The 60,948-nt window shown below is 44.9% G+C and overlaps 2 protein-coding genes across 2 annotated transcripts; both read right to left on the bottom strand.

The window, feature by feature from the left end:
* Positions 1-581: 581 nt before the first annotated feature.
* On the bottom strand, positions 582-34,784 carry LOC117350218 (phospholipid scramblase 1-like). The gene is made up of 8 exons (XM_033924336.1): positions 34,644-34,784; positions 22,623-22,709; positions 15,009-15,319; positions 14,416-14,458; positions 12,632-12,852; positions 5,644-5,808; positions 4,632-4,793; positions 582-3,970 (listed from the first exon to the last, which is right to left on the bottom strand). The coding sequence occupies exons 2-8, from the start codon at positions 22,633-22,635 to the stop codon at positions 3,911-3,913; spliced, it is 975 nt and encodes a 324-aa protein (XP_033780227.1). The 5' UTR covers positions 22,636-22,709; positions 34,644-34,784; the 3' UTR covers positions 582-3,910.
* A 10,159-nt stretch (positions 34,785-44,943) lies between these two features.
* Positions 44,944-54,011, bottom strand: LOC117350875 (cornifelin-like). The gene is made up of 4 exons (XM_033925571.1): positions 53,889-54,011; positions 51,510-51,627; positions 51,273-51,418; positions 44,944-48,584 (listed from the first exon to the last, which is right to left on the bottom strand). Exons 1-4 carry the CDS (start codon positions 53,892-53,894, stop codon positions 48,435-48,437), a joined length of 420 nt encoding a protein of 139 aa, XP_033781462.1. The 5' UTR covers positions 53,895-54,011; the 3' UTR covers positions 44,944-48,434.
* Positions 54,012-60,948: the final 6,937 nt, after the last annotated feature.

Below are 60,948 nucleotides of genomic sequence, written 5' to 3'. Positions count from 1 at the left end.
ACCTTTGTGGTGGTGGGAGGGCCCGTTCTGAGGCTTTTTCCTTCCTTTTGAGCAAACATTGAGCTCTACTGTCTTCACATTATTCCTGCATAATTGTACAACTGTAACATCTTTCTACTATAACAGTCTCCAATTGAAAGAGTTTTTTATTCGCATACATTGGTTTTCAATATATCTGTGTTGTTCACTGATGTTCATAGATAGGCCACCCCATTTAAGCAAGCCGCACCCCATACGCAGGTTTGCATAATCAATGTATAAGCCACGGCCTATCATTGGGGAAATATGCTATTGTACTGCTTTGGGATATAAAATAAAAGGCAGGAAGGACTAATAACTTCCTCTTCCAATTGAGTAACTTGGCAGATCTGGGCAGGGGAGTTTAAAACCAGGCCCAGCTCAGTCCGTTCTCTGAACCCCTCCCTCCCCAAAGAGATCCAGACACCATAATTCAATTTTGTTTTATTCAAGCCTTTTGATAACGTTGTCTCTGAGTTTTACAGTGCTATTTTACCAGATTGCTTTATAAAGCTTTTCATAGCGTTGTCTTGCATGCTTTGTTAAATATAATTAAACTTCTAGTCTACGCTTTCAAGTTACATAACCTGCTCTAGGCATGTTCTGTGGATTTGCTGGTTTTTGTAAAATAAATAAATTCCACATGGCTGGATTCGTGTTTCAGTAAGTGAATGAGGTTGTAGCCAATAGAAGAACCTCTAACAAACCATGCTCAAATTCCTCAAAGTAACCCCCGCTCTCTTCCTAAGATGTCTGAAATATCTTTCAGTATTGCTTAAATGTTAACTTCTTGATTTGTAAAGCAACAGCACCATCCTGTGGCTACTAGGCAGATTACATCACTTGCAATCTGGTTTTATCACCCTGCTTCTATAGCACAATGTCCCAAACTTTGTAAAAGCCATCAGGAAAATCAGTGGCACAGCCGTGGCCTGCCTCTTCATTCACATTCGAGAATTCTTAGAGAGGCTTAAAATCGCCTTGTCTCCCTTTTCTTTCTGTGCTGGGAGGAAGACGAATGGACCCACCAACCTGTACTGTGACAGAATTCACGTGTGCTCAGAACCGATATAGGCAAAGAGCATCGTGAGAGAGCTGCAGGATTGGAACAACCCACCCCATCATTCCTGCAAGGGAAAACATGAGGAGGGAAAAAAAAGGATGATGCATTGTTACTAGCAGGATTCAAACCTCCATTAAACCAACCAGGGTAATGACAGCAGGTTGGCAGCACCGGCCACATGGCAAGGCCACAGCAGCTGGATGTTGTGCAACACCTGTATTAGCTTTGGTAGCTGTTCAAATTAAAGTTTCGTGGTAAGACCAGGGGAAATGGCTGATGCGGTTAGATTTAGCAAGGCAACTTGAATGCTCAGCTCTTCAGGATGGTAGAGAACCAGAGGTAGGCAGCAAAAATGGACCTGAACAAGAAGCGATACCCTACAAGTGGGTACGCTCTGTGACTGGCAACCTAGATATACCCTTAGTACCGTGGACAGGAAGAACTGGGCAGACTGGTTTGATTAACTGGTTCATCTGTTGATATCTAATGATATTATCATCTTACTTACAGATACCAGTCCGAAGCCGGGATAATGCAGTCCTGGTTGTATCCCGCAGCATTAACATATGTTTCCCATTAAAATATCAACACAAGAACTACTAGTCCCAGTATGCAAAGGGGGAAAAAAAATCAAGGACTAATTCAGTTGGTTCCTGAACACCTGGAACTCGATGGTCAGACCCCCCACTATTTCTAAAACAGCCCCCCGTCTTCCCATTTAGCCTAAATGTCTCCTATTTGCATCAGAAACTAAATGTTATCAACCCAAGTGGTCAAAATATCCTATACTCATATATAAAGCATATACCACTTAATATGAGAAATACACCAAACAGGTCGCATAATCTTGTTCAGGAAAAAAGGCCTCAGATTCGGAACATACGCGTAGCCCTATCATGGACTGGACGGTCAGCGTAGTGTTACAGCTCCATACTCCAGTCATAGGCCAAAAAAACCTGGACTTAATAGTTTTTTTTAAGTAAATTTTTTTGGGGAAGAATTTTTTCCTTTAGTGAAGCTTAAATAATGTAATTAAAAGTCCAACCTTATAAAATTTAACTTTTAACTTATTCAAAGTGCATTACTCGCTTAGTTAAAAAAAACAATTGACAGCTGAGTTACTTATCTCAAGCAGTTTTCATTGTAGCTTGAGCGTCCCATTGTTTAGTTAGTGTATTGCCTAAGCCGACGCGGCCAGCATTTCGTGGACAACGTTCTAAGTCCACTGCTTCAGGGCCAGTAGCCAGAGGGCATTAAGGCATTATGTGCTCTAAGACTGCCAAATTTTCGAGCCTATCCTATTTGCATCAGTAATGTACTTGTACACGTAGGTCTGCAGAGTTGTGTCTGGTATTCTTGTACAGTGCTATGTCCCTTGTACTATCTATGTATTAATGAAAACACTCTTCTACAAGGCCTAGCTTGTCTTTTCTAACAGTGCACGAGGCCCTATATTTCTTATTGAAAACTTATATATATTCTTCTATCTTGCCTCCGGTCTCCCATAATCAATCTTGCAGTGCTTTGGCTCCAGCAGAAGGTCAGCTCAGAAACAAACAAAAAATTCTACAGCTTCCCCGGTGCTACAAAAGTCCTCTTATTCCCCCAAAGAGGATGCCCCTCTGCTTTTCGAGAACTTCCAGGATTTACCGTAATCAAAACTGCTTCAGCAGCAGACGCAAATCGAAGGCGCTCGTGTCGAATGAGACAGAACTGGGCCTTTTTGGAACTGGTGCAGGTTGGTACTTATTAGGACGCGGACGTGTGCAGGAGAATTTGGCCACTTGAGTTTGAGGCACCGGTATCGCAAGCTGCTTAGAAAAGGGACACACAGATTCAGCCACTCTTCTGAACGTTTTTTTTTTTTAAGGGGGGGTTAGCATCTAACTTTGCTGGTTGTATGCTTAATTTTACACTTCATATGCTGGTGGGAAAGGTTGGCACTGAAAAGTTAGAATCAAATTTAACAATAACAAAAAAGTGGTCCAGTAGGGGTTAACTACACTCACACACACACCTTATTCCTACCCTGTAGCACCTCTGCTTTCCAGTGCCGAGGGCCCACAGCTCTGCCAAAGTATCTCATTCCAGCAATATATACCTATACCAAATCTCTCTAACATGAACTCTGGCTTTGGGTCTTTAAACATCTAACTCAAGCCAATGTAGATGTACAGGAATGAGGTACTGGTCCCGTAATCAACTCTTGGCTTTTTTTTTTTTTTTTTTGCCATCCCATTCACCTCAGCAAGAAAACAAATAAAACCAACCAACAGAACAGAGAAAACGCAAGCAAAATATTAAAGGCAGATGCAGGGTCCAAAAGCGGCAACATTTTCATGACTCGTTCCGGGTAAGCGGCCTTGTAAAGTGCTCTACCTCAGGCTGTCCTGTATTAATAGCCACCAGCTAGGTAGGTAGCACTGGCCTCTCTTGAGCGAAGGCAGCAGGTGACACCATACATCGTGACAGTTTAGAAAGCAAATGGGCCCACCGAGCTAGATCACCTCAAATAAAGCTAAAGCTGGGCCCCAGTGCCATCTTGTAGCATTGCACTGTCTCTTCAACTATAGGCAGCCAAGGTCTTCATGGGAGCTTCATGGAGGTCTCCGACTCGCCCAAGGATCTATAAAGGATCACGCTACATTTAGCAGAGAGAAGGCAGACGTTATCTGTCTCAGTCTGAGGATCTGATCTGGGAGAACTGCAGGATGGTTGTAGTCACTGTCTTTTTTCCCCCATCTTGGTTCCTCTCTGCCTTTTTGGGGGTGTTTTTTTTATTTTATTTTATTTAGTATACATAAGGTTTCTGGGTATCTTCTTGCTTCTCTAACTTAAGACCGTGTTCCTTTCTTTGTCGTGTCCCACTCTCTCGAAGAACATGAAGTCCTAGAAGAGAGGGAAAAAAAAAAGAATAAATCAATCAGCTAAATCAAAGGGACAATGATGAGAAAACAGGGGAGCGTGTGGGGCGGTGGTTAAAACTACAGCCTCAGCCCCCCCCCCCCCCGAGGTTGTGGGTTCAAACTAGATAATGATGTGGGGGAAAATTGGTCCCCGAGAGCTAAGCCTCGAATAGTTATAATTTTATACTGAACTTATTTTATTAAAGTATAAAAACAATATTCTGTACATTTGTCATTTTATAAATCACAAATACAGAGTATGTCAAAGCAGCTCCTTATTGGTATAGCCCGACTTTACTGAAGAGGCAGTCGGAGCAGACCGTGAGTGATTTTCTTCTTCCACCAGTGCTCCAGCTGCCCTCTCCTGCCTTCCCTGCCTTTTGACAGGCGAAAAACCGCATTTGCGGTTTTTCAAAATTTGCGGGGGTTCCGTTCGGGGGAGTACTGTACTGAAATCTGTCTTCCAGTCACACAATCTTTTATGCTCTTTCTGGAGTCTCCGTTGTCTCTACAGATCTTGAAACTGTCTGCAAAAGCAAGCCAAATGCTGCCTTCTAACCTTCCTGCAATATCATTTCTACCTAGTAGAGATTTCAGAGCTCGCTAGTCCTGGCCACGCTCCCAATGGTACTCCGTCTACTCACCAAGAGGAAGCAGGCTCCCAGCAGCACGGCCTTCATCTTCACGTCCAGGTCTATGGGGAACTGGATGCCGAAGTTGTCTGAATCAGTGAAGACTTCCTTCAGGAGCCCGCTCCACTGTTTGCTGATCCTCCCCACACTCTGTGATTCATCACGGCTCTTCACCTGTGAAGAAAGAAGATGAGAGTTAGCCACTGAGTCGGGGGAAGGAGCACCAAAGCCCTCCTCCAACCTCTTGTTTAGGGGAGGCCGAGTTGAGCAAGACTGGTGGGGTTTTAGAATGGTCCAAGAGGACGGATGGAGAATCTCTATGATATCCAAGACAAATATAAAGAAGAGGCAGAGAGATGCTCCCAACTGGGATCTTTAATCAAGTTCTGAAATAATTCTGACTCAGCACGGCCAGTGTTTCGGCACCATAAAGGCATGTTCAAATGTGAATAGAAGGTATCAGCATGGTCAGGAACCGATGGCGATCAGCATACTGCAAAAACATTAATGTCAGCTTGTAGAAGAGTGAGCCAGCCTCTACACAGGCCTTCCTGCGGCCTTCCCACTGCCAAACTCCTCCTTATGATGCAACTTCCTGTTTTAGAATTCACACGATGCTCCCTCTGTCTACATCTCCCTTTCTTTTCAGTGGATGTCTCTCCCTAAGGTTCTTGCTTGTTCGCTTTCCTTCTCTATTCTGTTTCTCTCAAGTGCTTCTCTTCTCCCCCACCATATTCTCCTCTCTCTAGGCCTGCTTCTTTTTCACTTTGTATTTATCATATAACTTTCTTTCCTCTCCCCCTGAACTTACAGGTCCCTTCAGAAGATGTCACTGTTTGAGGGATAGACGCCGAGCTGTGTCTGCATGCACCCCATCCAACCACCCACCCAGGGTAGAAATTTAGGAGAACCCAAAGCTTGCCAACGGGCTATGCCTACGTCAGCTCTGGGCAGGTATGGGGGCCCCCTCTGGCACCGGCCTTGCATCGCCCACACCCCCCTAAACCCTGCCGCACTGTTATACCTCAAAGTTGACATCACCGCAGCAACAGTTGCAGGCCAGGCAAGGACCCACCACCTTCAACACGGTTTCCTTGGAGGCATTCTGGATGGAAAACTTGGGGAGAAAAGCGTGCCAGTTCTGGATGACAAATCCGATGGTGGTGCCCGGGGGAGACTGCACCTCCAGCTGGGAAAAGGGTTACAGAAGAGACAAGATTCATTGAGCCGCCCACATCCAGTCAGACCTCACCTGCTGCATCCAGTTTTAGGGGCTTAATCTCCGGGAGAGTCTAGGCAGGGCAAAGCAGCCCAGAGAAGGACAAGCCAAATGGAACAGGAGCTCCCCAGTGAGACCTACCGATCCGACTGCATGTACCTTAAAGCAGGAGTTCTCGGCTCGGTTCTGGTTTTCAGGATATCCACAATATGCATCAACTTGATTTGCATGCACTGCCTCCATTATATGCACTTTTATGCATATTCTAAACCAGGGGTGTCAAAGTCCCTCCTCGAGGGCCGGAATCCAGTCGGGTTTTCTGGATTTCCCCCATGAATATGCATTGGAAGCAGTGCATGCAACTAGATCTCATGCAGATTCATGGGGGAAATCCTGAAAACCCGACTGGATTCTGGCCCTCGAGGACCGACTTTGACACCTGTGTTCTAAACTAAACTAAGCCTTAAGTTCATATACCGCATCATCTCCACGGAAGTAGAGCTTGGCACGGTTTACAAAGCTTAAAAATATAAGAAGAGAGGAGAAAGATTTACAAGAGTATATGAATAGAGGGAATATAAACAGAAGAAATGATTTTAGGTTAGAAAAAATGATTATATGTTAGAAAAGAGCCAGGTTTTCAATTGTTTGCGGGATAATTGGAGGGAGCCCAGGTTCCGCAGCGGGATAGTGAGATCGTTCCAAAGGCCTGTGATTTTGGAGAGGAGGGAATTTTCCCAGTTTGCCTGCGTAGAGAATACCGTGTAGAGAGATACTGTGGGCGGATCTGGTGGTAGCAGGCGTTAAAGGATAGTGGGATTAGGGGCGGAAGGACGCCGGGAATGATCTTGAAAGCCAGACAGGAGCATTTGAAATGAATTCTGGAGAGCACTGGGAGCCAGTGAAGATGGGTAAGTCGTGGGGGGAGACGTGGTCGAATTTGCGTTTTGCAAAAATCAGCTTGGCTGCGGTATTTTGGATAAGCTGGAGTCATTGCGGATACCCTGAAAACTAGAGGACCGAGTTGAGAAACACTGGTTCTCCTGGTTTATCTTAATATCTGGTTGGGTTTATCTTAATATCGAAGCTGAGCAGAGAACCATCTTTGAAATGAACACAATAACTCCAGTAGAGCTGAACCATCAAAGAGGCTTTCACCCATTCTTGTGATTAACCCCCCAGAACATGTATTCATTAGAAATTCTATTGTGGACTCAATGTGGGTCTTCATTTCTAAACAAAGGTGGGCCACTATAAACAACGTTTTATTGATTAAAATAAAGTTTCCCAGCATCAAGTACATCAGCCCTGCAGTCTCCTTTTTGCATTGTATCTGAATAGCCACGATGAAAAAAAAAACATGAGATACGGCAGGGGTGGGCAACTCCGGTCCTCGAGGTCCCGGAATCCAGTCGGGTTTTCTGGATTTCCCCAATGAATAGGCACGAGATCTATTTGCATGCACTGCTTTCAATGCATAGTCATTGGGGGAATCCCGAAAACCCGACTGGATTCCGGCCCTCGAGGACCGGAGTTGCCCATCCCTGAGATAGGGGGAAAAAAAGCGTGTGGCAGATATCCTGAAACCAGACTGGCTACTACTACTATTTATTATTTCTTAAAGCGCTGGAAGGCGTACGCAGCGCTGTACATTTGAACATACAATCGACGGTCCCTGCTCAGAAGAGCTTACAAGCTCATTTAGACAGGACATTTGGGGGTTTGGGGAGATTATGGTAGAGGAAATGATACAGTGGGTCTAGGTATCTGACAGCAGTGAGTAGGAGTTAGGCGTTGAAAACAGATTTAAAAAAGGGGGCTTTTAGCTTGGATTTGAACGCTGCTATGGACGGAGCACGACGTATCGATTCAGGCGGCCTGTTCCAGCCATATGGTGCATTAAGAGAATGGGTTGGGAGCCTCTGTCTTAGAGGAGGGAGATAGGAGAAAGAGATAGTCATGGATTAAAATAACTATATATTGGCCTCAAATCAATAGGATGATGGACAATCCAGTAGCCTTGACTTACGATACTATTTTATTTGGTACAACAATGAGAGCAAAAAGTCAAATTTCGTCACATAATAATAAACTTTTATTCATATTGACTGGAGTAGCAATTCAACAAATAACATGTAACTGGAAAAATTATGACAGATTAAGTTAAAACTTTTGGTGGAATTCGGTATGCCATATATATAAAATGGAGCGCACAATAGCAACACAGAAAGGTTATTTTGGTCAATTTCTGAAGATTTGGAGACCATTAGCAGATTTTTGTAATGATTAATAACATTTTCCCATAATAAGAGCTTTGTTAAGTGGGGATCTGGGTGGGTATTATTGTATTTACCTCATAATATGTATGACTTAATTAATGCATTTTTAAGTATTAGGTTAGATTTTCTGAAATAGGAAGGGAGGGCTTGGGGGGCTTTTTATTTTATTTATATTTGTCATACATATTAAATGATTTACATATTATCTAAAACATTATAAAAATATGAATATGATATATTGTACTTAAAGTATTCATGAAGGAAAATCAAGTGTGTGTTTATAAGAATATATGTATTTTTCTGATACACTTGTTGTAATATGAAAAAATGAATAAAGAAATTAAAAAAAAAAAAAAGAACTATATATTTTTTAATGAAAAAGAAGTTTAATAAAGAGGCCATGATATAAAATTGAAAAGCTTCTTTAGTTTGCGAACGCTGAGGAAGGCTAGACATATTTTCCATCACCATCATTTTTCTATCTTAGTTCAATCGATTCTATTATCTCGTCTTGATTACTGTAACGCTATCTTACCTCGGCATTACAAACATTTGTCTTCATAGATTACAATTAATTCAGAATTCTGCTGCGAAGCTGATCTTTGGAAAATGTAAATTTGACCATGTGACCCCCCTTTGCTTCAGAGTCTTCATTGGCTCCCGGTTTATTTTAGAATTCAATTGAAATGCCCATGTATTTCTTTTAAAATTCTACATCTTTAATCCTCTTATTCCTTTATTTTGGACATTTACCGATTCTCCTTTGCAAGAGGTATCCAACAATTTAAACTCTCCCTTCCTTCTAAAAAAGGGATTAAAGGAGTCAAGATCTTCAGTCAATCGTTGATCTTTAAACTCTCTCAACTCTGGAATGATCTCCCCTCTTTTTTTTAAGGAGTTCCAGTTCGTTTCAATTTTTCCGTAAATCTTTAAAAATTACTCTATTTGCCAAACATTTTGAAAACCAATTCTTTTGAAATTTTGCTATTATCGTCTACACTTCTCCCTCCGGATTCACGGGGGATAGGGGCAGAGCCGGACCGCGAATGGCAAAAAACCGCAAATATCCGGCTCTGACCCACCCCAGCCTCCCTCCCGCCTTCCCGGCCTTACCTGGTGGTCTAGCGGGCTTTCGGGGCAGGAGCGATCTTCCTACGCTCCTGCCCCGTGCAGATCGCCATTAGGAAATGGCTGCTGTGAGTTCCCGTAGTCTTTCGAGACTACGACGGGAACTCCCTACAGCTATTTCCTAATGGCGATCTGCACGGGGCAGGAGCGTAGGAAGATCGCTCCTGCCCCGAAAGCCCGCTAGACCACCAGGTAAGGCCGGGATGCCGGGGGGGAAGACTTAACGATGGGTTGTTTTTTTCTTTTTTCCCCCTCCCCCAAAAATCGCGAATATGTGAAATCGCGATTGCCGAAACCGCGAATGGGGAGGGGGAAGTGTATTTATAATTTGCAAATCATTCCCTGTTTATTTAATTGCTGTAAACCGAGTCGAGCCTTCTCAGAACGATGGCTCGGTATACAAAGTTAAGCTTTAGTTTAGTTTGAAAAGAGCACACACAAACTCAGAATACGACAGCTGAAAAGGGATTTGTGGGGCCTTCGAGTCTGCCAGCCTCTTCCAGAGCCAACAGGTGACCAACTTTCAGGAGGGAAAGATTCAGGCCAGTCCTGGTTTAGAGCGTACATCCCAAAGCAGTGTGGTGTTTGAATCAGATGCTACAGGTTCCATAATGCATCATGGTGGGAATATCAAAAAACCAGGACTGGCCTCAAATCTCCCTCCTTCAACAGGGAAACTCTGACCTTCCTGCTGCAGTGCCACACACTGCAGCGGATCTGATCTGTGACCCTCCTCTTATGTCTTCACAATCAGGAAATCTCTGGGACACTCCCGTGTTATCTTAAACTATCATGGTTTTTGTTTCCACCAGCACCACAACAACCCCGGGAAAGGTTGCTCTATTCATCCACTATCCTGTCAAGGAAGAAATATTTCCTGAGGTCGCTCCTCTCACCTCAGAGCTTCATCATACCGCAAGGCATGCCCAGACATGTCCTGAGGATCCCACAGCTGGCTGTTTTTTCTGCCTAAGAGCCATTTGCATACACCGATTCTCCTGCCTATGCAGATCTTTCTCATGCATATTTATTATGGATATCCTACACAACACCAACTGGCTGTAGGATTCCCAGGACAAGCTTGGGAAGCTCTGATCTAAAACATTCTTTCTTCTGAACAAGGATGGTTTCTTGTTCATTTTTTTTTTTTTAATGATCTTTTGAGTATATGAATGCAGATTTCCCAAATCTCCTTCCTCATCCACGCTGGTTGCCACTGGTCCCCTCTGATCCCTCTGTCGAACACTCACTGGTCACCATCAGTTAAGGACCTCTAAGTCATCTGGGTCTTCTGGCTGCTTCCGGTAGCATTACCAATCTCTCTACTGGTTGCTACTGGTCCCTCAAGTCTCTCTGCCAGTCACCATTAGCCAGGATACCACTGATCCACTCCAGACCTTCCTGTCACTGGTCACTCACTGAGGACCCTACTGGTCATTCAGACACTCTCTACGCGTCTAACTACAACTAGACACGAGCATTTGCATCAACTGCTGAGCTATGAACTTGTTGATGAAATCAGGTAGACCGGAAGCTACGGTTTTATGTATCGGTAACATTATTTTATAAGTAATTCGATGATCTGTGGGAAGCCCATGGGTGTTAATCAAAAGTGGTGTGACATAATCGAATTTTCGAGCTTTTGGAAATGATTTTAATGGCAGTATTTTGAATAATTTGGGAGGCGTTTTATTTCTTTCTTAGTGATGCCTTTATATAAAGCATTGCTATAGTCTAGACATGAAATGACTACCTTCTTTCCCTGGGATTCTCCAGGGCCCATAGCACTATATTATAGTTATTAATCCCCCACACCCCCCCATCGCACATTACATTCTTCTAATCAAAACCTGTACTAAATTAAATTATACATTTTGGTGGAATTCAGTGTGTCACATATATAAGATGGAAAAGATGATTGCATTACAACAAGGGAATCTTCATAATTTCAAAAAAATATGGGGACCATTGACTAATTACTCTAATGATCAGATATCTTAGCACATGGGTAGTATATATGTGGGGTTGGGGTGGGAAATATATATCAGATGGAATTAGGAATATTGATAAAAAGGGGGGGGGTATTTATCTTATCTTACAAGAATATTTGATTGTAAATACAAGTGATATGTGAAAAATGTTTTATTATGTTGATTTTCACTTGTTGTAAGAGTCAAAAATGAATAAAGATTTAAAAAAAAAAAAAAAAACCAAAAAAAAACCTGTTATCCATTCCCTCTTTAAGACACATTGGCACCATGCGTACTAATATCTTTTCCGTGACGGCCCCTACCGTCTGGAACTCAGCACCAAATTATATAAGAGAAAGTTCATCACTTGATAAATTTAAAAGTAGCTTGAAGGCCTTTCTTTTTAAAGACGCATTTGGAATATAATAGTCCTTTTAAGGACGGTAATGGAACTTCGCTCCTTGCTTTTCTTATTCATACAAAGTGCTAGATTATTTATTTTTTGTTCCCTCCTTTTTATTTTGATCTTTCGCCCTCTCTTTTTCATTACGCAAATGTATTTCTACCCTTTTTCATTTTGTTTCGGGAAGTTAATGTTCGTCTGTGTGTTTGGCGGTCTGTTTTAATAATTATAATTTGTTTTTAACGTATGCCTTTCTACTCTTTGTTTTTATATATTATGTAAAACCGCTTTGAATTTTGATAAGGCGGTATATCCAAATTTTTAAATAAACCTGAAACCTGTAGTCGTAAAGGCTTATGTGAGAAAATTCCATGAGGACCCTCCCCTTCCCCCCTTGGAAGGAATTTATGAGGGTACACATACCAGAGAACCTAGCTAGAGATTAAAGATAAGACACAGCAGGACTGGGACAGCACACGGTAATTAATGGCAGGACGTGTCAAATTTGAAGAGTTACAAGCAGTTTCCCTGAAGAGAGCCAGGCTAAGACAAAATAAAACTATTCAAGCCAGGGGAAAAAAATCTTTGGCCCTGATTCTCCGAACTGACGCCGATGTCGGTAGCTGCCTTAAAAGCGCACGTATCGGCACCGGTTTCAGAATCGCCTCCCCCACGTCTCTCTTTTAACGTTCCCTGCGTGAGCAGACAACCCCCAACCTGCCGCTCGCTCCAACGTCGGCTCTTCCTCCGACTTCACTTCCTGGACATGCGCCTAGGGAGTGACGTCGGATCAAAACCCAACGCTGGCGCGAGCGGCAGGTCAAGGTGGCTGCTCGCGCCACAAACGTTAACCAGGCCCGGGGGACGGGAAGGGGGTGCACGGCAGGAGGGGGCGTGGAAGGAGTAGAAGAGGGTGCCGCCGCCCCTGGCGCCTCTCACCCCGGCTAGGCCGCCGGTGGGCAGGTTCCAGCGTTAACCAGAAGCCTTCCCACCCCTCCCTCCCCGGGTCTAACCTCTTGGAGGCAGCAGGGGCACCAGCAGGTGACGCATCGGAAGGGTCGGATGAAACGGATGACCTCCCGGTCCGAAGGGTCGAGAATCTTCATGTCAAACTGGCGCAGGGACCCGCAGCAGTTGCGGGTACAGCAATCCGATTTTTCCTTGGCGAAGTAGATCTTCTGGCCCAAGCTGTTTCGGATCTCGTATTTGTTTTTGGTCTCAAAGCTGATGAAAGCTGAAAGGGAGGATGGTTTCATGCAGTTATTAAGTTCAAGTTTATTATAAATTTGATCGATCACATTCAAAAATTCTAAGCGATTGAACCTAGCCGTAAAATTACAAAATTAAAGGGGCAACAAAACAAACAAAGAACTAAACCTTACGAAACATACTGAAGACTAACTTTACAAACATATTAAAACAAGAGGAAAGGATGGGAAAAGAAATACAAAGTGTTGACAGAAGAGAAGACAATTATGGTAAAAAACAATAGGAAGGGAGAGAACAATGAACCTCAGAGAAGTTATGGAATTGGAACGAAACTCCTAGTCGAGCTTTCTAATTATCAAATGCATCCTTAAAAAGAAAGCTTGCTCTTAAATTTATCCAGATTGTTTTCTTCCCTTAAGTAAATAGGGAGGGAATTCCAGACGGCCAAGATCTCATTTTTCATCACTCCTATAACTCAATCCATCTCAACCATCCTCTGCTTGTCTTCTGAAGCCATCCTGCTTCACACATCCATCTCAATCCTATGCCCCTTATACACTTCTCCCTCCGTCTTCGCTGTGATAGGGGATTAACAGAACCGCAAATACAGAAAAAAACGCGAATAACTTTTTCATACGTTATGCGTTGTTGCCTATTAAAAAACCATCGTGAATATGGTGAAGCCGCGAATAACACGGTGGGAGACCTGGCCTGTTCCTGAAGGAGAGGCAAAACACGGCGAAGAAAGTGCCGGGAATCGGCGATTTTTCTCTGCAAACGCTCAGCGATTTCTCTAGGCAAGCTGACGTAATTTGGGGGGGGGAGGAGCCAGCAAGTTAAAAACCGTGAATAATCGAAACCGCGATTGCTGAAACCGCAAATACGGAGGGAGAAGTGTTGCAAGTTCGTTACATCACCATAAACTCTTCTTCAAGCCATGCTTGTCTATAATGATAAAACCCTAAGCGCACATGCGCACTCCTACTTGCGTGATCCGTGATCCCTGATCTGTAGGTCTGTGGCCGCAGGAGTGCACATGCGCGCTTAGGGTTCTTTTTTTCCTATAAGACAGTTCGTCTTTGGCAGCGGCATCTTCGCCATATCCATAAATCTATCCTAGTTCCCATCTGCACATCATCCTGGTATCTAAATTTGGGCAGCCTTTACTGAATTCTCCCCCATGGGTACCAGTGGTGGCGAACAGGCAAACAGAAGAGTTCCTCGCCTTGGGATACAAGCAAAAAAAAAAAAAAAAAAGGAAGGAAGGAGGATGACTTAACAACCAAAACAAGTCTTTATTAGGAACAGTAGGTCCCAACAAAGATCCCAGTTTCGTTGTTTCAAAAAGTCTTCTTCAGGGGACACTTCGAAGTGTCCCCTGTGAACTGGTAAATAAGATTTTCTAGCTGGGAGCCTACGACGAGAGAAAATCATCTTTACGGATGGCAGCTCATCTGTACTTTGGCTGGTGCGTCCGCTCATTTCTACCAGCTCTGCCTTGATTTTGTAGTGCGCTTGAAGGCGATATAGGCCTAGAGATGGCCATGGTTTTTCAATTAAAAGAACAGGAAAAAGAGGGCCTTCTTACCTTCTATGAGCTCGACTTTCTGATGAATTAAAATCTGGTCAATCTGAAAACGAAAACCAGATACAGTTACATGAGCAATCGCTCACAGATATTTTCACTTCTGTCGAGAGAGAGGAGTCCATGGTCTTGACTACTGTAACGAAAATTCTGGTCGCCGAGAACGAATCAAAGCACCGACTTGACTCGTTCTCAGCTTGACCTTTTTTCCCCCTTTTTCTTTCTTGCCTATAAATATGGCAATCCGATTCATTTTCAATTGGTCTTGGGTTCCGGATTTTACTGACGTAAAATCTGTTAACCCTCCCCTCCCCCACCCCTCGTATAGGTTAACAAGAAAACTTTACAATCCACTCCGGTTTGCTTTCTATAAGCTGGCAACCACAGCAAGCTGGCGACAACATTAATCAACTAGTCAACTGGCTCCGGCCCACCACACATAGGCTGAACCATTGCTGGTTCTTTCCCCATCTCTGGCCACTATATCTATGAACTTACAATGACAAGTTGGTTAAGAAAAGCAGAAAACCACAAGTCCCAGAACTGGCCCATTCCCAGTGATCCCAGATTGGTGGTAGTGAGAAAGTCAGCCTTACCTGGGTCAGATACTCCAGTCCGGGTGGGATGCCCTTGACTAATGGCATATAGGGAGCGATGGGGCTCCGCGGATCTGTTCCCGGTGCCTGTTGAGAAGTTGACGGATCTAATCCTGGTCCTAGATATCCGTGGGGTGGGGGCTGCTGGGGAGGGATGTCACCCCCTGGGGCAAAAGGGTAGGCATGGAATCCAGGTAAGGGAGCAGGCTGATTAGGGTCAGGATAAGGAGGCTGAGGAGAAGGGTAACCGGGCTGCGGAAAAGGGTAGCCGGGTTGAGGGACAGGGTAGCCGTGATGTGGGACAGGGTAGCCTGAGATTTCAGATAGACAGAGAGAGAGAAAGAGAGAATAGTTAAATGTTTGTTGAATTTCCTTTCTACACCTAATCAATTTACATTTTAAAAAAGTTAACCCTAAAAGCAGTAACCCCCCCCTCCTTCTACAGTCCCAAAGAGCAAGTCTCCCAAGTGACATCAAACATCAAAATGGCACCCTTCTGGATAACTCAACCAATTTAAAGTTTCTTGTCTAGAGACGCCTTTAATTCATTGGCTTTTTTAGCTGAGTTACTTTCCACTTGAAGTAGGCAAGTTCTGATCTAATATAGAGAATGACACGGTGACAAAATTCATCACCGTTTCCGTCCCCGCGGATAACCGCGGGAAATAATCCCATGTCATTTTCTAGTGTCTATTTCAACCTCGGTCCTTCTACACCAGCATTCTTCAAAGCAAAGCTTGTGGCCATTCATACTCTGATTCTTATGGGAGCCAAGTATAGGATAATGAAGCCATTGTGACATCACTGATGTGATTGGCTCTTAGGCACTGGTGGAATGAGGCATTATGACATCACAATATCTGCTCTGGATACCAGAGACTGTCATTCTGTAGTGTCTGTTTCAGCCTCAGTCCTTCTTCAAAGCAAAGCTTGCGGGTCAGTGGTTGTGGCCATTCATACTCCTGATTCTTATGGGAGCCAAGGATAATGAAGCCATTGTGACATCACTGATGTGATTGGCTCTTAGGCACTGGTGGAATGAGGCATTATGACATCACAATATCTGCTCTGGAGACCAGAGACTGTCATTCTGTAGTGTCTGTTTCAGCCTCAGTCCTTCTTCAAAGCAAAGCTTACGGGTCAGTGGTTGTGGCCATTCATACTCTGATTCTTCCGCTTCTCTTTAAAGAATGACATGAAGATGGTTTCCCACGGTGATGAATTTTGTCACCGTGTCATTCTCTATTTCTAATATAACTCCTAAGGCTCCTTTTACTAAGGTGCTCTAGTGGTTTTAGTGCATGTTACATTGCTGTGCGCTAATGCCACCATAGAGAAGTTAGTATTTTCCGCTTAGCGCGGGGTCAGCACACACTAATCTTCAGTGTGCACTAAAAACGCTAGTGCACCTTGGTAAAAGGAGCCCCTAATGTTTTATCCTTACTTCTTCTCTTTCCTACATCAAATTGTAGTTCTTCCCCGATTTCCCTATGAAATGCACGTCTGCCTATCCTTGTACGTCTACCTCTTTTAAAAATAGATATATATTTTTTTGGTTTATCGCTTTGTAATCTTTGAAAAAAGCGATTTAATCAAATACGAAATAAACTTGAAGCTTGAAACTCAAGCCTATAAATCGCAAATGTATAAAGGTCAAGAATACTCATAAATATACAAAAAAGTTTCAAGTTTTTATTAAAATTAGAGTTGATTGCTTAACTTGTTTTACTAAGCGAAATAAAATAATAAAAAAAGCATTAAAAGACATATAATTACAATTTAAGACCTGAACGTAAAATAAACTGACATACAAACCAACTTATACAAAAGGATAGAGGGGGGTAGAACGACAATCTTGTTTTTAAAGTCCAAAGAAGTAACATGCATGAAACGTACGATAAGGTAGGGGTGGGAAAGAGAAAAATAATCGGAAAAGGAAGGCGATCCATTTTAAAAGAAAATTAAAGGCTGAAAGCATCTTTGAATAAGAAACTTTTCAGGTTATTTTTGAAGCGTGCCAAGATGATCTTCCTCTCTTAAATGGCGCAGACACGGAGACAATGTCTTGTCGTCGAGTCCCAACAATTTTCAGAGACGGGACTGTCAACAGCTCTTGATCCACGGACCGAAGTGAACGCCAGATATTATACGGGATGAGCGATTGATCAATAAATTGTGGCTCATTCGAGGACAGACTTTTGAATGACAAAAGTAGAATTTTGAAGGCGCTGATTCTATGAGTGACCGGGAGCCAGCAAAGACCTGGTGAACCCCAGGATTTTGCGACAGAAACATAGAAACATGATGGCAGATAAAGGCCAAATGGCCCATCCTGTCTGCCCATCCGCAGTAACCGCTATCTCTTCCTCTCTCTAAGACAGGGGTGCAGAAGTCCCTCCTCGAGGGCCGCAATCCAGTCGGGTTTTCAGGATTTCCCCAATGAATATGCATGAGATCTATTTGCATGCGCTGCTTTCATTGTATGCTAATAGACCTCATGCATATTCATTGGGGAAACCCTGAAGACCCGGCTGGATTGTGGCCCTCGAGGAGGGACTTTGACACCCCTGCTCTAAGAGATCCCACGTGCCTATCCCACGATGTACTGATAATTTTCCAGCAACTCTCCAATACAGTACTCCCACCCCCGATATTCGCGGGGGTTCTGTTCCAGGAACCCCCGCGAATTTCGAAAAACCACAAATACGGTTTTTCGCCTGTCAAAAGGCAGGAGAGGGCAGCTGGAGCGCCGGCGAGTGAAGAAAAATCACTCGCGGTATGCTCCAACCGCCTCATCCTATTACTGAAGTCAGGCTACACCAATCGGGAGCTGCTTTGACACGCAGCTCCTGATTGGTGCAGCCCGACTTTAGTACAGGAAGAGGCGGTCGGAGAATACCGCGAATCAGTGAGTCGGCGAACCGCGAATTCGTGGGGGGAACGCTGGATTGTTATTTCTTAAGTACATGATAGAAATGTTGAAAACTCCTGAATAAGCATGTCGTCCCCCCTCCATCGTTATAGGAAGCGAGAAATCCGTCAGGCCCATGCTGTGGGGGTATGTATTTCCCTACATTCTCTTAACTTCATTTATTTAAATCTCTTTATAACCCGTCCATCTACAAATCTAGGCAACTTACAAGCAGACATACATAATCAAAATCTAACAATTCATAAAGTAACATCAAAACATAATACCAGGAATGCAAAACTTTATTGTATTCTAAAGTGCTAAAAAGCCAACTATCTTGAATGTTAATTTGTCCTTGAACCGGACAGAAATGAAGCCTAAGGAGTGGAAACTAGATGGAAATATGTGTGTGGGGGGGGGGGAGGTTAGGGGTGAGAAGCTAGCTATGGGGGGGGGGCAAACTGTAATGAAATTGCATCAACATTCCCTCTTCACTGCTGCAACCTTTAAGTCTGTCGCCATACGCCTTATCACGAAAACCACGCGCTATTTTAGTAGCCTTCCTCTGGACCAACTCCATCCTTTTTATATCTTTTTGAAGGTGCGGCCTCCAGAATTGTACACAATATTCTAAATGAGGTCTCACAAGTCTTATACAGGGGCATCAATACCTCCTTTTTCCTACTGGTCAAACCTCCTCCCTATGCACCCCAGCATCCTTCTAGCTTTCGCCATCACCTTTTCAACCTGTTTGGCCACCTCAAGATCATCACATACTATCCACATACCTGTACTATCTTTTTTTGCCCTGATGCCGCTATCAGCGAAATGTTGGCTGGCCATCGTCAGCTGGACACTATACATAGAGCAATGGTTTTTTGAAGACAAATATTTTCGCTGATGCTACATACAGATTAGTGACATATTTTTTGATAATGAGGTTAACTGAAGTACATTGATAGAGCGTGTGGGGGGGGGGGAAGTGTGGCACAGTGGTTAAAGCTACAGCCTCAGCACCCTGAGGTTGTGGGTTCAAACCCCCGCTGCTCCTTGTGACCCTGGGCAAGTCATTTAATCCCCCCAATACCCCAGGTACATTAGATAACAAATAAAAAAATACACAACATTTTAGGAAACTTTATTTTGAATTTTTGTAAATTATTAGAGAAAGGAGGTTTTTTTGAGCCATTGAGGTTTTCCCTTGTGCTATGTCTGTTAAGTTTAGAAATTATTCCAACAGACCCCCGTGTCTGAGGCTTTTCCTCCTTCCATATCTTATGACTATCCTTTGCAGTTTTTTTTTTGTTGGAAGAAGTTTGTGGTAGATTCTGGAAAGCCACCACTTATCCCTGGCATTAACGTAGCATGACATCTATCTACTTTTTGAGATCTTGCCAGGTACTTGTGACCTGGACTGGCCACTGCTAGAAACAGGGTTCCAGGTTTGGCCGATCTTTTTCGAAAGTAAAGCTGATGTTTAAGGATTTGAGACAGCCTGAGAGAAGCAGAGGGCCAGCCAGGCTCCGCAGTGTCGAATCAAGAGCAGAGCGAAACCAAGAGAGGCCTGTGGTTCTCATTTCTACTGCTCTTGTGCCATTTCTAAGTCTAAGTAAAATGTGTTCTCCTCAGGATATACTGTACACCTGGAGATTTGCTGGCTGAAGGGGGGCAGATGTGTTTGCAATCTAAACAACGGCGTCAAAAGAAAGAAGCCCGTGAGAGGCCCCACCCCTAGGTGGAGGCCCGGGTGTGCGGCTCTGGAATGCTGTGGGACTTGCCTGGGCTGCGTGCGTTTGTGTGTGTTACTATGGTAGCAATAAGCTCTCCATAAGCAGATCTAAACTAAGGGTATCACCCAAATCCACATCCCAGAGGTACTACAGTCACTCTCCTCCCTCACCGCTTTTGTAAGCAATCTGCTCTTTTCATAGCCGGCTTCCCAACTTCTTGTGGGATTTTTTTTCCCCCTGCCTGTCATTCTTCTCTGGTATATTTTTACCCTTTTCCTTCCATCAATCTCTTTTTTAATATTTTCTTCTTGGTTTTTTTTACCCTATTCTTTATTTACTCTTCCTTGCCTCTCTCCAGAAAATCAGTTCAGCCCACTGGCACCTCCCCTAGAAAGGCCCAGGCTCTAACACAAGATTTACACAGGGACTGACAGGCACCCGGAACATACCAGGAGGCGGAGCTGGTGGTGGCCATCTTTGTCACCGGATGGCTCTACCTTTTCACAAGATTATATTATTCACAATGGATAAACCACTATAAACTATTACTACTAATCCACTGAAGTTTAAAATATTATTAAAACCCACTCTTAATTTCTCTCGCCTATCTAGCTTAACTTCTATTCCTGTATTAGGTAGAATAGCGGCCTCAGACTTAGTGCGACTATACAACCTTAATCCACTCATTGGTCATTTCTCATCTAGATTATTGTAACTATATGTCGGAATCACCCAAAAGGAATCTCGTCTGCAGCTCATTCCAAACATGGCAATCAAACTCATATATACAAGGCAGGAAAATATGATCACGTCACTCCTTTTCTGCGAGAAGCACTCTAGCTACCCGTTTCACATCGCCCCACATACAAAACCCTTCTGCTGGTTTTTCAAATCAAACATAGGCGCTCACCGGCTTTTCTTGGCAAACTTATCATTCCCTACTCTTCTCCACGAACCCTCAGATCGGCTGACCAGAACTTATTAACTGTCCTCCCCACCCCAATCAAGGAACTCTATTACACTAGAAACACCAAGTTCTCTTTATAGCCCCAACCCTCTGGAATGCTATGCCATCTCACCTTCGCCAAGAAAATTCTCTTGATAAATTTAAAACTAAACTAAAAACTTTCTTATTTCGAGACGCCTACCATAGCGTTTGACCATACCCCAACAGCATTTCAGCATACAAAAAAGAACCATTTTTAAGAAGCGACCCCCCCTTTTCCCGGTGTCTTTCCCTCCCTCCTCCTTCCCTCTTTTATTTTTATTTAATGATGTAATTACAACCTTCCCGCCCCCTCTTCTCCCAAACTTGTGCACGTCCATGTTTTCGGCTATTCCACGTAAAACCTTTTCATTTTATCCCCACTTTTAAATTTCTATGAACATCTTTTTAGCTTTGTAAACCGGTCAGATACGCGATGATGGTCAGTATATTGAAATGTAAATAAACTTGGAAACACACAGTAGGGAGTGTTAGTTTTCACTTTCTTCAGCGCTCTTAGCTTTAATCATTGGCTTCCAACCACCATCCACCCCCCTTTTTTTAAAAAAATATTTTTTAAAATTTTAATTTAAAAATTTTTTTTTTTCTTTTATAAATCTTTATTGATTTTCCATAACTAACAAAAAGTGAAATACAATATTCATCAGTAATAACAACAAATAAGCACTTAAATTCAATCAGTAGCAATGCAATAATATAAATCCCCCCCCCCACACACACACACACCCAACCAACATTTCTATCATTTACAACATTTACATTTCTTCGATTGTCGGGGTGAGGGAGGAAGTGAATCCCTCGAGTGAGCCATGAAAGTTAACTTGACAAGTTTGGTACCGATACTGTTTTAAGTGACTATTTTTAACATAATAGGAACATATCTACGGAATATTTCTTATTCACTCATTATTATTTTTTTAGTTTGCTCCCGCGGAAGCCTAGTAAGGCGAAACCAGGATCCCTCTTGGGTATATGGTGGCACGAAGGCGGATATTAGCACTTGAAAATCTTTTTTTTTTTTGCAGCACCGTTTGAAAGACCGCAAACATTATACGGTCTGGCGAAGAGAAACGAGAAATCAATTCTGAAACAGATAAGTGCACAATATTTCTCTTCTTAACCCTTTCAGGACCATAAGGATCGTAGGCCAATTTTTGTGGTTTTGACGACATTTTTATGGTAAAAAGGGCTTGCAGATGCCAAAAAATTGATTTTTTTTGTGAAATATCATTATTTTTTTTTTTTTTAAATCAAACTTCTGGCTTATGGACAGTGTGGCAAGTGAATCTTCTCGTCAATCTGGCAACGACGCTAATGAATGAATGTCGGAACCAGTTTGTTTACATAAAGGCAGTATCATATGGAATCCGTACATATCAAATTTAGAACTGTAGACTATCCCAATCAAAATTTATAGGATTTTAAAGTTATGGGACAAATATGTCCCTTGGTCCTGAAAGGGTTAAATGTCGGGACTAAGATATTAAAAAGGACTCGGTTTAGAACAGTGCGATAACTGAAAACGGGGGCCGTGTCGTGAATTTATTGAAAAACGAGCACAAGCGCTACGTGGGAGCCACTTTCTGAGCACGCTTTATATTTTAAAGAGTAGTACAGTGAAACATAAAAAAAATAATTATTATTCTGGGCTAGAGACAGTTATATATTGATACAGGCTTTAATACTCACAGGGAGATGCATACTATACGCAACAATTAACAGACGGAGCCTGGCATTTTGCGGCCCTGGAGCAGGATAGGGCGGGGGAGACGAGGAAAGCTAAAAGGGATGGGGAGAGTAGAGAAGGCAAAGATAAGGGACAGAGAAGATAGGAGAGAAGAAAGGAAGAGAAGAGATGAGATATTTGGACTGGCCACAGGTGGAAACAGGATACTGGACTTGATGGACTTCAGTCTGTCTCACAAACGATAGAGAGAAGTGAAGGCAGCCATGTAGTAGCTATTTACCTGGAGCAGACATGACAGGGCCGGTTATCCACTCCCCACTGCCGTCGATATGTTTTGCAGCCTCTTTGTCACCTGACCTAAGACTTCCTGCAAAAAGAGGAGATGATAATATCAGCAATACAGAGGGAATCCCACACACATCAGCGCTCGTCAATCCGTCACAACCTAAATTATACAGTGGAGTGCAAAAGTCTGGAACCACTTGCGAATTTTGCATCCTCTCAACTTTCTGGCCTTTTATTTTCATTTCTTTGTTGACCGTCTACCACGTTGCAAGGGATACATTTGGCTATTAGAATCAACTTTTTAAGATCACTTCTTTCTAAATTTTACAATTTTGTTGACACTATGACACGGTGACAAAATTCATCACCGTTCCCGTCCCCGCGGATAACTGCAGGAAACTATCTTCATATCATTCTTTAAAGAGAGAGGGAAGAATCAGAGTATGAATGGCCACAACCACTGACCCTCAAGCTTTGCTTTGAAGAATGCTGGTGTAGAAGGACCGAGGTTGAAATAGACACTAGAAAATGGCATGGGATTATTTCCCGCGGTTATCCGCGGGGACGGGAATGGTGATGTATTTTATCACCGTGTTATTCTCTAACTGGAACATAGCTACTATAACTTTTACGGATCATGCTTCAAAACTGGATCGAGACCGTCCATCAGCATGCGTTATTTCTGACCAATCAGGAGGCTGCTTTCGTCAGCCAATCACCGTTCAGACACCTCCGAGGCTCTGTTCTAAAGAATTCATCATCGGTTCTCCCGTATCAAAACATCTTGCTCCTGACTTTACTCCAGGGTACCCCCAATATCCCAGAACCCAGCTCTCCAGACTGGAATCACAGGACACCAACACCTGCCTCCCTGTTATTTAAGGGTGCAATGCCATTGGGAGTCTCTAGGGGGGCTGAAGGAGGAGAGAAAGAGACACTTAAAAAGAATGATGGCATTGGAGTCTCCGAGGGTGAATGATGTATAAAAAAAAAGATATTTAAAAGGTGTTGATACACTTTTTCAGGTGAATGACTTTAATAGGACAATTAAGTGTTTCCCCGTCACTTAAATCAGGGGTGTCCAACCTTTCGGCTTCCCTGGGCTGCATTGGCCGAAAAAAAATGTTTCGGGGGCCGTGCAAACGGTGCAGCAAGACAAGAGGAGAGAGCCAGCAAGACAGTAAACACCCGGGGGCAGCAGAGGAAAACACCGCATCGCCCTCGACCGGGGCCGCACAAAATACTTCACGGTCGGGCCGCAGGTTGGACACCCCTGATTTAAATGATCTTTTGAGTTTGTCTGTTTTGCTCTTTTTACAATTTATAAAAAGTACAGACTTGTGTCCTCAAACAAAAAGGCGAGTTCTCATTCCCAAGACAGAAGTTGTTCCTTGGGAGATTATCACTAGCTCTTCCAAAGCATTGGAAGATCCTTTGGCTATTGACTTTCCAGTGTGAAGAACTGCAAGGTGTGTTTCTAATGACTGAAGTGTAGGGTGTGATCGAAGACTGCAAAACCAGCCCCTTCCCATGCCCTCCCTATGCCAGTTCCGACTGGCTGCCAGCCAGACACACGATAGTATACTGACTAAACTGGCCCATCTGGTTTGTCCATCAACCATTGTCCATTTTGGGTAGATGACTAACACCCTCGGCTCCTCCCTTCCCCAACCTGCCTCACCCTCCCAAAGCGGTACCACTGTGAAGTATAACTACTGCTCTGAAGAGGTTCCCCCCAAATGCCACTGTCACAGCCACGCAATTACCTCAGTCCCCTGCCACCAGGGTTCATCTGTGTTTATCCCATGCATTTTGAGTTCTACCGTTTTTGGCTCTGCCACCCCCCTCAAAAGGTACATTCCAGGTACGCACCCATGCTTTCTGGGAAAAATCTGATCTAGGATTTGTTGATCACTCTAAGAGGGGAGAGTGTGGCCTCAGCACCCAGAGGATGTGGGCTCAAACCCACGCTGCTCCTTGTGACCCTGGACAAGTCACTTAATCCCCCCATTGCTCCAGGTACATTAGATATATTGTGAGCCCACAGGGGCAGACAGGGAAAAACGCTTGAGTACCTGAATAAATTCATGTAAACCGTTCTGAGCTCCCCTGGGAGAACAGTATAGTAGATTGAATAAATAAATAGTGTGAAAACTTTCAGCCTCTGATAACCAGATCTGGCATTGTGATGTCATAATGCCTCATTCCACCAATGCCTAATGGCCAACCTCATCAGTGATGTCACAATGGCCTCATTGTCCTATACCTGGCTCACTTCTACTACATTTTGATTTCTGCAGTGGTTAAAGCTAGAGCCTCAGCACCCTGCACTTGTGGGTTCAAACCTATGCTGCTCCTTGTGACCCTGGACAAGTCACTTAATCCCCACGTACATTAGACAAATTGTGAGCCCACGGGGACAGACAGGAAAAAATGCTTCAGTACCTGAATAAATTCATGTAAACAATTCTGGGCTGCCCTGGGAGAACAGGATAGAAAATGGAATAAATAGTGTGAAAAGTTTCAGCCTCTGTAACCAGAGCTGGTCTTGTGACATCATAATGCCTCATTCCACCAACGCCTAAGAGCCAACCTTATCAGTGATGTCACAATGGCCTCATTGTCCTATACCTGGCTCACTTCTACTACATTTTGATTTCTGCAGTGGTTAAAGCTAGAGCCTCAGCACCCTGCACTTGTGGGTTCAAACCTATGCTGCTCCTTGTGACCCTGGACAAGTCACTTAATCCCCACGTACATTAGACAAATTGTGAGCCCACCGGGACAGACAGGGAAAAACGCTTGAGCATCTGAATAAATCCATGCAAACCGTTCCAAGCTCCCCTGGGAGAACGGTAAAATAACGGATCGAGGTGGTTTACAAAGTCAAGAGCCCGTGCATGCCATGAGACGCTACAGCGAATAAAATGATCAACATTAGAAGATGAGAGAGAGCTATCGTATACATACAGAACTCAAAGAGGCACTGAGGGAGGGATACAGGCTACGGTAAAGGGAATTCTGTCATCAGAGCACAAGGGCCTGTTAGAACAGAAATGTCAGGAAAGAGTGCGGAAGCTCAAAGGACTCTCCTGGAAGGTCAGTGGGAGTCACTGTTGGGTCTTCTTTGGGCGATTGTCACATGGAAATGTTTGTAGCTCCCTTCTGAAGTTTTTGGTAGCGAGTTTCCTTTCATGGTCTTCAAAGGCAGGGTGTTCCATGCATCGAGAGCAGCGTCGGTAAACAGCGAATTGAAAATACGCTCGTACTCGACTCAAAAATATTTCCCCGACACTGTTCCCAAGTTTATGCTCTTGGAACTTCGTATTGTGACCTCTAGCTCCGGAACATCCTTTCTAATGAAGAAAACCTTTTTTTAGGATTTAAATCTCTCCTACCCCCCCCCCCCCCCGGCGTTTCTCGTTTCTTCTAGAGTGGACATCCTCAGTCTTCTGACTTCTGGTGCAGGCCCCACATGTGTAGATTGATATCCCATCCCATCCTCCCCAAAGAGCTCAGAATAGGTTACAGCTTCCCTTCACAGTGTGTTGCAATATATCTTCGTATAGGATTACTTACCGAGGCTGGTGAAGGGTTGAGGAAGTAACTACGTAAAAAGGTAGGTTTTTACAGCTTTCTTAAAGTTAAGAAGTCCTTTAAGGGCTCTGATATGAGGAGGTAGGCCGTTCCAGAGGTTCGATAAGAAATGGGATCGTTTCCAGGCTGTCTGGAGTGGAGGGAGTGTCCCGATGGTGTATGTAGGCGTATTTCGTCTTGGGAGTGTAGAGAGGTTGGTTAATTCAGTTAAAATACTTGGTATACTAATTGACAACAAGCTAAACTTTCATGACCAAATCAGCGCAATGGTGCCAAACTGCTTTTACAAATTACGACCGATTAGATCTTTAGCGAATTTCCTTGAACCACCTTCCCTGAGCGTACCGATTAATTCGCTCGTCATTTCAAAAAATACGATTGTTGCAATTCATTACACAGAGGGATAATACAGAAAGAAATCAGACGTCTCCAATTAATTCAAAACGTTGCTATCAAAATCATTACGAAGTCCAAGAAATATGATCACGTCAAACCCCCCCCTTCTAAAATGAGCACCCTGGCTCCCCATTACCTTTAGAATAACTTACAAAATTGCTTAATTAACCTGCAAATCTCTAACATCAAATGTTCCGATTTTCATTGACAAACTTCTCATTCCACATGCTCAACCAAGGCTACTCAGATCTATGAATCAGCATCTACTTCACTAAAGAATATTAATACCCGATGTACTACGATATTTTCAGTAACTGCCCCCTCAATATGGAATTCTTTACCCTCTTTTCTTAGGGAAGAAAAAAAATTTACATAAATTTAAAAGGGGCTTTAAAAGCCTCTCTTTTCAAAGACGCTTTGGAACAATAAATATCTCCATATCTTGTCGCTTTTCCGATAACCGCTATTGTCCCTGAAACACTGCCTCTATTTGATCTAATTAATTACAATTTTCCAAACCTTTCCTCTCGTTTTCACTTTCCACTTTTGCCCTATTCCTTTTGTATCCGTGAGTCCGTCATTGTCCATGTCATCTGTCTTTTTATATATAAAGTTTTGTTTGAACTCACATCCCCATTTTATGTACGACGCTTAGAATTTATGACAGGCGTTCAATCCAAAATTTTAATAAACTTGAAACTTGGCCGAGAAGTTTTTGGGTGTCAGGTCGTAGAGGGATTTATATGCCAACACTAGGCCTTTGAAAATGCAGCGTTTGGTTATGGGCAGCCAGTGGGCCGATATGAGTGCTGGAAAGCCCGGGTCATGGGCTTGTAGGTTTCTCGTAGTCCTATTGCTGCAGTTTGAATGCGCTGTAGTCATAGGGCTTCTTTTACTAAGGTGTGCTGTCATTTTTAGCGTACGCAGGAAATTACCGCGCTACGCTTCCAGAACTAACGCTGGTGTTAAGGTCTACATGGTCTTTTGGTTACTTTTTTCTATACTTTCTGCAAGATGTTTGATTTTTAAGAGAAACTGAAGGTGTTTTATTTGAGCAAGGCCTTTGGACAGTCATTATGAACTGGCTTTGACTGTATGGATAATCTGCGTTTGTTTGTTTATTAATTGTGCGTGTTGGTTGTAATCTGTTAAGAACACTGGATCGGCGGAATATAAGTATTTTTGCATAAATATGACCTCCGGAACTGAACAGACGAGCTATTCTAAGCAAGGCCTCACCAATGACACAACCACAAGTACCCAAAACAGGGACAAACCCACAAAATACAAAACAATGGGTTTGCACTCTGGAAGAAACTGAATAAGAAGCTCTAGCAAAATTTCTTATATAAAAATAGGAAACCTCAAAACTCCAATCTCAAATCTACTGTACCCTTAAAAATGGAGACTTTAATCCTATCATCGGTTTCCAAAATCAGAGAAAAAGAGACACAGGGGAGGGGGGGGAAACTCCCAAAACACTTGGGAGAAAACCATCTGTGTCTCGAAAAACTCACACAATACTGCAATTTTAATAGTTTCCGATCACCTAAGGTTCTTCAAATCACATCCATATTAATCAAAAAAGCACTGCAAAAAATATACCCACCCACCTACCCCTTTTTACTAAATGAAATAGCGGTTATTAGCGCAGAGCATTTAGCGTGGCTCCCTGCGCTAATAACCGCTTTCGTGGTTTAGAAAAAAAGGGGGGGGGGATAGAGAGAGGGGCATTTTCAATAGTGCATCTAAGTCCAACTTTGGACGTACCCCGCAAGACGCCCAAATATCGGGGAGGGGAAACATCCATTTTAAAAACCGCTAGACGTCCTATTTTTTTTTTTTAATGACCTATTTGGACATCGTGGCCTTTAGAAAGTCTAACTTTTTGGTATTGTTTACAAATATAAAAAAAAAAACGCCCGTGCTCATAATATCCCAAATCAAGCCCATTTGGATTGGGAGGGGCCAGTATCTTAAGGGACTGGCCACGCAGACATCCCAACAGGGCAGTGAGACACCTTAGAGAGGACCCTGCTGTGAACATCACACAAAGGGTGCCAGGTACATATTTCACCAGAACCCCCTTTTAGCGTATGGTGAGCCCTCCAAAACGCCCCTAAAACCTTCAGTATCCACCTGTCTCACACTCCAATAGCCCTTGTGGCTGCAGGTTTTAGGTGGGTTTTGCTGGACTCACACTTTCCACCATAAATGTAGTGGTTAGAGTGGCTTATGGGACTTCCTGCTCCTCTCTATGGTCCACCAGCCCGCCCACCAGGCTACTTAAAGACACCTGTGTGTATGTCTACTAGACTTTATGTACTTTTGTATTCTGATCTCTGTGGGGTGTGAGGGGGGTCAGCGAGTACTAGGGAAGTGTGGGGGAGGGTCTTTACTTTATCTCCGCTGTGGTACCTGGTCATTTTGGGTACCCTTTTAACGCTTATACCCTTTTAAAACAGGGCTAACTCAAAACGTATAAGTTCCGTCCAGGACGTTTGCCTGCAGGATGTCTAAGTCTAACCCAGTGGTCTCAAACCCGCGGCCTGGGGGCCACATGCGGCCCATCAGGTACTATTTTGAGGCCCTCGGTATGTTAGCATTGTTCTGGAACGTTGCCCGCCTCACTGCTGTAACCTCACGCACGATTGCGAGGTGGAGTGGAGAGGACAATCAGAAGCAATTAAGGAAAGATTTATAAACTATAACGAGTTTTACCTCGGGCAAAACTGTCATTTCTTTAATAAGACATGAACTATTTTTTTCTGCGGCCCTCCAAGTACCTACAAATCCAAAATGCGGCCCTGCAAAGGGTTTGAGTTGGAGACCGCTGGTCTAAGCCTACCAAGTGCCCCTTTGAGCTCTGGACGCAAAGCGGGAGAAACGTCTCGCTAGATGTCCAGGGAAAGGGTTTCGATTATCGGCCCTCGGACGTCCTAACGATTTGGACGTCTGGATGTTTTGATTACGAGTCCAATAGCGTGTCAGACTTAGTTTCTCAAAAGGCAAACTTCCAGATGTTCCGTGTAAATGACCTCGAGACCAACCTCCAATCGTCCACTTCTGCCTGGCGCCACCAAAATTTCAACAGAACGCCAACCTCGACAGATGGGAACTCATTTTGCACGTCCTGCGTCGGGAGGTATTTCTCATAATCCAACTTTCGCCCATCAGACCCCGTTTGGGAAACTTAAAAATTGCAGTATTCCGTCAGTTTTTTTGACACACAGATGTTTTTCTCCCAAGTGTTTTGGGAGGGTTTTTTTTCCCCCACTGTCTTTCTTTTTCTTTGATTATGGAAACCGATGAGAGGATTAAAGTCTCCTTTTTAAGGGTACAATAGATTTGCTAGACGCATTTGTGTACCTCTGTAAAAATCCATCAAGCATACCATTCTCCCCACCCCCCTCCTCATAGTCTGCCAGCTTTTTTCATCTCTCTCGTCCTTCAGCTGCCAACATCCCTTCTCTCTGAAATCCAACACTCAAGAGCCTGCCCAAACTTTCCCTGCAGGGCCCTGAAATGGAGCAGGGAGGGAGGGGAAAGACGAGAAACCTCCCGGGGACCCAGTCCTTGTAAAACAAAGAGTCGGAAAATGTGAGCAAAGGACCAGCCCTGTTCCCTTCATTCCTATCCGCTCTCCGCTCCCACTAATCTAAACTCAGTTTCGGTCATGCTCCATGATCAACTCGTGATACACAGTCATCACACACCCTTCTTAACATGGAGGGGGGAACCCTAAAAATTCCAGCACCTTCTTCTAGACTTTCGCCAGCAGAGCTGTTCCGAGTTCAATGCTTAAACCTCCCTATGCCTTAATCTCCAACTCTTAAGCTCTTTGGGACAGGAACTGTGTAGATTATTTCCAAGCTAATTTGCAGTGCTGCATCACTCACTTTCCTGAAATCTAAAACTTTGAAATGGTATTTACATGAGGTCTGTAAACTGGATTTTACGGGTTCAGTTACAGTGTAGGAGATTTCAGCTGAAAAAGTTGGACAGGCTTTGACAGGACGAATGGGGTGGCAAGGCCTGCTTGCTTCTCAGCCTCAGGGTGTAAAGGTCCCTGGGAGAGAAGGCCGGCGCAACTCCAGGCCTGGCCGGGGTGATTCTGGGTGCTGGTGATGGGCACTCTGAATCCAGGGGGCTGCAAACAGGACAACCCCCTGAGAGACAGAGGCCCAGTTCACTAAACTGTAGAACAATGTCTATCAAACTTTTTTTTTTTTTAAACTCCGCCACACTAAACGGAGCAAATGTTTCACACAACACATTATAAATGAAATTATAAAATTGCCAAACCAAGAAAAAATTAAATTTGAGAGTTATTTACTTAAAATTCTTTTAAGCTATTTCTGGGTAATTGTAACAATGGTGAAACTTCGTGGATGGAATTGCTAATCGATGTGACGGATGTGCTTGTTTTTGAGTGCAAATTAACTCAAAACGCGGCTCGATAGTCGACAAGCAAACACGTATTTCATCATCCACCATCCGCAGTTCTCTTTTTTTTTCGATTTCTTTTCTGTCAGAGCTGAAAATCCAAGCTCGCATTATTAAAAAAAATTACTTGCCATTAGTTTTAAAGGACTAATCGCGTCAAAGACCGATGCTTGTCCGGGCGGTTGTATCCTTACGCACACAGACGCTCATAGCGTCGACAGACTGTTGCGTACGCGACGTATATCCATTCTAGCGAATACTTAGGAAGGGAATTTTTTAAAAAAATAGTCAAATTCTGAAATCTCTTCAGGGCACACCACAGCTGTTGAACAATGGAAGTACAGTGGCAGGAAGTGACGAGCAAAGATATTTAAATAAATACAACTTCCCCTCCCCTGTACACACGCCAAAAGCCCACGCTTAAAAACCTGTGCAGCAAAACTGCCACCCCATACCACCACCAGGACCCACATAGCAGCAACCCGAGCACTGTTAGGGCGAGTGCAGTGGTCCGAGAACCATGGGAACGGGGGATTCAATCCCCACTGCAGCTCCTTGTGACTGTGGACAAGTTACTTAACCTCCATTGCCCCCAGATTAAAAAATAAGTAAACCGCTTTGATTAAATGGAACCAGTTGACTCCGTTCGGGATCTTTGGAAGCCGCTTTAATCAAAGCGGCTTCCAAACCGCTTTGATTAAAGCGGCTTCCAAGCCGCTTTGATTAAAGCGGCTTCCAAACCGCTTTGATTAAAGCGGCTTCCAAACCGCTTTGATTAAAGCGGCTTCCAAAGATCCCGAACGGAGTCAACTGGTTCCATTTTCCACTTCTGACATGCATTTCAGAAAGCCCCTAAAAACACTCCTCTTCCACCCAAACCGACATGCCAGCCTAAACTGATTCCATATTCCATACGGTTGCTTCAAGACTATCTTCCTCTTCTTTGAAACGGCGATAGCTGTTTCTAGCGCAGGAAGCCGCGTTGAACAGCCCGCCTTGCTCCGGACGCTCATAGGAACTCAATGAGCGTCAGGAGCAGCGCGGGCCATTCAGCGCAGCTCTCTGCGCTACAAAACTGCTATCGCCATTTCAAAGAAGAGGGGGCTATGATCATTCTTCGTTATTATTTCTCCCCTCCCCCCTCCCCCCCCCCCGTAATACAACTCTGCTAAATCTCCCTCTATATGTTCTACATGTTCCATATCATTTTTAATATTCCATCCTTTGTTGTAGTTCGCTGCCTCCTTTCAGTTTTTCTTCTTGCAAACCGCCTCGAACCGAAAAGGCTTTTGCGGTATATAAATAAAGATTTCTGTTATGTTATAGCCACAGAAAGGCAAGTATGTCAAACGTTAGAACTGCAAATATTACAATCGGGTCCTACAACACCAATACGCCCCTTACGGGGCAAAGGCAAGCCAGTCTGCTGTACACAAGCAGAATTCCTCCTCAGCACAGACAGACCCTTACTCAACATAACAAAACAAGGAACTGCAAATTTAAAATTAGAAAAATGTAGACTTGAGAATGACACGGGGATAAATCTTTTCCCCGTCCCCGCAGGAACTCATTTTCCCATCCTCATTCCTGCAAGCTCCATCCTCATCTGCACAAGCCTCAGACCCTTTAAAATCCTAAGTAGCAACATTCTAGAGCTCAGATTGTGATGTCATAATGCCTCGTTCCACCAATGCCTAAGCTCCGTCCTCATCTGCACAAGCCTCAAACCCTTTAAAATCCTAAGTAGCAACATTCTAGAGCTCAGATTGTGATGTCATAATGCCTCATTCCACCAATGCCTAAGCTCCGTCCTCATCTGCACAAGACTCAAACACTTAAAATCCTAAGTAGCAACATTCTAGGGCTCAGATTGTGATGTCATAATGCCTCATTCCACCAATGCCTAAGCTCCGTCCTCATCCGCACAAGCCTCAAACTCTTTAAAATCCTAAGCAGCCACATTCTAGAGCTCAGATTGTGATGTCATAATGCCTCATTCCACCAATGCCTAAGCTCCGTCCTCATCCGCACAAGCCTGAAACCCTTTAAAATCCTAAGTAGCAACGTTCTAGAGCTCAGACTGTGATGTCATAATGCCTCATTCCACCAATGCCTAAGCTCCGTCCTCATCTGCACAAGCCTGAAACCCTTTAAAATCCTAAGTAGCAACATTCTAGAGCTCAGACTGTGATGTCATGTCTCATTCCACCAATGCCTAAGCTCCGTCCTCATCTGCACAAGCCTCAAACCCTTTAAAATCCTAAGTAGCAACATTCTAGAGCTCAGATTGTGATGTCATAATGCCTCATTCCACCAATGCCTGAGCTCCGTCCTCATCTGCACAAGCCTCAGACCCTTTAAAATCCTAAGTAGCAACATTCTAGAGCTCAGATTGTGATGTCATAATGCCTCATTCCACCAATGCCTAAGCTCCGTCCTCATCTGCACAAGCCTGAAACTCTTTAAAATCCTAAGTAGCAACATTCTAGAGCTCAGACTGTGATGTCATGTCTCATTCCACCAATGCCTAAGCTCCGTCCTCATCTGCACAAGCCTCAAACCCTTTAAAATCATAAGTAGCAACATTCTAGAGCTCAGATTGTGATGTCATAATGCCTCATTCCACCAATGCCTAAGCTCCGTCCTCATCTGCACAAGCCTGAAACCCTTTAAAATCCTAAGTAGCAACATTCTAGAGCTCAGATTGTGATGTCATAATGCCTCATTCCACCAATGCCTGAGCTCCGTCCTCATCTGCACAAGCCTCAGACCCTTTAAAATCCTAAGTAGCAACATTCTAGAGCTCAGATTGTGATGTCATAATGCCTCATTCCACCAATGCCTAAGCTCCGTCCTCATCTGCACAAGCCTCAAACCCTTTAAAATCCTAAGTAGCAACAGTCTAGAGCTCAGATTGTGATGTCATAATGTCTCATTCCACCAATGCCTAAGCTCCGTCCTCATCTGCACAAGCCTCAAACACGTGAGAAGATGTCATAGTCCAAAAAGGATGTCATTTGTGCACCGTGTGGAACTTTATTCTGTACATGCGTGGCCAAAAGGAATAGAGTCCGCGTGTGTCAGGCCAATTCAGTCCCTCACCCCCCACCCCTAGAGCGTAGGAACCACATCCAGATGTGCACAACAGCTCTGGCTGGCAGAAAGGGTCACACCCACCTCTGTCCAGGAACTCCAAGAGCACCCTGCAGGGGGAGCACCCTGCAGGGGGAGTCAGCAATAGGGGCCAGGGTTTTATCCTTAATATAGGTACGGGGGGGGGGGCAGACAACTGTAGAATAAACATGCACAAAAGGGAAAAGGAAGCGCTCAGACATCACTTATCTTCCCCCCCCCCCCCCACACACACACACTCAACAATGCAAAAGGCCACCAGAGATCTTGCCAATTTGCCTGGCATTTGCCAACTTACCCCTCCCAACAGTCTCCCCCCCTTCCCTCCCTCCAGAGCCCTGACTTTGCAGGAGCTCCTTTGCAAAAACGTTTTATCTGTGCAAAAAGCAAAGCAAAGCTGCAAAAGCCAGCCGAGGGGGGGAAAGCAGGGGTGGCCTTTGCTCACCAGATCGTCTCCTTCTGGGAACCAGCTCCTTCCAACGCTGGCTCTCTCCCCTTCCCTTCCTGCTTCTGCTGGGGGCGGGCTGTGCGTTGCTTTTTTTTCTTTTCTGGGTGGGAGCTTAGCAAGGCTTCCTCCAATGAACTCCAGCCCGTGGTGCTCCAGGAGAGATCTCCCAGTTCACAGCACCACAGGGGGGGGGGTGGAGAAAACCGGTGCCAGATCCAGGAGGGAGGAGGGGTGAAATGCAAAAAAAAAAAAAAACCAAAACACCCCACCCCAACAACAAAAAAACAGCTCCCAGATGTGCTATTAAAGCACCCCTGGAAGCAAAGCAACCAATCTTGCCTTATAACACATTGTTCCAGCTGTGGCTCCACAACCCCAGTGCTAAACTTTGATCTTTTCTTTATTAATCTAGATCAGGGGTAGGGAACTCCGGTCCTCGAGAGCCGTATTCCAGTCGGATTTTCAGGATTTTCGCAATGAATATGCATGAGATCTATTTGCATGCACTGCTTTCAATGCATATTCATTGGGGAAATCCTGAAAACCCGACTGGAATACGGCTCTCGAGGACCGGAGTTCCCTACCCCTGATCTAGAGATTTTGCTTCTGCTTTTTCAAGTAGGGTAGCACTAGCAATTTTCCTGCCCCCGGAGGGTTTTGCTGTCTAAAGGTAACAAGAGAGTTCAATGGCTCTTACCGCAAGCCGCTCTCCCATTCCTGGGACGCTGAGCCGTCTGAATACGGCACAGATGGCTGAAGGGAGGAGATTGCTCATAGCTGTATATCAGGGATCTCAAAGTCCCTCCTGGAGGGCCCTGATCCAGTCAGGTTTTCAGGATTTCCCCAATGAATATGCATGAGATCTATTTGCATGCGCAGCTTTCATTGTATGCTAATAGATCTCATGCATATTCATTGGGGAAATCCTGAAAACCTGACTGGATTGCGGCCCTCCAGGAGGGACTTTGACACCCCCTGCTGTATATGTAAGTTCGCGTGACTCTGCAGGGCATTGTGTATTCCAGGGGTAGGCAATTCCGGTCCTGAGCCAGGCCAGGTTTTCAGGATCTCCACAATGAATATGTATGAGATGGATCTGCTTGCACTGCCTCCTTGAGATGCAAATCTATCTCATGCGTATTTATTGTGGATATCCTGAAAACCTGACCTGGCTCCGGCTCTCGATGACCAGAATTGCCTACCCCTGGCGTATTCAGATGCAAAAGCTTGATTTTTATATTTTCACCCAGGAAGAGTTCTGGAGTTTGCCCACTTCTGGGCACTGCAAAATCGTGATCCAGATCAAAGCACATTCACCCTTCAAGAAGTGTAGCCCAGGCAGGGTCAGGGCATTAACCTAATTTAGGGGTAGGCAATTCCGGTCCGCGAGAGCCGGAGCCAGGTCAGGTTTTCAGGATCTCCACCATGAATATGTATGAGATGGATTTGCATGCGCTGCCTCCTTGAGATGCAAATCTATCTCATGCATATTTATTGTGGAGATCCTGAAAACCTGATCTGGCTCCGGCTCTCGAGGACTGGAATTACCTACCCCTGACCTAATTAAACACCTAGGGGCCAATATTCAAAGCTATTTAGGCAGGAGAGCCTCCGGTTAGTGCAGGGGTGTCAAAGTCCCTCCTCGAGGGCCGCAATCCAGTCGGGTTTTCAGGATTTCCCCAATGGATATGCATGAGATCTATTAGCATACAATGAAAGTAGTGCATGCAAATAGATCTCATGCATATTCATGGAGGAAATCCTGAAAACTCGACTGGAATACGGCTCTCGAGGACTGGAGTTCACTACCTCTGCTATAGGCAAAGGTGGAACATATAGACCAGAGGTGTCAAAGTCCCTCCTCGAGGGCCGCAATCCAGTCGGGTTTTCAGGATTTCCCCAATGGATATGCATGAGATCTATTAGCATACAATGAAAGTAGTGCATGCAAATAGATCTCATGCATATTCATGGGGGAAATCCTGAAAACTCGACTGGAATACGGCTCTCGAGGACTGGAGTTCACTACCTCTGCTATAGGCAAAGGTGGAACATATAGACCAGAGGTGTCAAAGTCCCTCCTCGAGGGCCACAATCCAGTCGGGTTTTCAGGATTTTCCCAATGAATATGCATGAGATCTATTAGCACAGTGTTCTTCAACCTTTTGACACCTATGGACCGGCGGAAATAAAATAATTATTTTGTGGACCAGCACCAGTCTGCGGACCAGCAGTTGAAGAACACTGGGCTAAGTCGTGCCCATCTCCACCCAATCTCCGCCCCTATAATAGTACTAATTGCAACACCATTGTTTCCATTCATTTTTCATATATATATACACACACAATATAATTGTATTAACAACACATAATGGTTAACCACCAAATTAAAATACACAAAGCACACTGTATGCTTTTCAACATTCATTCCTACCAGAAAACAGATAACCCCATGCAAATGCAGGACCCAAAACTAAAAGCAGTAATATTCACAAACAAACCCTAAGATGCAAGACTCTGCAAGTACAACCCCAGAGGAAAAGAAACAAATGCATTTCTTCCTGAACAGACAGCAGATGTAAATCAATCACTAAATAAAAAAATAAAAGCATTCCCTCTACCGTTGTTGTCTCTCTCCCTCCATGCTGTGCCTTGCCCTCTGGCCTGCACCCCGGTGTTATCTTTGGGCTGGTCCACGGTGCGATCAATGCGGCGTCTTCGGGCCGGCTCCCTGAGTGCTGCATTGCACAAAGCTGTGGGCAGCGGCTCCTTGCACACGTCCTGCGCCTCATCTGGAAGCCTTCCCTCTCATGTTGTGACGCGCGTAGGAACCTTTTCCCACGGCTTTGTGCACTGCAGCACTCAGGGAGCCGGTCCGAAGAGGCTGCGTTGATCGCAACATGGACCAGCGGCTGAAGAGCACTGTCTTCTGCCTGATGGACGTGCCGGCTCTGGGGACCGGCACCGGTGGTTGAAGAACACTGTATTAGCATACAATGAAAGCAGTGCATGCAAATAGATCTCATGCATATTCATTGGGGGAAATCCTGAAAACCCGACTGGATTGCGGCCCTCGAGGAGGGACTTTGAAACCCCTGGTGTAACCCCCTTTTCACACCCAAGTGAGCTCCTACTGCTCTCCCTGCCACCTCCAATTCCCAGAGGAAGACTTTTAGGCCAGCTCTGGATTTCCATCAACCTCATCCTGTTGCATTATGGGACCTACAGCACCAGTTTCATAGACTAGAAATACTACACTGGGATGTAGGTTTACAACCAGGACCGGCCCAAAATCTCCCACCAGGAATGGGGAACTTGGCTGCTCTGCACCATCCGCTCCCTCCCTAGCGATTCTCAGAAATGTCAACTTTACCTAATTCCAAGCTAAAGATTTGGGGACAGTCTTGAATGTCTGACCAACTCGTCCTGGTGCCTTATGGATCTTCCAGCACTGATTTCAATGGGCCGAATCGGGCAATATGAATCCCACACGGCTTTGGGGTGGAAGTTCAAAACCAGGACTGGCCAAAAAGTCTCTATCCTGGAACTGGGTAGCTTGGCATCTTTGCATCCTCCTCCCCAGGGCAGAAACTGGGGAGGTGGCTACTACACCTTCTCGCCCTGAGTAGCCTAGCAATTAAAGCAGTGATTTTCAACTTTTCTCATCTCGTGTTGTGGCACACCATCATTTTAAAGATATATTTAAATGAATTTTAAGATTGTGTTTAAAGTTCAATAATTAAACTTTTAATCCGTAAGCACCTGAAAACTAGGCTCTTCACAAAATTGTAATGTTCTCCCCCCCACCCCGGACTCAACATCCAACTCCTCTGTGCTACTCCTTCCTTTATTAAACTCTTGTAAACCGTGCCGAGCTCTATGATGACTGACCAACATACCCTCAACTAACACCGATGGTACTACCTGAACTAATGTCATCCACACCTAATTCATTGTCATCGCCGTAAATGAAGAAGGACATGGTACTACTCAAAAGGGTCCAGAGAAGAGCGATTAAGATGGTTAAGGGGTTGGAGGAGCTGCCGTACAGCGAAAGATTAGAGAAACTTGGCCTTTTCTCCCTCGAACAGAGGAGATTGAGAGGGGACATGATCGAAACATTCAAGGTACTGAAGGGGATAGACTTAGTAGATAAGGACAGGTTGATTACCCTCTCCAAGGTAGGGAGAACGAGAGGGCACTCTCTAAAGTTGAAAGGGGATAGATTCCGTAGAAACGTAAGGAAGTACTTCTTCACTCAGAAAGTGGTAGAAAACTGGAACGCTCTTCCGGAGTCTGTTATAGGGGAAAACACCCTCCAGGGATTCAAGATTTCACATTGGAAAACACTGCCCCCGGTGGTTCCTGAAGGAAATCGCTGCTCCCGGCGTTGTACGGAGCAAATCGCAGGCCGGGTTATTCACGGTTTATTATCTTTTTCATGTCTATTTTACCGAAAAACCGTGAATAGCATGCAAAAAGTTATTTGCGGTTTTTCAACATACAGTGTTTGGCATCCATCCAATTTGGCATTCTCACTACTTTGGTGCGTTATGACTGGAACGTGCATAGATCTCATCTTGCCAGAAGCTCTCAAAAATGAAACCTTTTATTTCCTTCCCTTAGGGGTAAAAATAGGTCTATCAGGAGATTCAGTTACTCTCTCGCTTTCAAACTGGCTGAGCTCTGGAATAATCTACCGCTCTTCCGGAGTCTGTCATAGGGGGAAACACCCTCCAGGGATTCATGACAAAGTAGATAAGGACAGGTTGTTCACCCTCTCCAAGGTAGGGAGAACGAGAGGGCACTCTTTAAAGTTGAAAGGGGATAGATTCCGTACAAACTTAAGGAAGTTCTTCTTCACCCAGAGTGGTAGAAAATTGGAACGCTCTTCCGGAGTCTGTCCTAGGGGAAACACCCTCCAGGGATCCAAGACAAAGCTAGACAAGTTCCTGCTGAACCAGAACGTACGCAGGTAGGACCAGTCACAGTTAGGGCGCTGGTCTTTGACCAGAGGGCCGCCGCGTGAGCGGACTGCCGGGCACGACGGACCACGGGTCTGACCCAGCAGCGGCAATTCTTATGTTCTTATGTACTAAGAAGATTGGGAACCTTCCTCCCTTTTCCGGAAAGCTCTGAAGACTTTCTTGTTTGCTAAACATTTTGGAAAATCAGCCACTTTTTTTTTTTTCTCAATTTAGATTTTCTTCCTTTTTGTGTTTTTTTGGTGTTATGTTACCATTCACTGTTAACCGAGTCGAGCTCCATTCGGGCGATGGATCCGGTCCGTAAAACTTAGGGCTCCTTTGCCTACGCTGCGATAGCGTTTTTTTAGCGCGCGCTGAATTGCCCCGTGCGCTATACCCACGCCACGCGGCTAGAACTAACGCCGGCTCAATGCTGGCATTAGCGTCTAGTGGGCGGGGCAATCCAGCGCGCGCTAAAACCGCTATCGCAGCTTAGCAATCGCAGCTGAAAGAGAAGCTGCGATTGAATTTGGAGGTTTGGTGTACGGACGCCACAGTCCTGTAGACTTGGCTTGGCCGCCACGGAGGCAGGAGACTGGGATAGATGGACCATTGGCCTGACCCAGTAAGTAAAAAAAAAGGCAATACAGATAAAAAGAGAGACAAAAACAAACCAGGCACAGAGCTAGAGATGGCGTAACAGAGACACGATTCATGTGCTTATTCAAAGATGCTTCTTCCAAGCGCCGATGCGTCATCTTGCACTTGGCTGCCAGCTCTTTTCCTCGGCTTCCAGTAAGCCCCCTAAACGTCCCTGCCCCCTTTCCCCACTCCCTGCTTTCCTACTGACTGTTTCATGCAGGGCTATAGCCACTGGAGGTCCTGAGCCCCTCCACTTTAGGCTCAGGCCCTCTCAGCCAGATTGAGAGCCTTCCTCCTCCTCCTCATCGACCAGCCCCACACAGACCCTCTTGTTTTAGAGGACAGGGCTTGATATACTGCTTTTCACGTGTGGTTACAATCTCCTACCTTGGAGAGGGTGAACAACCTGTCCTTATCTACTAAGTCTATCCCCTTCAGTACCTTGAATGTTTTGATCATGTCCCCTCTCAGTCTCCTCTGTTTGAGGGAAAAGAGGCCCAGTTTCTCTAATCTTTCGCTGTACGGCAGCTCCTCCAGCCCCTTAAGCATCTTAGTCGCTCTTCTCTTGACCCTTTCGAGTAGTACCGCGTCCTTCTTCATGTACGGCGACCAGTGCTGGACGCAGTAATCCAGGTGAGGGATGTACCATGGCTCGGTACAGCGGCATGATAACCTTCTCCGATCTGTTCGTGATCCCCTTCTTTATCATTCCAAGCATTCTGTTCGCCCTTTTCGCCGCCGCCGCACATTGCACGGACGGCTTCATCGACTTGTCGATCAGAACTCCCAAGTCCCTTCAGGAACTCGAGCCTTCTTCCCTGTCCGTCCGGGCGGGCTCACGATCTATCTAATGTACCTGGGGCAATGGGGGGATTTCCCTATTGCTACTATTTAAGTTTTTGCCAAATACTAATGACCTGAATTGACCTCTGAGAAGACAAGCTATGGACTATTGGTCTGACCCGTTAAGGCTATTTTGATGTTCTTATAGCTGAACTGTAATGTTATACGATCCGATACCCTTGTGAGGGTATTAGAACCCGGCACTGAGCCATGGTCCACACATTTAAAATATAATTTTATAAAGGAATTTTATGCCCATAAGCATCCTTCCCTCCCTTTTACAAAAGCATAGCGCAGTTTTTAGCGTCGGTCGCGGTGGTAACACCCCTGATGCTCATGAGCGTCGGAGCTGTTACCTCCGTGGCCGGCACGCTTCTGACCATAAATGTATAATGCATGTGTCAAATACTATGTTACTATATCCAATAAAGCTGCAACCTTCTCTGCCACATTGGGGGGGGGGGGGGGGAGAGAGGGCATAGGGATGCTTAGCTCCAGCATTGTCTACACTGCCCGTGGAAGTCACTTCCTGTTTAGTGTGAGAACTCAGACAGAGGAGAGCGAAAGGGGCACTGAAACCTCTGCGGTGTACCAACTGGTGCAGGTGACATTAGAGATTTAGAAGAACAGAAGCTTATCTCTCTTTACTGGAATAAATTTCCGTTCTTTAGAATGAGCAAAATTTCCACCACTTTTAATGGGGGAGCCCAGACTGGAAGAAATACTCCTTGCCCGCCAAGTCTCCCTTTATAGGACTTAAAAAAAAAAAAAAATTTGTTTCTCTTCTTTTTTTTCTTCTCTCTCTCTCTCTCTTTATACTCACTTTTTGCCCCCTCCTGATGTCTTACCCATAAATGTTTCTCTATTTTCTTTAACGATTGTAGTTCATCCCTCTCTCCTTTTGTATCGGTACTAAACTTGCACGTATGTATATTATTATCTTGTAGTAGAATGTCTTACGGTTTTCCCCCCAATTTTTTAACTTGTAATATGCATTGACATTGCATGTATAACAAATTTTAATAAAACTTGAAACTTCTCTTTCTCCTTTTCTCCTCAGAACATAAGAATTGGCGTTGCTGGTCAGACCAGTGGTCCATCGTGCCTAGCAGTCCGTTCAAGCATGTTGTCCTTAGGTCAAAGACCAGTGCCCTGTTTGAGTCTAGCCTTACCGGCGTACGTTCTGTCTTGAATCCCTGAAGGGTGTTTTCCCCTATAACAGCCTCCGGAAGAGCATTCCAGATTTCTACCACTCTCTGGGTGAAGACGACCTTCCTTACGTTTGTACGGAATCTATCCCCTTTTAACTTTAGAGAGTGCCCTCTCATTCTCCCTACCTTAGAGAGGGTGAACAACCTGTCTTTATCTACTTTGTCTTGAATCCCTGGAGGGTGTTATCCCCTATAACAACCTCCGGAAGAGCGTTCCAGATTTCTACCACTCTCTGGGTGAAGAAGAACTTTCTTATGTTTGTACGGAATCTTTTCCCTTCTAACTTGAGTTTCCATTATTTCCTATGGGGAAATTCTTTTTGATATATGAGTGCTTTGGATTACAAGCATGCTTCTGGAATGAATTATGCCTGCAAACCAAGGTTTTACTGTAAATACATGTGCATATATATGCAAATTCTATACAGATTTCTGGCATCCATTTTGTCCTCCGTTTTGGAGGCGAGTGTCCTCCTTTTGGGGCATTGTTGGTTGTCCATTGTAGAGAGGAGAGGGGGGAGAGTGCTTTCTGGGTCTAGGGCAGTGGTTCTCAAACCTGTCCTGCGGACCCCCACCCAGTCCAAGATATCCAAGACAATATAGCCTCATGTATATTCATTAGGGATAGCTTGAAAATCTGACTGGCTGGGAGTCCCCCAGGACAGGTTTAAGAACCACTGGTCTCTAGGGGTTATCTGAGGGGGAAATGGTTTCTGGGGTTTGGGGCTATTTTTGAATTCTCACATTAATAATGTAACACTTAAATGTTGAGGCTAAAACACTGGTGTTTCCAAATTTGTAGGCATTTAGCCCAACGGAAAGCGATGCAATCCTACAGTATTTGTCTCCACCAGAAACCTGATACTGATACTGAGGCCCATCTTAAGAGAGATCATGAGGCTTGCTAATAGGCACAGAACAAGGAAAATCTGAGGAATTTGAGCTGCAAGGTACAAAGATTCAAATTCAGTAAAGGCATGGACCCCTGAGGCAGGTATTTTTATGCCGAAACATGAACCTTGTCGGGTAGGACTAAAGTTTTTTCCCTTGATTCCGGATGACCAAGGAGAAATAGCTTGCTATCCCCTACTGAATATCCTGATGCCATCCCAGGCACTGGCGATGTCTCGCCAGTATTCATTGGCTGACCAGCTAAGCCTAGCGGCTAGCTAGACCTGCCTACATAGCAGGCCCATCTTTGGCTGCTATGACTTGGCCACCTATGTCTACTGCGACTGAATTTAGACTGACAATTAAATGCCGGTGGCCAGTTACGGCCCGCAGGAAGTAGCTGGGCTTGCCTCCCATGGTCTAAAATTTAGGCCCTTGGTAATTTATTCATCAGGCCATTTATTTGGGAACGCCATAGTAATTGACCAAAGTTTTGGGTTCGTCCCATCCTCGCCGTCCCCTGGGGTCAGAGAAGGGCATGTGGTTTTCCCTTGATAAGCGGTCGCTGATTTGGTGATGCGAACACTAGGGCCACAGCTATCTCAGTGGTGGGTCCTGTGCTTTGGAGCAAGTTACCTGGGCATTTGTGGTTGAGGGGTGGAATGGAACTGGTTAAGAGATTCAGAAATGCAGCTTTCTACGAAAACTTTTCAGGCCAACGTTCAGACCGCGGGAAGCAGGCCGGATAACTCCCGCAGTCAGCACTGACCGCTGATATTCAATGTCGGGCTGGGTCTGGTGACTAGCCTTGAATATCCAAGGTTTTTATTGGCCGGCGCAAAGTTAGGCCCTCTTAGAGTTTTCGACTGTTGCCTGACACTGCTCCGAAGCTCATTCTATGAATTCTATGAGCGTCAGAGCAGTGTTGGAGCATTTAAAACTCCGGGTCACGGTACAAACCTCTACCCAGGCTTAGTAAAAGGAGTTGGGGGCATGTACGTACATCGTTTCTGTTTCTGTATTTAGCACAGCACAAGAGAAAACACATTTCTGGTTCTCTTTTACCAGTATTGCATTGCTTATACCAGGGATCTCAAAGTCCCTCCTTGAGGGCCGCAATCCAGTCGGGTTTTCAGGATTTCCCCAATGAATATGCATTGAAAGCAGTGCGTGCACGTAGATCTCATGCATATTCATTGGGGAAATCCTGAAAACCCGACTGGATTGTGATCCTCAAGGAGGGACTTTGAGACCCCTGATTTAAGAGAATCTGCATGGTTGGATGCGTTATAATGGTCTCTTTAGGGCAGGGGTGTCAAAGTCCCTCTTAGAGGGCCGCAATCCAGTCGGGTTTTCAGGATTTCCCCAATGAATATGCATTGAAAGCAGTGCGTGCACATAGATCTCATGCATATTCATTGGGGAAATCCTGAAAACCCGACTGGATGGCGGCCCTCGAGGTCCGGAGTTGCCCACCCATGGACTAGCCATAGCACAGGATCTCAAAGTCCCTCCTTGAGGGCCGCAATCTAGTCGGGTTTTCAGGATTTCCCCAATGAATATGCATGAGATCTATTTGCATGCGCTGCTTTCAATGCATCTGGATTCTGGCCTTCAAGGACCGGAGTTGCCCATGCCTGGGTTAGGGGGATCTATTTCAGTTTTTGTCTGCATTTTTTTTTTTTTGAAGAAGGAAGAAAGAATATAGAAAGATAATCAGAAATGATACACATGCCTTCCAACAGCTTTGCAAATTATTTTATTTGTTAAAGGAATATATTTATATTTTTAAACATTTTTAACTTGAATATACGTTTACACAGATGTGCTGCAAAATTTAAAAAACAAAAGTCTGCTTCAGAACTCTGGGCCTTGGTGTCAAGATATGCAACAGAAGGAAGTGTGTTGGGGTTCTGGGCTAGGGGCATGCAGCCTGAAAGATTTCATCTCATTTTACCCCTCCTCCCTTTTTTTTTTTTTTTACAAAACCGTGCATGAGGTGTTTAGCGCTGGCCTGCTCGCTGAAAACTCTGCGCTGCTCCGACGCTCATAGGAAGTCTATGACCATCAGAGCGGCGCAGAGCATTCAGCTCATCGGCCAATGCTAAAAACCTCTTACGTGGTTTTGTAAAAAAAAGGGGGAAGGATGTTAATTTCCTATGTTGTTTCCAAGAACGTTCGTTTTTTGGGGTGAAATGCTCCACTCTTCGTGGAGAGCAGACTTTTGGAAGAACACACACACTTTTTGGAAAAAAAATGCGCACTATTCACAACACAACAAAAAGCCCCTGACATATCATGTTTTGGTTTTTTTCCCTGGCATTTTGTGTTTGGGAACAACACGGGAGAGGTTGACATTTCAAGCAAACACACATTTCTAACGTTTGCAGTGCTGTCTTTTCCTAGGTGGGATTGTTGAAGTCTGATTTAGGGCCTAGTTCTGACAATAGCATGCCAGCAGGTGGAATATAATCTCAGCCTCTCGGTGTAGGGCCTGAGGGTGTTTATTTGCAGGGAGCTCTGTTCTTGAGCTGACACCAGGACTGGAACATTCTCTCTCTCTCTCCCAGAGAGAACTGAAACCACTAAATTATCACATGCATGAATATCAGTTTCATTTCTACTAAGAGTGAAAAGCCGCCTCCTTTATTAAAATTGAGTCTGATGTACCAAAATTTCTCCTAGGACAAGCAGGATGAGTCAGCCACATATGGGGTGTTGTCCCAACAGCTCCCAATTTGCGGATAAGCTCTCCAATAGCTCAGAGAGATTTTTTTTTTTTTCTCTGAGCACGTGCAGTGCCCGGGCCCCCAGATGGTACCTTAGACCTAGGGTTACCGTATTTTGAAACACCACAACCCAGACACAAGGTACCACTTAATTCTGCCTCCAGCCCTGTCCCCCCACAAAGCCTCGGCTCTTCTTCCCCCAACCTCCGGGCCGTGTCTGGAGGACCTCGAGCATGCGTGGATGTGTATGACATCATCTGTGCATGCTCAGAGGCCCTCCAGATGCAGCCAGAGCTCATGGGGGCTTTCGAAAACCCCGTATCAACTGCCGGGTTTTGGAAAGTCCATCTGGGCACCTGGCCAGTCCTCTAAAAAAAGTGAAGGATCCCTAGCCAGCTACTATAGCTGGGTCACGGTGTATATGAAGAAACTCCATCTTAGATCAGTGGGTTGTAATACATAAAACAACAACCTGTGACTCCATTTTTATTGCTCTGAGATATCACTATTGCATGCAGGCCTGTTCTATGTATCTATCTTGGTACCAGTCACGGCCAGGGGGCAACAGGATGCTGCTGTTAGCTAGCTTTGATGTATAGACTATAGGATGGATTTATGGCTTTGTTTTTCTCTCTGCTCTTACCTTTTTGGCCAGAGCTGGTTATACCAGTTTAGACTGGATAGGACCCTATATAACCTTTGTGTCCGAGACTCTCGGGGTCCTCTGTTTTATACAGCTAGTTCTGTTCAGAGGTCCAGCATATATGCTTATAATAAAAGCCTTTTTTTATACATCTCCTCAGTCTCTGGCTCAAGTCTCTGAACTACTGATGGAGGGCCTAATCCAAAAAGGCACCTTCAAAAAGGACATGTCCGGGTTTTCCTGGCTATCTGGTCAAGCGCAAATGGGCTCCAGACTCGGCCCCAATCTCAACAGCTTTTCAAAACCCGGCAAAGTGCCGGGTTTTGGAAAGCCGTTCGGACACCTGAACAGTCCTTTAAAAAGAGGACATGGCCGGGTACATCTGGACGCCTGGTAACCCTATATTACATTACATTACATTAGTGATTTCTATTCCGTCGTTACCTTGCGGTTCAAGGCGGATTACATCCAAACTAAAAGAAGAATTACATTCAAAATTTGAAGGAATAGAATAAGCGATGACTTAAAATTTTTAAGGTAATAAAAATGTCGGGTAAAAGAGTTACCAACGGGAAGTAGAAGTCTTTAGGAGATAGGAATAGGGTAAATTATGGGTTTTTAGATAACGTTTGGTAAATAGAAGAATATTAGAGAGTACTAAGGGTATAGAGAGTGATGGATGTTGGGTTGGGATTGGTCGTGCTGGATAGGTTTTATGTGTTTTTTGAAGAGTATGGTTTTAATATCTCTCTTGAAGGTTTTGTAGTTTGTAGTCGAAGATAACAGAGTGGTGATTTGTCTGTCCAGTTTAGCTGCTTTGGAGGCTATTAAGCTGTCATAAAGTTTTTTTCGTTTGACATATGTAGCTATATATGTAGCTGTCCCAAGCTTTCCTGAATTCAGACACAGTCTTGGTCTCCATAACCTCCACTGGGAGACTATTCCATGAGTTCACCAACCTTTCCTTGAACAACATTTCCTCAGGTTACCCCCGAGTCTGTCCTCTTTCCCCTTCACCCTATCTCCCTCATTTCCGAGTTTCCTTTCCATCGAAAGAGATTCGCCATGGAGGTATTGGGGGTTGAGTGTCTGGGGGCCCACTTGAGTCACAAGGATGGTTTTTTTTGGGGGGAGGGGGAATCTTACACTCCCGCGTTGCATCTTTACACCAGCCTTGAGCTAGCATAACGATTTAGCACTGCAAAGTGATAAAAAAATCTGTGCATCAGTTTTGCATACCCACACACCACAGGTATCCCGGCAGTTGTATGATCATTGTTCCACACTAATCTTTCTTCCTGCAACAGGAGTAAGAGAAGCCCAGGAAAATCAAATGTAAATAATTGCACTAATGGGTAGCACGGGTTATTTCGTTGGCTTCTATGAGTTACTGTGAGCACATCGTGAAGCGCCAGAAACTTTGTTGAAGGATTGAGTGGGGGGGGGTGTGCAAGGGGGAGGCCTTCCTCCTCTCCGCCCCTGCCCACCCCTCCCCCCTGCCACGCGCGCGGCCCTTCCCCGTAATCTTTTTAACTTTGGCGCGAGCAGCGACGGACTTGCCGCCCGCGTCGGCTTCGGCGTTGTCCGGGAGGAAGTCGGAGAGAGTTCCGAAGCCGACGCGGACGGCAGGTTCGTCGCTGCTCGCGCCGAAGTTCCATAATAATAACGGTTTATATGCTGCAGGGCCGTGAAGTTCTATGCGGTTTACAATGGTTAAAAAGGCACGCGGAGAACAGGGAGGGGGCGCCACCTGCCCCCACACCGGTCACCCTCACTACACCACTGATTGAAGCAAAAAAGGGTTCTGTGTAATACAAAGCTGCCAGGCTGGGGATGGACAGTGGCCATTAGCCCCATTGCTACTACATATAAACTTGACTCATGAGTGGGACGGTGGTGGTCTGAGTAGTGATCACAGTGGAGCTCCTCCTTCTCTTGATCTCTCTTGCCATCTGGCACCAGGTGCACGAATAACAGCAGCAGACGGTACAGCAGTCTGAGAATATGGAGCCCTGAGGAGTGAAGAAAAGGCTGTTAGTAGGTGTCTGAATTATGGTACGCCGAAAATTGCACGCAGGACAAAAGCACGCGCTGACTTGAGCTGCTGCAGCGGTCTCCAACTCAAACCCTTTGCAGGGCCACATTTTGGATTTGTCGGTACTTGGAGGGCCGCAGAAAAAAATAGTTAATGTCTTATTAAAGAAATGGCAATTTTGCATGAGGTCAAACTCTTTATAGTTTCTAAATCTTTCCTTTTGGCTAAGTCTTAATAATAATATTGTAATTTATAGCTAAAGAGACATACAATCAAGAAACGGTTTTATTTTACTTTTGTGATTATGATAAACATACCGAGGGCCTCAAAATAGGACCTGGCGGGCCGCGGGTTTGAGACCACTGAGTTAAGGGGAACAGCTAATCTGCTGGCTGGGTTGGAGGGCCATTGTGACATCACTGATGAGGTTGGCTCTTATTGGTGGAATGAGGCATTATGACATCACAATCTCAGCTCTGCTTCCCAAAGACAAACAGGATGTCATAGTTACAGTTAAGCCAGTGGTCTCCAACTCCAACCCTTTGCAGGGCCACGTTTTGGATTTGTAGGTACTTGGGAGGGCCTCAGAAAAAAATAGTTAATGTCTTATTAGAGAAATGACAACTTTGCAAGATCCAAAATGCGGATTATCTGAAATTAGTTTCTAGATCTTTCCTTAATTGCGTCTGATAATTTCAGCTATGCACAGCAGAAAGCAGTGCAACATGCAGAAAGTGAAAAACCGTCAAAGTATCAACTGCAAGAGACAAGATTTTGGACCAACTATTTTGAGGCCCTCGGTTTTATAAAGGATGATTGATTCTTTACGGAAAACTTGTGCCTTAAGCGTCCTCCAGCACCGGACACACGCACAAGCTGCACTGTCTCCAGTGGTTACCTTACGTTCTGGAACGCTGCCCGCCTCACCCGATTGTGAGGTGGAGTGGAGAGGACAATCGCGTACACAGGAAAGCGCTGGCGTGAGGTTACAGCAGTGAGGCGGGTAATGTTCCAGGACACGACCGCCCGACACTTGAGGCACAGGTTTTCCATAGAGTCATTCTTTATAATACCGAGGGCCTCAAAATAGTACCTGGCGGGCCGCGAGTTTGAGACCACTGAGCTGCTGTGAATGTGCCCTCGATGATGACAATTAGGGCCCTCCCCGGTGCATCAAGGCCCTGATTGGCTCAGGCCCCTCCCAAGGGACGGGCCCTGAATAGTCTGAGCCAATCAGGGCCTTCCAGATACCGTAACATTAGATACCAAGTGAATCTCTTCCTAGGTAGGACCAGAGCTGCCAAAGGAACCCGCCCCCCCCCCCCCCACTCTACTCTGGTTCCACCCCTTGACTCACCAAAATGTGGCAGCTGCTGCACCGGCAGCCCACTTCCCTCTCCAGCAGTAGGAGACGCCTTAATCAGATGTCATCTTCTGCTGTCGTTTCCAGTCTTGCGATAAGGGCTGTGAGCTTTTGCACCTCGAGACTGGTCTCCCAGTAGCAGGAGGTGACATCTGATTAATGCTGCACCTCCTGCTGCCAAAAGAGGGGGAAGGTTGCTGAGTGGGAGTTCTGGGTTCCCAAGTGGGAGTGTTGGAGAATGACCAACGGGAGCGGGAGTCGCCTGCTGAATGCGGGAGACTTGGCAGGTCTATAGGATAGAGTTTCTTGTTTATTGAGATCTTCTAGACTGCTACTAATGACTGGGTGGTTTACACGAGCTTCTATAATGCTGTTAAGGCACGTGAGCTTCGGTAATGATGATACGATACATGAGGTACAATTTATGAGCGTCTATAATGTTGTTGATTTAGTTAGAAGAAGCAGGGATGCACCTCCCAGTGTGGGATAGAGCTGCAGGGGTGAGAGAGAGAGAACCCTTCGCCTAATGTAATGGAGATGAGAGGAGGGAGTAGGGTTACCAGATTTCTTCACCACAAAAAGAGAACACATGGCTAGGGTTACCAGGATTTTCCAAAAGGAAGATCTGGCAACCCTACACATGGCCCCGCACCATTCCACCCTGGCCCTGCCCCCTCATCTCCTTTCCCAAGCTGGGGGCTGTGTCTAGAGGGCCTCCGAGCGTGCGCAGATGCGATGATGTCTCATGTCACTGAGTCACATCCGCCCTCCAGATGCGACCCTGAGCTTGGGAAACCGGGACTAACTACCAGACTTTGAAAATCCGTCCAGGCACCAGACAGTCCTTTAAAAAGAGGACATGTCCGGTTTTCCCCAGACATCTGGTAACCCTAGGAAGGAGTACAGCTCCCTCCTAGTGCTAGACAGAAGGGATAGCCCATAGAGGTAGGGTTACCAGACGTCAGCCTTTAGAGGACATCTCCGGGGGTCTGGAAGGCTTTTCAAAACCCGGCATGCGCGGACTTCCTCTCTGCCTGACAAGAGCAGGCAGGGGTGGGTGTAACTAGGCGTGCTTGGGGGAAAGGAAAATCTGGCAACCCTACATAGAGGGGGGATGGACAGTGAGAACTCATCTCCTACTGAGGGACAGCAAGGGAATCCATTGAGGCGAGAGGGAGAGAGTGCCCGTCCTCTCAATACAGAACCGAAGGGGGACTTCTGCAGGGGAATGAGAAGGATAGTACCCTTCTCCAGTGTACGTTGAGGTCCAGGGCTACTACAAGGGCAAGCTTTTGCACTTACTGGAATTTTGTATCTCTCCCGGACAGAAGCCCGCATGGCCAGAGACACCCCTCCGCAGTTCTCCAGGAGGGGGAGGCACAGACACTCTCCAAACTCATCCACAGTTCTGCACATGAAGCAGGGAAAGCACCACAATGCGCAACAACCTGAAAAGATACAACCCTCCGGTTGGCGTATGTCTGGCATCCTGTGAACTCCACTGCCATTCCACCCTCCCCTCCGGTCCTGAATACTCACAAATGCCACAGTCTTCACAGCAATCCGTGAGGCCTGTGCCCCAATCAGAACCTTGAGTCACACTCACTATCTGGGTCGTCATGGCCTGGGGTTGCACCAATATGGCTGCCATGTTCACCTGCAAAGTAGGAAGAGAGGTCAATGTACACAGAGGCTGTGCTGCCTCCATTATGTTATAATTCGGAGGTACGCTGTTCTGTACAGAGACACGAGGATAGTAATTGTGTAATAGATTGACTAGGCATAGGGTTATCATATTTTCTTCTGCAAAACCCCCCCCAGACACATGACCCTGTCCCATTCCACGTCCAGCCCCGCCCCCCACACACAGCCTCCTCTCTTCCCCGATGAGCTCCAGCCGCGCCTGGAGGGTCTGGAGCATGCGTGGATGTGGCTGATGTCCTCTGCACATGCTCAGAGGCCCTCCAGATGTGGCCGGAGCTCGTTGGGGGCTTTCCAAAACCACAGACAAACTGCCGGGTTTTGGAAAGTCCGTCCGGGAACTCAGACACGTCTGGGTTTTCCCGGACATCCGGTACCCCGATCTAGGCTGGGGTTATATTCAAAAACTTTCACCAAGAATAAGAAGTTTAGTTCTCAATGATTTACGATGAAACTTAGGTTTTCTAATAACATTCCAGGTTTTTATTTTATTTTTTTTACTTTTGTCAACTTTCATTCGGGGTGGGGGATTTCATTTGGAGGGAAAGAGGGCGTAGAAAAAAAATGGATTAGTTTATATGGAAATTTAAGTTGGAAGGATGATATAAATTTGTATGAATTATTATTATTATGATTCTTATTGTAATGAATGTATTTTTTAACTATATTATTGTATTTCTTACTTGATTCTTCCAATAAATTGATATAAATTAAATACTATCATTCCTCCAAACATTTTATATGATAAACCCTAGTTCCCCCTTTCACCCCCTTCCCTTTCTTTCCTTCCTCCCTCCCCTATTATTGTACATTGCTTTGCAATGCTGAAAAAAGCGATTTTTATCAAATTTTAAAATAAACTTGGAAACTTGGCATTTGACATACCGCATTGGTAAAAACATTTATGCGGTTTACATGTGGTATAAAATTCAATTAAATAAAATCTGAAGGGAGCCAAGGCCGGCACAAGCAACAAGTGGAAGATGGTACGCGCGGTGGGGGAGGCAGAGAGGAGAAGAGATGGGCACCCCTGCAAAGACCGCATCTGGGCCAGTCCACCCCCCTGCCCACCCTTACTATTCCACTGTCACCACTGAGATTCTTTGGCCTTTTTCTTTAATTTTCTAAACTATGCAGCGCAGTGTTCCCCCGCGCATTCATAGTTCGCGAATCGTGGACTCGCTCATTCGCAGTCTGCTTCGACCGCCTCTTCCTGTAGTAAAGTCGGGCTACACCAATCAGGAGCTGCGTGTCAAAGCAGCTTCTGATTGGTGTAGCCCGACTTTACTACAGGAAGAGGCGGTCGGAACAGACCGCGAGTGATTTTCTTCACCCGCCAGCGCTCCAGCTGCCCTCTCCTGCCTCTCCAGCTGCCCTCTCCTGCCACCCCTACATTTTTTTTAAAAAAAATTTACGGCGTTTCCTGCAACAGAACCCCCGCGAATTTCAGGGGAGTACTGTATAAATAAATTGTTATGTTTTGTCATTTCTCTAACTTACAGTGGATCATTAGGAAGTCAGTCAAAACTTATCTCTTTGACAAATTTCTCTGACTCCACTTCTGCCTTGATGTATCCTAAAAGCACTTCCAGATAAATTTGATTCATCTTTTGTCCTAATTCTTCTGCGAGGCAGGCTTTCAATTTCTCTCTGTACAAAAGATAACTCGATTCTAGTTTAAGACCTAGTGGGACCAAAGGCGCTTTATCAAATTTCAATCGATCTCGTGTGAAAACCCAAATTTCAGCTCTTTCACTGATAGGAATAAGTCAAGGCTCAGCTTCTGATCTGAGAACTCCATTGGAGAATTGGAAGTCACCCTCTTTGAAAGATATACACTTCTCCCTCCGCATTCGCTGTGCTAGGGGATTAACAGAACTGCAAATGCAGAAAAACCACAAATAACTTTTTCACATGTCATTCGCTGTTTTCTATTAAAAACTACCGTGAATATGGTGAAACCGCGAATAACCCGGTGGGAGACCTGGCCTGTGCCTGAAGGAGAGACAAAACACGGTGAAGAAAGTGCCGGGAATTGGCGGTTTTCTCTGTAAGAGCTTGGAGTCAGCGATTTCTCTATGCAAGCTGATGTAATTTTGGGGGGGAGGAGCCAGCAAGGTAAAAACCGCAATTGCTGAGACTGCGAATACGGAGGGAGAAGTGTATTGGATCTGTTCCGTGCAGGATTTTATATACAAAAGGAACATTTTTACGCACCTGCATATCCTTGTGGGGCTCGTTTTAAGAAGCGTTTTTTAAAAAATAATTTGGGGGCATTTCATTGCTGAAAGCTGCGTGTTTCCCTTTCGTTCTGCAGACGGCATCCTACTTTCTCCGGCCATTGCTATCTCATTTAAGCCTTTTGCATCTACTGGCTGGCAACCCCTTTGGTATCAAATTAAGAACCACGTGGACCGCCCTGTCCAAACCTCTCCTGCGTCGATGCATGCCATAATTATAGCATTTCAACTTTCATCTTCCTATCCCTAAATCTTCTTCAGACCGTGGGATCTGGCTTGGGGGTGGGGGCTATCCCTGCGGTACAGTAAAGCCTCGATTTGCGAGCATAATTCGTTCCGAAACCATGCTTGTAATCCAAAGCGCTCGTATATCAAACCAAATTTCCCCTCAGGAAATAATGGAAACTCAGACGATTCGTTCCGCAATCCAGAAACTTGAATACAAATTCTACATGTGCTCGTATTGCAAAATTCTGCTCGTTTAGAACAGTCACTACACTCCCGCCGTGTCAGAGAGAGAAGAACCATCGGCTCAGCTGTGATGTGTGTCTACTGTATGCACTTGTATTGCAAGACTTTGCTTGTATTTCAAGTTAAAATTTAATCAAATGTTTTGCTTGTCTTGCAAACCAAGTTACTTGCAGTCCAAGGATTTACTGTATCTGCTTCCTCGCCCTCTCACCCATCCACACACACACACTCACCTCACTCGGGTCCCTTATTCTTGCAACTCTACCGTTGGAGAGAATGAGAGAGCAGTAATGTTTCCTGGACAAGATTTCCGTGTCTCCGTCTCCTGTTTCGCTCTTACCCGATGCGTTTGAGAGGGGAGGGGAGGGGAGGGGAGGGGGGGTTTCTTGCCAGGAAGAGAGTATGGTGCAGTGGCTAGAGCTGTTGCCTCCGCACCCTGAGGTTGTGGGTTCAAATCCTGTGCTGCTCCCTGAGCAAGTCACCTAATCCCCCAGGTACATTAGATAGATTGTGAGCCCACCGGGAAATGAAAAGCATAATAAACTTGATAATTTTTGAAGTACCTGCGTGTAAACCGCTTTGAGTGTGGATGTGAAACTGTAAACACAGTATGCAAATCCCCCCCCCTTCCCCTGCTAGCCATCATAAACCCTCCCTGCCCCAGCATCCCTCATCACAGCCCACACAGAGAGGGCCCTGCCCTCCTCACCCACTGAACGCTGTCTTTAGCTCCGTCTTTTGTTAAAGAAAGGTTTTCTCCTATTGAAATTCAAACACCGTGCAGACACTTCAGAATTCCCAAAAAAAATTGGCAATTTCTCAATAAGCAAAACTGTGCATGATGTACAAGAACATTGCAAGATATCAAATTTAAACGGAGGAAAAAGACATTAGCAACTGGTCACGGAACTAAGATGATTTCGCATGTGGCATTATATACAACAGTGGTGTAAAAAAACCTCCAGATAATTTATATTTTGTTTGGGGGGGGGGTTTGTTTGCTTTTCTCTTTATAATTTTTAATAAACAATTTATCTTAATATGTTTTCCATTTTGTGACCTGGTCACCTGTCGACTGGTCCAATTTCAAGGAGAGTTCCCACTCAACATTTTCCACGGATACAAAAAAAAGTGGCCGGAATAAAGAAACATAGAAATAGACGGCAGATAAGGGCCACGGCCCATCTCGTCTGCCCAGCCCAATGACCCTCCCCTACCTTTCTCTGTGAATAGATCCCACGTGTCTATCCCATTTGGCCTTAAAATCAGGCACGCTGCTGGCCTCAATCACCTGAAGTGGAAGACTATTCCAGCGATCAACTACCCTTTCAGTGAAAAAGAATTTCCTGGTGTCCCCATGCAGTTTTCCGCCCCTGATTTTCCACGGATGCCCCCTTGTTGCCGCGGGACCCTTGGAAAAGAAGATATCTTCTTCCACCTCGATGCGGCCCGTGAGATACTTGAATGTCTCAATCATGTCACCTCTCTCTCTGCGTTCCTCGAGTGAGTACAGCTGCAACTTATCCAGCCGTTCCTCGTACGGGAGATCATTGAAACATAGAAACATAGAAACATGACAGCAGAAAAGGGCTATAGCCCATCAAGTCTGCCCACTCTACTGACCCACCCCATTAAGTCTGAATACTAATGACCTAGTTCCTTAACTCGACTCTCGTAAGGATCCTACTAGGGCATCCCATTTATTCTTAAAGTCAATAACGCTGGTGGCCTTGATCACCTGCTCTGGAAGCTTGTTCCAGTGATCTACAACCCTTTCTGTGAAGAAATACTTCCTTATGTCACTATTGAATTTCCCTCCTCTGAGTTTGAACGGATGCCCCCTTGTGACCGAGGGTCCCTTGAGAAAGAAGATGTCTTCTTCCACTTCGACACGTCCCATGATGTATTTAAATGTCTCAATCATGTCCCCCCTCTCCCTGCGCTCCTCTAGAGTGTAGAGCTGCAATTTGTTTAGTCTTTCTTCGTACGAGAGACCCTTGAACCCCGAGATCATCCTAGTGGCCATGCCCCCCCCCCCCCAAACTTTGGATATCTTCATTAGAGGTCCCTGAAAACTTTTCATCAATTTCTGAGTGAGGGGCTCTGAACTACTTGAGGCGAAGATGTGACGAGACTCTCCAGAGTCCCGGGGGCAGAAATCACCCACCAAGCTAAGAAAATGTCATCTCCCCTGCTTCTTTCCGTGTCCACGTGGGTGAAGGGAGAAGGCACTAACCCACACAGAGAGTTATAAATTTATCAGGTGCTACACGAGACCTCGGAGAGAGTCCCAGTGCAACACAGAACTCACTGCTTGACAGATCAGGAGTCTCCAATTAACTCAGGGCAGCGTGGCAGTCCTTTATACTGATTTCACAAAATTCTAATCAGTAATACAGTAAAACCTTGGTTTGCAAGACAAGCAAAACATTTTATTAAATTTTAACTTGATATACAAGCAATGTCTTGCAATACAAGTACATACAGAATACACACCGAGCCGATGGTTCTTCTCTCTCTGACACTGCGGGAGCGTAGTGACTGTTCTAAACGAGCAAAGTCTTCCAATACGAGTACATACAGTATACATGCGTCACATCATCACAACTGAGCCGATGGTTCTTCTCTCTAGGACGCTGCGGGAGTGTGGTGACTGTTCTAAACGAGCGAGGTCTTGCAATACGAGTACATCCAGTATACACGCGTCACATCATCACAACTGAGCCGATGGCTCTTCTCTCTCGGACGCTGCGGGAGTGTGGTGACTGTTCCAAACGAGCGAGGTCTCGCAATACGAGTCCGTATAGTATTTTGTATTAAAGTTTTTGGGTTGTGGAACGAATCATCCAAGCTTTCATGATTCCTTATGGGGAAATTTGCTTTGATGTAGGAGTGTTTTGGATTACAAGCAAGGTTTCGGAACGAATTATGCTCATAAACCAAGGTTGTACTGTGCATGCACGTTATTAGTATCACGTGCACAGACAGGAACGATTCCCCAAATAAAGAACATCACATGATTTCCAGTAAATGAAACTTTTTTAGCTTTCGTTTCTGAGTTCTCGGAGCAGCCTGAACACTTAGACAAACGACTTTATGGCATGTCGTAAAATCAGTTTCTCTAATACGGAGCTGCATTTCTGTGTCTTAGCTAAAAGATCTCAAACGTAACTCTATCACTAATTCCATAACTTTGTCAGTAATAAATGGTCAACAGAGATTCCTTCAGACACGTCTTAAACTGTTGAGAGGTTGTCCGGCCTGTAAAGAAAAGCTTAGGAGTGGAATCTGCTGGACTGAGCATGCAGTTGGAGTATTTTCCAGGACTCTTTTAAGATCCTTAACGCCTACACCACGTTTCAAAATGCAGGTGGGAACCTTTCCCTCGAATCTCTTTTTCAAACAAAAGATCTCGATTTCAATACCGAGCCGGTGGAAAGGCAGGGTTTCAAGTTTCAAGTTTTTATTAAAATTTGGCACTGTCCCTTAGACAACTTCTAAGCAATTTACAGATAAAAAAAAAAAAAAGGTGGAAACAAACTAAAAAGTTAAAAAAAAAAAAAAAAAAAAGCCAGTAACAGCACAATTAAAAAGATGAAAACAATTTGAGTAAATGGCCTGACGTACAAGGACAAGAACGGGAGTGACGATACAGTTCGAACTGGGGAAGAAATACAATCTGTATAGCATAGTGCAGAAAAACGAACATAAGAATGGCCTTGTGCAACTGATTGTGTGGTTTAGTGATTTTCTTTTTGTCCTTATGTGGGACAAACCTCTCGACACAGCGCCGGATTCAGACTTGGCAGGCCCTAAGCCCCTTGTTACTAAGTGATACCGTACGAGTTATACCCTGGAAACAATGCGCAAATGGAATTTTTCAAATGATCGTAGTGTACATTGGCACAGTGGTTAGAGTTACGGTCTCAGCGGCCTGGGGTTGTGGGTTCAAATCCCATGCTGCAACTGATGCATTCAATCATCTGTGACTGTTATTTCACTGTGGATGCACTTCACGTTTATTAATGACATTGTTATAATGTGTTCCTTGTTGGAGCACACATTGTGTTGGCTTTGTATTTCTTCTCTTATAAAATCAATAAAACTCTTTGAACTAAAAAAATAATAAAAATCCCACGCTGACCCTGGGCAAGTCACTTAATCCCTCCCATTGCTCCAGGTACATTAGGTAGAGTGTGAGCCCGCCAGGACAGACAGGGGAAAATTGCTGGAGGACCTGAATGTAAACCTCTTAGGGCTCCTTTTACTAAGGGTCTTAACGCCAGCATTGAGCCGGCATTATTCTAAAAGCGTACCACACGGTAATAAGGCTATAAGTGGTATATAAATACTTAGATAAATAAAATCAGAAAATGATAAGCCTGAAAACAGAAAGTTTATGCTTAAAATATGACCTAAATTCATTATGTATGAAGTCACTTTAAAAGCACAGACGAAAATAATTCCACCTCTCGAACATTTCAATACGTTTGATAACAAAACCACATAAAATTTGTAGAGCCCCCCCACCACAAAAAAAATTCTGAATCTTTGTGAGGCCCCCCCCCCTGCAGATTGTAAGGCCCTAAGCTGTGATTTATTTAGCTTATAGGCAAATCCAGCACTGTCGTGACAGTTTAGGACACGTTTGAATGAACCTAGGAGTTGCATTTTGCCCGATGTTGGACCCCCCTGGTCCAACATCGGGCAGGGAAGGGCCCGGTTTAAAGTGCCGGCTGGTTGATCACATTCCAAGCCCCTAGTTGGACGGAGACAGGAAACTACTTTTGAGATGCCCTGAACAGGAATGGATGTCTCTAGCTACACACGGAAAAACCTGGAGGTCTAAATTCCAAGATCGGGTGGTATCTGCTTTGTGAATGTATCAATAACAGCAGGCAATACTTGACCATGTCACTTGAAACGTTTTTCAGCACAGGGCAGATGTGAGGTCACCTGCCTAATGTAACAGGAAGTGGGCTTGGCTGGCAGCCATCTGGTCCGGACATTGAGCACGAAGTAGTGCCAGTACCAGAGAGTTTGCGGACATGAAGGTTGAATAGTATTTCTAGCTGTTAACATGTTTTGTTTTGGTTTTTTTTTTGTTGTTTTCAGATGTGGTCCTCATTTCCTGGATGCAGCAAGTTAGTGAAATGTTGGCCACCATCGGTGGGACCAGGTCTCTGTTTGCTCTGAGGCTGACAAGATAAGTCTTTTGTATATAAACTTTGTTTAAGGAGCACAGAATTACAGATTTTGAAATATTTTTTCCACAATAGCCTATGAAATAGCTACACTTTCTAGTCAGAGGATGGCGTTTGATTCTGACAGGGTTCTGAGGCGTTTTCCCGCCTTTTTCTAGCAAAATGAAAGAGGAAGCTTGTATTCACAATCTCCATGTCACAAACGAAGCTGTTAAATGTATTTGTTTTTATTAATTAACTGCCATTTCCTAATCTAATCAGGATGTCCTAATCACACTTCTCCAAAACAGGTTGGTAGGCAGTTTAAAAGATAAGAGGCCCAGGCGACATCAAAGGGAAAGTTGCATCACGCAGAAGGAGAAGGTAGAACATTTATTAAAGAGAGAGAGTTGCAAATAAACATTGTGGAGGAGGGTTATATTGTTGCAGGAAGGGATAAAACGCGGACCTTACGGACAAGGCGGGTCTTAACCCCGCACGTCCTTAAAAATCCGAAAGTCCGTGCCACTTTTTATGTGTAATCAATTTTTATTTTCAAACAGAAAAGCAAGCTCCAAAGCGCAGGCAACCGTGGAGCAACAATAAAGTGGAACCAGAATACAAAATAGACTAACCCTGCACCCCGCCACTTTTAGTCTCGGCCTAGGTTATGGCTCTGACAGACCTCTTTAGCTCTGACGGATCCTAATGTTTTTCTTTCCCTATGCTGAGACTAAAAGTGGCATGGACCTCAGATTTTTAAGGACGTGTGGTTTTAGATCCGTGAGGTCCGTTAGAGCCGCATTTTACCCCTTCTCCTTAGTATGCAAGTGTGTTGCAAAGACAAGCAAAACATTTTATTACATTTTAACTTGCTAAACAAGCAATATCTTGCAATACAAGCACATTCAGCATACATACATCACAAACGAGCCAATGGTTCTTCTCTCTCTGACACTGCAAGAATGTAATGACTGTTCTAAACAAGCAAAGTCTTGCAATACGAGTACATACAGTATACACACATCACAACTGAGCCAATGGTTCTTCGCTCTCTGAAAAGCAAAGCACACTGTGGAGTGGTCTACGCCACGAAGGCGGTCCTACCTTCCACAGCAATGGACCTGGGTGCCACAAAAGTCAATGGATGTAGAAGAAAACAGTGGAACCTGGTCCTGGACACCAAGAGTTAAAATGTCACAGTTTATTGATGTTCGAAACACATCAATAACACAATGAAAGCAAAAACTGACCGATGCCAGCAAGATAAAAACATCAAAACATCACAATTGTACTGTGTTTGAGGTAAACAGCCCCTACACAAGGGTTGTCAAAGTCCCTCCTCGAGGGCCACAGTCCAGTCGGGTTTTCAGGATTTCCCCA

Source organism: Geotrypetes seraphini, chromosome 16 (assembly GCF_902459505.1).
Source record: "Geotrypetes seraphini chromosome 16, aGeoSer1.1, whole genome shotgun sequence".
Classification (NCBI taxonomy): Eukaryota; Metazoa; Chordata; class Amphibia; order Gymnophiona; family Dermophiidae; genus Geotrypetes; species Geotrypetes seraphini.
Note: the sequence above shows the minus strand (reverse complement) of the source record. Positions and strands in the feature narration are given on the sequence as shown.

Coding starts and splice junctions, on each gene's coding strand:
- LOC117350218 (XM_033924336.1), bottom strand. Junction 5,809..12,631: donor GCCCCTGCTGCCTCCAAGAG/GTTAGACCCGGG, acceptor CCCTTTTCCCAG/CTGGAGGTGCAGTCTCCCCC. Junction 4,794..5,643: donor GCGGTGATGTCAACTTTGAG/GTATAACAGTGC, acceptor CTTTCTTCACAG/GTGAAGAGCCGTGATGAATC.
- LOC117350875 (XM_033925571.1), bottom strand. Junction 51,419..51,509: donor CTGTGAAGACTGTGGCATTT/GTGAGTATTCAG, acceptor GTATCTTTTCAG/GTTGTTGCGCATTGTGGTGC. Junction 48,585..51,272: donor GGGAGAGATACAAAATTCCA/GTAAGTGCAAAA, acceptor TTCACTCCTCAG/GGCTCCATATTCTCAGACTG.